Consider the following 72,089-nt stretch of genomic DNA (forward strand, 5'->3'; position numbering starts at 1 on the left):
AATAGCTATACTATTAACAACAACAGCAACAAAGAATAAAACGATTATCGCCAAATTATTCAGGCAATTCGTGGCTCATTTAGTTAGGAGAATTTGAAACTATGTTGGTTTATTCTTTTCGACAGTCTCACCACATTTGCAACTATAAAGCAGCATTACCTTTAGCCCCTCTCCTGTTGTGGCTGCTAAGCCACTTTCTGACTTTAGATTTCTCAATTTCTCCTTGACCACATTTACCGTCCTCTCATCGTGTGCTTAGACTTGGAAAATCGTTTTGGTGAGCTAAGAAATGCAATAAATTGCATGTGGTCCTACTATGCGGCTTGAATTCAAGAAAAATTGTGCAGAAAAATTTTCTGCGAATGCACAAATTGTGGCTTCGAATGTACCACATTCATTTCTACATTTTCTTGTTTTTTTTGTTAGTGGGCTAGTTGATAAATCTTGGACCATTAAGGCAATTGTGTGCAGCTGCAAGCTGAATTAATGAGCTCGAGAAAAGTTTCGTCCAACGGAATGCGGAAATTGAATAGCTTAAAAGTTATGAAGCGATGAAATATCGCATATAATTATTTAAAGTTTACGTATGGTGAAAATGCGGAACCAGTGAACGCGTAATGAGAAGTTTGCCTTTAGGCTACATGCTTTTTTTTTAAGTTCAATTGAAATGAAAAAATTAATTCTAAATCGGGTATTCATATTTATTATTATTAAGCTATTTCTTGAGATAGTAAGTAAGCGTTAACTGAAAAAAACAATAGCGAAGACGTAATTCGAGCTACAATAGTTCAGTTTTTGAAATTGCAAATGGACACCGTTGCTCGAGGGAATAGACAAGGAACAACGTATTTTTTGATATTTTCGATAGATCAGGAACTTTGTATAATCTCTGTTTTTTTTTGTATCACAAGGAGTGGTATTACAGATACACGGTGGTATGGCCGCCCCATAAAAGCACATATCTCAAAAGCTGAGCTTAGTTACAAAAGAAAAGAAAATATTTGGTATCATCAAAATAAACGTCAACGTAAGAACGAAATCCCAGGCAATTGTAAAGCTGATGAGATGAGCAAGGAAAGGCACCCTAGAAGCGCTATTAGTAGAATTGAAGCTGGTCGGTGCTCTCCTATTATCTTGTGTTCTACTACTAGTTAGCTGGGCTTTGCGGGAGCTTGGCCAACGTTATGCCACCATCGGTACATGCGCTATCGCAAAATCCTATTGGCCCAAGATCTATCAAAATATATGTAATGATCTCTTTGCCCTTTGTCTAGTGATTTCTTTGCCCTTTGACAATAGGCTAGCCTCTCCCTAGTTGTGGGGCTTTTAAATGGCCGATCGAACGCAGGACTTCTTCTTTTCTATGGCTTCACAAAGGACTACATATAGTGTCCACCTGCGATCTTGCTTGATCAGTCATTTAACCTAATTTAACGTTCCTAAGATCGAAAGTACAAACTAACTGAAACGCTTTGGGCACAATTTGATAAGCCCGCAAACCAAGACTCTTCCTTAGAGCCTTCCATAAAGTGGATGAGCACGCCTCCAATTGTTGCGCGCAAAGGCGGATGGACTCATTCGGACCATATCACAGCAGAATAGAATCTTCGATGTGCTATTCTCCGGCATCCCTGAGGATGGGCCTTGTATACTAGAGTAAACGTGATTTGAACCGATCCTAGGTTGCTCTAATTACCAATTTAGCTGGGCAATTATGTCGACCAAACAATGGACGCAGGGCGCGATATGTCTCGCCGACCGATTTTGGTACTAAATTTGCACAATTTGCAAACATTGTTCCACAGTAAGTTTGTTCATTGTAAACTGCAAACCAAACAGAGTATGAGTCAAGTAAGAGATGTCAAAAAACAACTCCGTAAAGAGTATTGCGTCGTTGAAAACCACAAGCCTAAAGCAAGTAAGGAAGGGTTAAGTTCGAGTCTAAGCGGACCTTAAATACACTTGCAACTTCCAAGGATTACAGTCGGCTAAATACCTTGAGGTGTTGGCAATACTGGAAAATGTGAATGAATTACAATCAAAGTTAAAATAATCCTCAATCGATTTCATCTATTTTACCCAATAATACATACTATTAATATGCCACATACTACTTAAATGCTCTCCATGAAATCCACTCGGTATCTCACATATAATCACCAATCTATATGACTATAAACTACCTGAGCGGTCGATAATCATCCGTACTGTTTCAAGGTATAAGCACTAAATTGAGATGAGATGAATTAAGCAGGGGGTTCAACAGGGTGGTGTCCTCACCCCGTCCAGAGGGAATGATGACTGCACGATAATGACGTACGTCGGACAATATAATCGTTGGCATGTGCTCAAAAATAAAAGGCTGACACTCTCTCCCACTAAATCCACAGTGACCATATTCACAAACTGACGGAAGGAGTGCAGACTTGACCTTAATATTACAGTCGATGGCGTTAAATCATTTACCCTAAGATTTTAGGTGTGGTCCTCACACGACCGCGATTATTGCCATAGTACAGAGCCGCAACAACATTGACAAGTCGTTAGCCAGCAGCACATGGCGAACAGACAAATAAACGTTGTTAGCAATATACAAGACAATCGGTTCTGATTCTTCACAACGCCGAACCAATATGGTCGTCCGGATGCAGACGAGGAAGCTACTGACATCTCAAAATACTGCAGTGCGGACTATTACGGGATGCCTCTTGATGTTTACAACCGAATATCTGCAAAGTGACTGTCATTTAAAGTGGAACCATAAACACCTTCAACGACTCCTTCTCAGTGAATGGCGTTCTTGGAGTCCAACCACCAACCATTGTAGACGAAGATCTCGAATTATCGCGATAATCGAGAGTGACCTTGCGCAGCTTCGTGCTGGATACTGTAGCAGGTCAAATTCCAAATTATCTAGAATTGACCCCGACATATCAAACATATGTTTAGCTCGCAACGATTGCCAGCATGACTCTAACCATCTTTTTGTATGCCCGGTTAACTTTACACATTTGATACTTCTCTCCCTATGGGCCGACCTCGTCGAAACAGCACGTATGCTGGGGCTACCGTTGGATGACCTCGGTGACAACTTATCTGAACCTTACCGCTCGTAAATAACATTTAAAACAACAACAACAGAAATTGACTATCATTAAGTTGCCTAGCTTATCATATTTTGTACAATTCAAACTATCGTCTGGCGGATAAGCGGAATTACCCTGAGCATAACTTTTGTAGATCCGAAATCGTCTTTCTGACTAAAAGATTATTATTATGATTTGCATCAAGCATCAGTTCTTCTCTTTTGGAGACTTATTTATTAAAATAGCCGTTATTTAGTAAACTCACTAAAAAATTGCAAAAAGTGGAATGGGAATATGATGAGGACTTAATAAGAGATCACAGCGAATTGTCATGAGTGCAAATTCTCCCAAAGAGATGAATAATGATAATCCTCACACATGGCAACCCATAACCATTATGCAATGAATATAAATACATACCTCCGCCAAACTACGTGTGGTAGTTAAGGCTACAATCAACGAGAATTTGAGCAAATTCATGCGAAAAATGTGGCGCAGCGTGTTGCATGATTAAACTGAAATGACTCGTATATGACGCGATTATGATGTGGAAATTATACGAAAATTAAGCTTAAACTGCGAAAAAATGTTCCAGTGTCAAATGCAAATTTAAGAATTGAATAAAAGTATATGCAAATGCAAATGTGTTCGAGGTGGTGCCAAACAAAGTCAGTTCAACATTGAATAGTATGAAGTACGAGTATGTACTGTATATTCTACAGTTATGTGGGTGCGGAGGTTTGTAGGCGAGCATGTAAATGCAAATCTCACTACGACCGTGACTGTGAATGCATAATTTTCACATCAGAATACCGAAGAAACGTAAACTACTTAAATGTTTCAATTCTATTCCTTTTACTCAACTTCTGTTTTTACCACTGTGTTCATAATGTTGGTCATAAGGTAATTTATGCAAATTATAAGAAAATGCATTTATTTACTTTTCTAACCTCACTCCTGCGTAAATATTGCCTTTCCGCGCTAATTTCCATAAAAATCCTTTCAATTTCTTACTGTCAACTGGCAATGCTTTCTTTTTCTACTAGCTGCGCCGCTATTTAATTACATTCCTTGAGAAGGAGCAAATATGTTTTTGTGTACTTTCGAGTGGGTGCGGAATGTTGTCGCAGGAAAATGCTGTTAACGCTCGGTCGTTGCTCAGATGATGACCTGTTGCCTTGTTGCCTTGCAGAGGCCACGAGCGTAGCAGCTAAGACTTGCAAAAATACAGGCGGCTGATAATTGAAGGAGTGTGAGCTGATCGATGCAAAGTAGGCGTCATTTTGCTTGTTGGAAGTGTAAGAACTTGCGATGTAATTGCTTATGACTACGTTTTATACCAAAAGCTACAAAGTCACTTGAATGTGATGGCTTCAATTATCTGCGTCGGAATTTTATTCCACACCTTAAATGCATTCTTTGTGTAGTTTTTCTATAAGTAAACCAGACATTTACGAAAACTGCTTTTATTTAGACGTGAGCGTCTGTTTGTCCGTCTGTATGTATGCGAATTAGTCCATCAGCTTTGTCATTTAACGAGCTATGTTCAAGAAATTTGAAACCGTTTATTGCCTAAAACAATTATGCAATCTTCAATCTTCAAAGAAATTGCTTAGATCGTACCCAACAGTGCAAGTTGCCACATAAACTGACCGATCAAAATCAAGATTGAGATCTTTCTATAATCTTTTACACTATAAAACGTACACCTGTGAAGGGTATTATAGCTTCGATGTAGCTGAAGTTAATATTTTTTCTTGTTTAGATGGGAGTTGCCACTTATCAAAGAAACTATCTATCTACTAATGCCTGAGTACCTATTAAAAAAAAAAATAAAAATAAAAGTAAGATGTTGGTATTCAAAATACTTTTGCCCTTAAACTGCTTTACCGTAGATACTTAATTTTTCCATTTTGAGTCAAATATTTCATAGAACCCTCGAATATATATTTTCATATTCCAGGAAAATGCTAAAGCCATTTCTTAATTGAAGTTGAAATGCCGCTATTCCCTGACTTCATATGCACTTGATGATTTTATATTTACATGTGTATGTATATTTAAACACGCGTGTGTGTATTTGATTAAAAAATCCACGTGTGCTCAGGCAATCGTATAATCTGACGTTAGATACATGGGAAGCGCGTGACGTGGTTTTATTATCTTCATGTCTATTTTGCAACGCCGATGTGCCACATTATTGGCAATAACAACAAAACAGTGAAAAGAAAACAGCTACTTTACGTGCACATACTTGGAGCGACTCAAAGGATCCCATCGCCTGCCAGTATCATTGCGTGCCAGTGCGTATACGTAACATAAGCACATTAGCAGATTAGCACTTTCGAATATGCGGATGTCCGCAGCTTGAACTGATATGCAAATGCTTTTACTCTAACATTTTATTGTACAATAATATTGCTTTGACGAGCACAAACGGTAATCATCTAAGAGTTGTGTTGTCATAAGCTATCGATGGATATTTCGTTGGAAGATTTGCAGTTAACTATTTCCCTTTGGAGTGAAGTTACTGCTCGTGGATAGTGCATTCCAACTCATTTATATTAGATGTATTTTTCTTTATATTTATTAGATAATACTGCATTTCAAAATTGTACAAATATATACTTATTTATCAAATTGAGTCATTCCAACAAAGTTTTTACAGTCATTCCACTCTTCTATATTGTCGCTAATTGTAGCACGGAAATAGAAACAATTTCGGTTGATAGCCTAAATCACTCATCATGTCAAACATATTTTTATTATTTATTTTTAGATATAAAGGTATTCACTCATAAACATAAATAATATAATTGCACGAAGTGGCACTGACTGTTTATTTATTAATGCTAAAGCTATTTTAACCTCTAAATTAGTGCGATAAACGTGTACATATGTATATCCATAAATATTTTGTCGCGTTATTATTTTATTTTCATACCCAAAACCGAATTATACCCAAATTAAAATTGCCACGATGTGTGTAACAGCCAAAAAACACGTCAAATATTATATACAATAACACCAGAAATTATAAAAAAGGCAAAACATTTGATTATTCCTCAATATTTATTTTGTCGCCTTCAAATTAATTCCCATCACATCTATTACACTTATGCCAACGATTTTTCCAGTCTTCAAAACATTTTTTAGGATGGTTTTCAACTCCTTCGGCGAATTTTGTTTGAAAACAGATTCTATTCCGATGATTGTTGACTTGTTTGCAAGCCAAACTCATAAACCCATGTCTCGTCGGCTGTTATAATACTCTCCGTGAATTTGGGATCGGAATTCGCATGAGCAAGCCTATCCAAAAAGAACTGTTTACGGTACTTTTTGTTTTTTTTAAATTAAGCTTTATTCAGACGAGTCAAGCAAGAACGCGTTTCATAGCCAAAATATCAGTCAAAATTATTCGAACAGGCTCGCGAGAGATGTCGAGCTCTCCTTGCTTCTTCTTTCTCACACTTGCCTGACGATTTTGAAGCACCGAAGGTGGCGGAGGTCGTTGAGCGTCAAGAACGAGGCATGTGTTCAACGAATCACACTTTGTCGTACCGATCCAACCCATTCCTTATGTAGAAAACATTTTTATTTGACAAGTTATTTTCACGAAATTTTGGTATAAATTATTAAACAAGACACCGCTACAATATCCGAACAATTTGCTTAGATCAGACAACCATGGCATATAGCGCCATACAAACTGGCCGATCAAACTCAAGTCCTTGTATGGAAAACTGGAAAACCTTCTATGGATGAGCGGTAAATAATTATTTTGGCTTCCATCACTGACCATTATATTATTTTTATATATCTTTCACCACCTTTAAAGACAATCCAAGTATCAATAAATAAGTAATTAAAGATTTATTTTATAGTGCGTGAGGGACATCTAGGCTGTGTCACCTATTATTCTGATAAACCTGATTGTGAACGGCGTTTGTTTACTCAAAAGTAATGTAACCTTGCACATTCCTTTAATAAAGTCCTCAGCCGTGCTCCTATTATCTTTAATTATCTATTCCATCATTGATTTATGGTATAAACAGTGAGGGAGATGTTTACTATTACCACGTAACGTTAAAGGCGACTGACGCAATCAATGATATTGGCCAATTCAAGCAGCAAAATATTAGCGACAGCTGACGTCGACGTTGATACATCGTTGTAATACAAACAACATCATTAATAAATATGAAGTCTCCATTTTAATAGACAAAGCCCAAGGTCATTAGAGCGCTTTGTTAACATTTATTGGACCCGCATACCATCCAGATTCCAAGAGAGGGATTCGCTGTTATTTTCTTTCAAAATTAATTTTCTTCCACACAGTTTTTACAAGTACAACGTGTTCATGCACAAATACATAGATACAGAAGCTTACATCGGCATTTCCAACTCATCCATCAATATCAATATTCGCAATGCGGGTGAAAATGACAGCCAGCCGGCAAGCTGAAGAGCTTATTACAAAAAAAAAAGAATATCAGTGCAAACGCACAAAGGAGGATATATACATACATATGTATATATACCTGTATATCGATTATTCCTCTATTTATTCTATGCTTCAGTATGTGTATAAAAATTGTGATATTTATGGTGGTCAATATTTATGAACCCTTAGACATGTACTTACATACATGTGTACATACGTGCATATTGAAGGTTCTTATATAAAAGAAAGGTATATTGAACTCAGCTCCTTTTATGTGTCAATAATATTTATAGTAATGCATTAAAAACAAAAATAAACGTTAACTTCCGTTGCATCGCAGCTACATATAATAAAATGCGCCTCGCAACTGCGAAAAATTCCTTGCATGAACTTTTTTTAATCGTTCAGTTTGTAAGGCAGCTATATGTTATAACACCTGGTTTTGAACAATTTTTTCGGAGATTGCAACGTTGCTTGAGGCAATAATCCATTTAAAATTTCTTGAACATATCTTGTTCAAATTACCATATAAGCACTTGACTCCGATCGTTTGTGTTCTATTCGTGGATCACTTTGAGTAAATCTGCTCCCTACGGGGTGTGTAGTACCAGGAGTCCAACATCGAATCGAAATTATTAAAATTTACTACCGAAATTCGGATTCAGTGGCCTCAACTTTAACGCTACGTCCAATTTATGGTCATCGCCCTGTCAGATCAACAATTGAGCGTCTAGTGGAAAAACTTGAATCCACAGGAACAGTCCAACAGTCCACAGTCCAAAATTTTCCCGTTCCAGTAAGATAAAGAAGTGCCCGTAGTGTCGAGAATATTGTTGCCGCTACCGCATCAATTGAGGAAGACCCACGAGTCTCTCACTCGTCGTACTCAAGCGGTGGGCATCTCTGTGACATCGTTGTGACGAATTTTGCGAAAAGATCTTGGCCTACATCCTTACAAGATAAAACTAACGCAAGAACGGAAGCTGCTTGACCACCAGAATCGTCGTTCGTTCTTGAATTGGGTTGAGCAACAATTTGAAAATGATCCGGATTTTCATCGAAATATCAACTTCAACGATGAGGCTCATTTCTGGCCGAATGGTTTCGTCAATAAAAATATATGCGTTATTGGTCAGGCAGCAATCCACATGTACTCCATGAGTTACCATTGGATCCCGAAAAAATTACGGTCTGGGGCGGTTTATAGCCCGGCGACGTCATTGGACCGTATTTCTTCTAAGATGATCAAGACCGGCACGTTAATGTGAATAGGAATCGCTACCGCCCAATAATAACGAAATATTTTTGGCCCGAATTCGATTATGTGGACTTGGATAATATGTATGTGGTTCCAATGGACCGGTGCCACAAGCCACACAGCGAATGTCACAATCAATTTATTGAAAACCCAGTTTGCTGAACGGGTTATCTTACGAAATGGCCCAGTCAATTGACCGCCGTGGTCGTACGATTTGATGCCGTTAGACTATTTCCTATGGGGTTACGTCAAGTCTATGGTCTATACCAACAAGCCAACGGCGATTGATGAGCTTCGAACGAATATCGGACGAAAAATTTCAGCAGTAACGGTCGATTTATGCTTGAAAACCGTCAAAAATTGGGATCAGCGTCAGGACTTCTGGAAGCGTGCCCGTGGAGGCCAAGCAAAAGAAATCGAGTTCATACATAACTGCATTGAATGTAGTTGTATGGCACTTATGTAATGTATAAATGTAGCCCTCTTACTGAAAACCCCGTTATAAGATTTTTCATCAAAACTCTGAAAGATAGCTCCTATTCAATAATTACCGCACTTCTGAAATCATCTTACAATCACATAAAAAAGCATTTCCTATATGTTTTACCATATATCTTTTATACTCATCTACGAACTCATCTTGAGAGCGTTCAACGAGTTAGCGGCATATTATGGCATAGCAGGTTCATCAATTCAGCTCTTACTCCTTATGACTTTCACAAAGGCAGGATATATATCAACACCAAAGCGAGAGGATATTACTTGGGCTATGAAGCGTTATGCAAATGTTGATACAACGCTCTGGTCGATACAGTTATAGCAGCTGCAGCAACATGAAGATTTGTTACTGCTCTGCCGATAAGCATGTGTGGCGAACACGACGAAGTGTGTGCATGCGACCTCAGGACGAGCAAAGTAATGATTACTGGTGCTGAGCGACCTCTTAGCGCATTATTTTGCAAATTAGAGAACATTGTAGTGGGAAAGTTATGAAACAAATTTGTTTTAGGGCAAGGTTGTTGACCGAAATTAGGATTTCGAGGGTTAATCAGGTAGCATCATATGCTCTAAAACTGCATGCATAAAGTAAAAATAAACCGATTTTTAATCAGTTAGAACCGTGGTAGCTTGTGCGTCCCTTCTACGTCTTTTCAATTAGAGTTTTCGCTGAAAGACACTTTGATGCAGCGGATAAAATTAAACGAGTTTTCGTTTTGTCAGTTAGCAATAATTTAAAATTCAAAGTGAAGTTGCATTCTTATTCATTTTGTCTTTCCACGGTAGGGAAGACCTGAACGAGTCTCCCGCTTATCTAGTACATACACAGATATCACTTTTAATGAAGTTGTACTTCGGAGCGCATTTCAGTACAATTTCACCTATGATACCGATACCGATTTCGTACATGCCTTCATACATGCCTTATACATATATATGTATGAGTACATACTTGTATATTCGTAGGCAAAGCAATCACATGCTGCTTGTTTTGTATTTCACTTGTAACCGGAAATCGTTGGAGGGCATTTTGTGAGCATGTTTACTGACTGACTGCGGAAGTTACGAGTGCATGGTGCGTAAAATCGACTGGTTTCACCATACATATAAGCACTTATGTATAGACCCACTTCAGCACATCTAGCGTCTATTTGTGACTGACATCTTTTATTCTTCACCATGACACACACACACTACCGCCCGTTGATCTGAGCTTCGGTAATCAGCTGACCGACCTGACCCGTTGTGCAGTGAAGCCAACTGGGCCACGGGAAGTCAAATTCAAAATTAATGATGTTTGGCAGATTTCCGTAAACGTGTAGTCATTTTCATTTGATTTCATTGCTCGCGGCAGCATTTTGCAGCAAAGTGTTGGGCATTCATGTCTGCCAGTGGCTCTTCTACATACGAGTATCCTGCGTGCCAATAATATACAAGTCTGGCTGGCATATTTTTTTGTCTTCTGTGCTCTTGCCTCTTTTGGCTTATCTTTTGGTTGCTGCCACCACCAAAACACTTCTGTGGTGGCAGGTTGAACGCTTTTACAGGAGAGGAATGCGGATGTGGGCAGTAATGGCAGGTATAAATGAGCTCGACATTCATAGTTCCCACTTAAGTAAACATACATATTTTGTGGAGAACTGTGATCACTCACACAACTGTGTATTTTTTTGTATCTTAGTGCTGGCGCTGTTGCTGTCATTCCTTTTGATGAAGTGCTGTCTACCATATTTGTGCCATCATAAGGCCCACCTCCAAGGCAAATATGAAATTGCGCCCAGTCATTCCAATTTTCCTCGGTTAATATGATTCGAATGCGTGTACAGAATGTTTAATTCTAATGACGAGCGAGGTGAACTAGAAAGACACACAAACAGCTTTATGACATGACATAGCTTTGGATTAAATCCATCGCCTTAAGTGGTTTCTATTTCAATTTAATGGACTATGACCTTGTTTAACATATAAAACCAGAGATCATGCCAGTTTCTTTACTCTGCCTTGGTATTCGTTTTCAAAACCTAATTATGGGAATCCCCTTTAGACTACTTTTGTTTAGCGCCGACTTTTGTTAAAAACTCGGACTTGGTTCCTAAACATGTAAACATATTGAAATATTTCAATTTTTTGAGAGCGTGGCTGCTTTTGAACCCGTTATAAATCTCTTGAGAGTACTATATTCGATTGCTGCTTTTGCATCGGAACTACTATGACATCCAAGATATTTCAATCAAAGCCCTTCGAAAGCTCGGCAGCCAAAATAAAAGAAGTACTGGAATGTTTCTATCACACTATGATCCAGGTAACTTCGGCAATTTGCCTCTAACAAAGCTAAAAAGACTATTGAACGATGACCGGTCAGAATTTGTAAAACTAGTAAATAACTAAACTTGCAGAGAGCAATGGGTTTAACGAACTTTTTGCGATCTACTCCAAGACTAAGCTCGTATCAAGCCTATTTGTTTTGCATCGTGCGCATCTGGAAGAAGCTCAAAGAAATTTAATCAAAGCACTGCTTATTTCATGTATGGTCAGGGCTCGGAAGTGTGAATCGACCACTCTCAATTTTATACTCTCAAGGGTATAGTATCGGGTGATTTTTTAAGAGCTTGATAACTTTTTTTTAAAAAAAAACGCATAAAATTTGCAAAATCTCATCGGTTCTTTATTTGAAACGTTAGATTGGTTCATGACATTTACTTTTTGAAGATAATTTCATTTAAATGTTGACCGCGGCTGCGTCTTAGGTGGTCCATTCGGAAAGTCCAATTTTGGGCAACTTTTTCGAGCATTTCGGCCGGAATAGCCCGAATTTCTTCGGAAATGTTGTCTTCCAAAGCTGGAATAGTTGCTGGCTTATTTCTGTAGACTTTAGACTTGACATCGAACGATAGCGATCGCCATTCACCGTAACGTTGCGTCCAACAGCATCTTTGAAAAAATACGGTCCAATGATTCCACCAGCGTACAAACCACACCAAACAGTGCATTTTTCGGGATGCATGGGCAGTTGGCCACCAAGATCATGCGATTTAACGCCTTTAGACTATTTTTTGTGGGGCTACGTCAAGTCTAAAGTCTACAGAAATAAGCCAGCAACTATTCCAGCTTTGGAAGACAATTCGGGCTATTCCGGCCGAAATGCTCGAAAAAGTTGCCCAAAATTGGACTTTCCGAATGGACCACCTAAGACGCAGCCGCGGTCAACATTTAAATGAAATTATCTTCAAAAAGTAAATGTCATGAACCAATCTAACGTTTCAAATAAAGAACCGATGAGATTTTGCAAATTTTATGCGTTTTTTTTTAAAAAAAAGTTATCAAGCTCTTAAAAAATCACCCGATATAATGTTTGACACAATGTACCATATATTTATGTAAACAACTGATAAGCGTTCCGAATTGAGTCGATTTAGCGTCTATCTGCCCTTTTCACCCTACGAAGCTGCTCAATTGTCGGAACCGTTGATATCGGACCACTATATCATGTTCTGTCGCACAAATTAAAAGATCAAAATTAAGTCCTTTTGCCTAATACTTTTTTATTTGTCAAGATAATCTCTTGAGAATACTATACCGTGTATGTCCTACCAACTGACCGTTGAAATCAAAATTAAGATCTTCATAAAAGATCTGTTTTCTATAAAAAGCAAATTTAACTCGACTGAAATATTTTTTTATTTTATTTTGACGTGGTTGGATAGAACTAGCATAACCTTTGGATGAGAGCCTTTTTTTTAGTGCTTATGAGTGAAGAATATGACCGATATATCTTATTTTTGGTATCAAACCCTTACCAAGAACCACGGTTGTGAATTTTTCAATTGAACCATTTTGAATTAAAAGTAGATTTAAAATTTTTAATCCCAAAACGTCCCATCTGTATGTTTTGCGAAGTCGATCTGAAATTTTGTACACGTCTTTTCTTTACCAAGAGCCTACTCAACGGAACGGCCGATATTGGAGCAGCTGCCATACAAACTAAAAAATCGGAATGAAATGGTTTTGGATTGATAAGGTTCAGGTCGGATCCCTATACAAGGTGCGTTCCAAAGTAAACAGGACTTTTTGAATCTAGCGCTCCCTGGTAACGCCATCTTTATGTCGGCTGGTTAGAATCTGCTATCTTTATCGATTGTCCAGTGAGAATTTCATGACATTTCATTGATTAGGAGTGAAGTTATTGCATTTTAAGTGTCGGTATGTTTGTGTTATCGGTGCGAAAATGTGCTTCGAACAAGAGCCAACATTAAATTTTGTTTTAAAGATGGTAAAACTTTTACCGAAACATTTCAATTGATGAAACAAGTTTATGGCGATGATTGGCTATCTCGTAACAGAGTGCACGAGTGTTTCCAAGATTTTCAAAGTGGTCGTGAGGACATAAATGACGATCAACATTTGGGCCAATCAAAATCCGTAATCACCGGAAATTCCATCGAAACTGTGCGTGAATTTATCAAAAGTCAGCCGAAATCATCATTGAAATTCATGGAAATGGAATTGAACATCTCCAAAAGATCGATTTAGAAAGGTGTGTGCACGGTTTGTTCCGCAAAAATTGACTGACGATCAAAAAATGTTCAGAATCCAACATTCGAAGGACGATTATTTGAGACCAAAAATCACATTTTAACCATTAACCACTCCCCGTATTTACCTGATATGACACCGTGCGACTTCTTCCTTCTCGGAAAAATGCAGACGTAGAGGCCATTCAAAAGGCTTGCACCGGCATACTGGCGGCCATACCGGCCAACAAGCTAAAAACGCGTTCGACATGCTTTTGGACCATGCAAAAAGCTGTATTGAAGCAGAAGGAGACTGTTTTGAATAAAATAAATTGAGTTTGCCGAAAAAACCATTTGTTCTGTTTTTTTTTTTGTTTTTTGTTATTTAAGTCCTGTTTACTTTGGAACGCTGCCTTACAAACTAAATGATCTGAATCAAGTAGTTTTAGCGAACTTTTTGTATTGGTTGAGGGTTTCGTTGCAACCGAAGCTATCGTTTTTTCGCATTTATTTTTTATCTGGAATTTGAGATTTTCTTAAGATGTTCCGCCTTATGACCAAAAATTTTTAAAATCGAACCAAAACTGTTCAGCCTCCATATACCGAATATGTGGACGCCAGTTCCCATTGCAAGTTTATTTCGAAAATATTCAAATTTTAATCGAATACATCTGAGAGATATATTACAGAATTTTTTTTTTCCTTTCTTTTCTTTTCAAAATCATTTTTTTGACAGATCACAATTGAGTCGTGTTAAGCTGTCATGTTATTTTTGTTCCTTATTCTCATGGAAAGACTTACGCCTAAATAACACTGACGAATCTTTCAACTTTCTTATGAAAATTCACGTTATGTAAAGAATGTGATTCGCACACAATCTGTGGTCAACATAATAGGGCTATTCTACTATTCGCAACATGATCACCCATCTTGAGACCCAGCATTCATTATTGGATAATATTCGATCGAACACAACCGGCACGCAGCGATAAAAATATAGCAGCCGTAGCTGAGAGTATACGCGCAGACCATGGAGAGTATATTCAACAGCTTTGGCAGCAACTCGGACTGACGTATAGAACGACTTAGTACATTTTACGTCGAGTTCTAAAATTGAGCGCATGCAAAATACAGTTCGTGCAAGAATTAAGGCCGCTCGACCTCCGCAAGCGACATCGCTTAGCGCTAAGGGCTTATGAAGAATTCTAAGAAGATCCGACATTTCCAAGCCAAATTTTGTTTAGCGAGGCCCATAGAGGCATGAGGCGACATTTCTTTCAATAAGACGGCGCCAATTCCCTCACACCGCATCAGTCAATGGATTTATTGAGAGAAACTTCGGCGAGCAGATAATTTCACGTTTTCGGGCGGTCGATTTGCCAACAAGATCTTGTGACATCACACAGTTAGACTTTTCCTGTGGGTATATGTAAAATATGACGAAATATCTCCAGTCATCAAACAAACAGTCGTCGCACTCGCGACTTGGCTCTCACGTCATTGTTGATAGTCATAACTTTGAAGTTGTAGATAATTTCGTCTATTTAGGAACCAGTATTAACACCACCAACAATGTCAGCCTGGAATTCCAACGCAGGATAACTCTTGCCAACAGGTGCCACTTCGGTCTGAGTAGGCAATTGAAAAGTGAAGTCCTCTCTCGACGAACAAAAGCCAAACTCTATAAGTCGCTCATAATTCCCGTCCTGCCATATGGTGCAGAGGCTTTGACGATGACAGCAACCGATGAGTCGACGTTACGAGTTTTCGAGAGAAAAGTTCTGCGAAAGATTTATGGTCCATTGCGCGTTGGCTACGGCGAATATCGCATTCGATGAAACGATGAGATGTACGAGATATACGACGACATTGACACAGTTCAGCGAATTAAAAGACAGCGGCTACGCTGGCTAGGTAATGTTGTCCGGATGGACGAAAACACTCCAGCTCTGAAAGTATTCGACGTAGTACCCGCCGGAGGGAAGCAGAAGAAGAAGAAGACCTCCACTCCGTTGGAAGGACCAAGTGGAGAAGGACCTGGCTTCGCTTGGAATATCCAATTGGCGCCACGTAGCGAAAAGAAGAAATGACTGGCGCGCTGTTGTTAACTCGGCTATAATCGCGTAAGCGTTGTCTACGCCCATTAAGAAGAAGAAGATATGTAAAATCTAAAGTCTATGCGCACAATCCCGCTTCGAGTCAGGCCTTGAAACATAACATCAAGCGTGTCATTCGCCAGTTACCAGTCGAAATGATCGAACGAGTAAGCGAAAAATGAACTCAATGGATGGAACATCTGAGACTTGGCACAGTCAACATTTGAAAGAGATAATCTTCAAAAAATAATGATCATTCAAATGATGATACACATTCTTCATTAAATTTGATGTTTCTGTGTTTTTTCTTTAAAAAAAAGTAGGGATTCTCGAAAAGGGTCACGCTTTAATTCTTTCACGAGTTTTTCGGGCAAGGAATGTGGAATCCTTTCGTAACATCTTTAAAACAAAGTTTTGTAGTAAAGTATTTTCCTGACTTTGATTCTGGCAAGTCGCTAGAGTATGACATGTTCGGTTACTACACCTGAACTTAGCTCTCCCTTACTTATGTTAAATAATTTTTTTTATTAAATAAAAAACAAAAATACCAAGTCAAAAATTCTTTTTAAGATTTTCGTTATTTATTTATTGGACTGAATTACATTCAAATTCGTCGTAACGAACATAATTAATCGATACACAGTAGTTTTTTTATGAAACTAAGTTCTGTTGAATGTTTGTAAAGGTGTGTAAATGACTCCATGGGAGACAATTCAAATATGCAAAATGCTTGCTGCCTTTTTCGATTTACAATTATTTATAATTATTTATTGTTTCTTCGTGAATTTTCGGCACAAATTTGTGACTAAGAATGGACCAAAGTTTAAGTTTATTAGATTTGGTTTTTTACTTTTTATAATATTCACTTGTCACATTTCATAACCAAAATACAACTTTTTTGACAATTAACACTAAGTTTTTAAAAATTATAAAATTACAAAATATAACGAACTTAACACATTCGCGTGTGTGTCTAATATTATATTAATAATAAATATGTATGTGTTTATGTTTCTTCTTTCGAGTGTAACGTATAACTAGTCTATATGAATATACGCCTTTCTTGCTGTTCAAACAGAGCGAGTACATTCAGCTAACGGTTATCTATCAATTTGACTAATATTTACGTGTCTATTATAGTAGAACTACCGCTATGAAATTCGACTAACGTATTATATACCTTCGTTTTACTTCATTCTTTCTGCGAAATGAGATTATTGAGTAGGCATCTCCGAGATCAGCGATTAAAATCACTACTTACACATGTACACAGTTTCAACGCAACTACGCTTTCGTATGCATGTATGAATGCCAATAAACACGCAGTCATTTGTCGCTTGTCACGTGTCAGACACACGTCATATGACAGACACAGATGCAACTAATTAATATCTACTACTACTTAGACAGAAGTATAGGCAGAGCCAGATGCGCTGATACGCAGAGGGAGCAAGAGAGAGCGAGAGAGTTTGAGAGGAAATGAGAGAGGCAAGGAGTTCATGGAAGTTTGTGAGTAGCACAAGTAGTGTTTTCGTGTAGTGGAAGTGTGATAGAGAAAGCGGTAAACGCATGCACATTGTGCGCCTTAAAGTATGCAGCATGAGCGTTCCATTTTCTTCTCCATCTTTGGCATCTCTTGTAGCGCCAGCTCGACATGCTTTCGCGCCAACCACGACTGCTTTTGCAGGCGATTCACAATAATTCGGTACGTGCCGATTATATCGCTACGTGGACCATTTTGTATGGAGGCACGCAACATTGCAGAATTGACGCCCAGCTCGTCGAGCAGCTGACGCGCCTCATATTCCAGCGGTTTCACCAAAGTCAAGTCATCGGTATCTGTTGGCAGCATGATAAAATCTCCCGTCTCAGCATCGTAGTTTTTGAAAAGCGGACAATCGATGACCACATCTGCATTCCATTGACGATTCTCACAACCGTTACCATTGACCAATTGCCGTTCCTTCTCCAATTCCATGGGGCTAACTTTCTTCTTTAGCGTGCCGCAGAAGAAAGAACGTTTTGGCGTGTTTGGCTTTGATGGCTCCTTCGAGAGTTCGTTGGGCAGATCACGATTGATTTCGATTGGATGTAAAAAATTATCGACGAATACGCCGTCATTTTTGCGTGCATTCATATTAATTGGCGGCTTATTGGTCACCTCCATGTAGCGTTCGCGTAGTGAATACGATTTGCGCAGGCGTCGTGACTTTGAGCGCACCCAGAAACCGGAGCGCTTGACGGGCTTCGTACGTAAATTGATCTCATATTGCATGAGTTCGGCGCTGAGTTTTGGATAGCAAACGAATTGACTGGTGAGCATATCGTCAATGGTCGGACGACGTGCGGGTATGTGGATGAGGATGCGTTCTGAAAATAGAGTAATACGAATATAGTTATTAAAGAATAAAAATATTAAATTAATAATTAATTCAACAGATTTATATATTATATTACTGCTGAATATGTACCAAATAAGGTAGCTCTCGGATTGGTGGTAGTTCATTCGAAGTTTGCGAGGTGAACTTGCCTATTAGTTGTACACACTTTCTGTGGCTCAATGCAGATATGGCATGACATAAAAGGATTAGACTCTATTTTGTGGTGTATAACGGCACATAAAAATTAGTAGTCGAAAAGTTGGAAAATGTGTCCCAGTCTCTTGACAAAAGTACTTTAAGCAAATAACTAAAGACCAAATTGCAAATAAAATATATTGATGTAACATATATATATATATGACAAACCAAACCCGAGCGTTGCTTACTGATCGGTGGCGCCTTGCATAGTAACATGTAGGCTGATAAATTCTCTGGTTTTACGTCGGTGAACAACAGCTGGATAACTACATATATGACATTTAACGGATTAACCAATGGACTGAAATTTATCAGACGTACTTGGTCGACGGCAGCACTAAAAGACACGCTGGAACTCGGACGCCATCGCCAGGTAATCAATCAAATAGCTAAACATACAATGCTTCAAATGACAGCAGAAGAGTATGGCAGAGGAAAGCGGCTCTTCACCCAGCATTACTTAAAAGTCAACACAAAGAAGATTGAAGTTAGCCCCAGAAGTAATGCTGAATGAAGTAACTCAGCGTTAGTACAGGCATCGCAGGACCCCGTCCCAAACATTCCATACCTATGAGACGTTTTCCGAACATTTTCCAAACAGAAGTATTTGCTATAAAACTATAGCACTGAAAGTATTGCACATACTCAATGATAGTCGATCGGCACTTAAGGCGATTTCAGCTTAAGCGATTTCGTCGCTATTGGTGTAGCAGTGCATAGAACGCCGAACAGCCTATCAGTTGGCAACCAAGTACACCTCGCCTGGGTGCCAGGTCATAAGGAGGTAGCTGAGAATAAGCTGGCTGAAGGGAATGCCCCTCTGCACTTGCTTTCAGGATGGTCTCGCCTGGGTGCCAGGTCATAAGGAGGTAGCTGAGAATAAACTAGCTGAAGAGGATGCCCCTCTGAACTTGCTTTCAGGATGGTAGGACCGGAATCCTGCGTAGCAGTTGGTCCCCTTAGCTTAAAGGAGTTGCTACGTAGTGGGGAGGAAGCCAGGAAAAAAGGGAACAACACAACAAAGCCACCTTACTAGGCTTAAAAGCGTAATCAATTTCTTGAGAGACAAATTCAAGCTACTTATGGTATTATACATTGCTTATTATAGGCACAAGAAGGAGTCATTTAACAGGGGTAGAGGCTCTTGTGCAAACTGGCGGTTTTACGGAAATTAGCAGTCTATGGATGCAGGATCAAGGCCTTTGAATCTATGCATATAGAGATCACATCATCTCAATAGCATCCAGCAGTCTACTAGAATATTTAGTATGTGTTTCTACAGAGAGGAGAGCACTATAGAAACTAGGTCGCGCTGCAAGCTTCAAAAAGCCGTATATAATGTATAGTATATATTTATACCCTGAGCAGGGTATATTAAGTTTGTCACGATGTTTGTAACACCCAGAAAGAAGCGTCGGAGACCCTATAAAGTATATATATAAATGATCATTATGTTGAGCTGAGTCGATTTAACCATGTCCGTCTGTCTGTCTGTCCGTCTGTCTGTCCTTCTGTATATATACGAACTATTCCCTCAGTTTTTAAGATATCCTTTTGAAACTTTGCAAACGTCATTTTCTCTTCAAGAACCTGCTCATTTGTCGGAACGGCCGATATCGGAATACTGTAACATATGGCTGCCATATAAACTTAACGATCGGAATCAAGCTCTTGTATGGAAAACTTTCACATTTGACAATGTATCTTCACCAAATTTGGTATAGATTATTTTCTACGGCAACAATGTAATCTCCGAAAAAATTGTTCAGATCGGATTACTATAGCATATAGCTTCCATACAAACTGAGCACATAGTTACTAAAATAAATGCACCTGTGAAGGGTATATTAGCTTCGGTGCAGCCGAAGTTAACGTTTTTCTTGTTTTCACATAAATTTCATAAAATCGCATATATGTAGACACAATTCAAAGTTTTTTTTAAATATTTTTTATTTTTATCCTTAACAGATACTTACGGATAAGTCTTATGCATGGTAGACTCAACTGTCCGGGCAGCAGGTAGTCACCTTTCAATATCGCCGCCTTCAGGCCCGGTATTGTGGGCGCCCGAAATGGCATATTACCGACTACCATAAAATAAAGCAAAATACCAAGCGCCCAAACATCCACCGGCGCGCCGACATAGTGATCATCGGAAAACAGTTCAGGAGCAGCATACGGGGGCGAACCACAAAATGTGTCCAGCTTCTGATTGGCACCTACAAATGTGAGGTTAGAAAATAAAAGAATTAGAAAAATCAAATCCAGAGCTCAGTTGTTTAGAAATAGATATTTCTATCCACTTTATAATATCTTGCTTACAGCTACTTTTTAATTTTACTGGTGATGCTTGGCTGAAGTATAAGTTGTAATTCCGTTCTTTCTTTTACCATTTTAGCTCAACAAAGTGCTCTTGTAGGTTGGAACTGATGTCGTGACAAGCTAATGACAAGGGCCAGCAAATGGATAGCCTTAAGGATTACTTTATTAAGAAAAGTGCGCAAAAGGGTGAAAAAACAAAAATGGTAGATAACGAGTAGAAATGTGCAACTGAGAGTGGTTCACATACGTCAGCTTGCCCAAGGCTTTTGTTCAACTAAGGTGGTTCAACAAGCAAAGGTAATTTTTTTCAAGATATATTCAATTACCATCCGACAGTATATTTATGATGCGAAGGAGGCATTGAACTTAGAAAGGTTTTAAACTACGGGCATTTGGTCTATATTAAATGAGAAAAGAGGTTAATTTAAAAGTGAAGTTTGGCCAGAAAACGTTTAGCGTCTGACAGTCAGATGGATCCACATAAACTCATAGTTTGAGTACTACTGTTACGTAAACAAACAATATAACATTAAAAAAATTAAATGGTATACAAAGAGCAGCATGTGCGGGTGTTTCTGGGGCTATCAGGTCATGCCCGACTGATGCGCTCAACGTGATCCTGCATCAACTACCAATGGACATTTTTATTCAAAAAACAGCAGCTATTGCGGCGACAAGAATAAAAGAATTGGGAGGTTAGAACTAGCAGAACTATGCACATAGTGTAATTCTAAACAAGCTCGCCATTAATAAATCAGACTACATTCTCCCAAAGCTGGACTTCAATAGACACTTCCAGGTAAGGATACCATCTAGACGAGAATGGAGAAGAGGCTCAATAGAAGATGAGGATACCATCTCAGTCTATACCGACGGGTCCAAAATGGACAGCGGAGAAGGCACGGGGGTATTCTCCACTGATCTTGGCATATCTCTCTCTATACGTCTACCGAACTCGGCTAGCATCTTCCAAGCAGAAGGACTAGGCATAGAAAAAGCTTGCGAAGCTCTATTGGAAAACCACGGGAATATAAATAAAGCAACTATATTTACGGATAGCCAGGCGGCGCTCCTGGCCTTGTCTTCACCCATGACAAACTCCAGCACAGTACACAACTGCAAGAGAGCACTAAGCGCAATAAAAGACAAGCTCCAACTAAACTTAATCTGGGTTCCCGGCCACAGGAACATTTTCGGTAACGAAAAAGCAGACGAGTTGGCAAAGGCAGGAGCTTTCCTCAACGAACCCGAGGCGGAGATAATACCAAGTCCGCTAGGATCAATCAAAAGTGAGATCAATAGACAATTTCAACAAATTGCAAATAACAGGTGGAAAAACATCACAAAATGCGTCATAACTAAACAATTATGGCCAACATATGACAGGAAAAGACCCAACGACTTACTAAATAAGTCAAGGAAAAGTATTTACAGAGTAACAGCTACCACAACAGGGCACTGGCCATTTGGGGAACACGCATCCAAAATGGGTATGCCCAACAATGACATCTGCCGTGGCTGCGGAGTAGCAGGGAACAAGGAAACAATCTTCCACTTTCTCTGTGAATGCCCAGCTCTAGCACAGATCCGACACAAAACACTTGGAATCCATCTAGCACCAAACCTTGAATGGATTTCCACTAAAAGCATAGCGGACATAAGTAGTTTCATCGAAACCTCAAAATGGTTTGAAAGAGAAGGTGAAACGTAATAGCAGATACAGGAGGTTCTACGAACAGTGCATCAAAATGGCACATCAAGTGTTAATTGAGCCCGATAGGGCTGCACTCCTACCTACCTACCTACTACTGTTACGTCCATTAATTCGACAATGTTATTTTAGAAGTGTAGTTTTAAATGAGGCTATACTTTTTTCATAGTTGTTCGTTTTGCCAGCTGTTACTTGATTTGTACTACGTTCGGCTTGCTAATTTGTAATGCACAGACTTACTCCAGAATAACATTTGCAATTCGTCCAAATCTATTGCTAAAATAATGCCTCGCGCAGAGACAGAGTTGATAATTCCAGCAACCACGGTTTGGTTTCGCACCACGTTTAATGTATTGGATAATGCGCTGTAGAGTGCGTACCAAAGGCGCTATTGCTATAGTGCGGGATATCGAAGAAGACTCGAGTGGGTTCATCTACCAAAATTGAAGATGTGCCCATCCACTTTATGGAAGATTTTGCGGAAGAATCTTGCTTTGCTGACTTACAAACTCGTGCAATAATTGAAGCCAAACGACAAACAAGTGCATTTCACATTCGATGGATGGGTCAAACCAAAGTGGCCACCGAACCCGAAACCCACTATGGGTTCGTTAATAAAAAAAATTGTCGCATTTGAAGTGATAATAATCCAGAAGCCATTGTTGAGACGCCGCTACATCCTTAAAAAGTCACTGTTAGAGGAGGAAATCATTGGTCCATATATATAGAAAATGAAGCCTGCTATAACGTTACATTTAATGTGGAACACTATACATGATTAATAGCTTTTTCGTGCCGGAATTGAAGGATGCTGATTTGGATCATCTTTGGGTCCAACAAGACGGCGCTATATGCCATACAATCAACGAAACAATCAATTTATTCGAGGAAACTTGGGGAGCGCTGTATTTCGCCTCCTACGAAGTCGTGCGATTTAACCTTGCTTGACTGCTTGATGCGGCGTTACTTGACGCGATTGACGCCTTGATAGAGAATATTCTGCGCGTTATTGCTGTCTACATTGTCTTCTTGAAAGCCACATGGTTCAAAAAACATCCTATGAAATATCAGAGATGTTCGGAATTGTAGACGTGTGAACAGACGGATAAAACAACAAATTTACCACAGTACAACTGCTCTAGTGCTTCAGGGGTACTTAATTCGTGAAAAATCTGCAGTAGTCTTGCGGGTTAATATACACAGCTTCAAGCTATAACAATGCGTTTTCAATATACATACTTCATAGTTATTGTAATTACAGAGCTTCCAACCAACTACCGCTATTTATCTCAAAAATTTTTAATAATGTTCCGAATATTTCATTTGCTCCTAACTTAAACCAAATAAACCGCGTTCCAGGTACATGAATTATTCGCAACAACAAAGCTTTATGAAATATTTTAATAACTGAAATATTTTGCGCATTGGCCATCCATCGGCACGGTCTACTCACAAATAAGCCCTCGTCATTGAAAGCAACTTTGTTGGGAACAAATTGTAATTCTTTACACTTACATACAGACAAACGCATATACACCACCAGCACACCATTGTCACTCACCATTGATAAGTTGTGTGCTAAAACCGAAATCAGCCAGCTTCAAGCGATCCTCTGATAGCAGTAGCACATTTTCAGCCTTAATATCGCGATGCACAAAGCCCAAGCTGTGCTGTAATTTATCACCAAACGCCAGGCGTAGACGGAAGCAGCGCGAAAACATGCAAAAACAAAAATAAATACAAAGTGTTTGTAAGTAAACAGCAGAGGGGGACGAGTTGAAGGTAAACTGAGCAATAAGTACAGTGACAGAAAACACAAATCGCAATTTAATGGACAACTGGTCGCCAACACCGTCACATGGCAGGCCGAGTGCTCCACTCAGTGTGTCCTTTGGTATTGCCGCCGGCTGGTCGTCGCTGGCTGACTGCTTTCTGGCAGACTACTGTGATTGGCTGCGCCAACATAAAGTAAAATATAATTGCCAGCTGCTTACCATGTGTTTTACGGCTAACAACAGCTGCTTGAACAAGGGCGCAGCGTGTATCTCCCGCAGCGGGCCACCCTGGGTGATGTGATTGTAGAGCTCGCCGCCGCGTATCCACTCGGTGACAAGATATACACGTCCCAAAGTCTCTACCACTTCGAAAAGCCTGCGTCAGAGATAAAAGCGGAAAAGAGAGAAATAAAAAGTGAAACTTATACAACAAGCACTCGTTTGCACTATACATATGTACATATATAAAGGCTGATGCTGTGCAGAGCAGCGCAATAGGATGAAAAAGCGGGAGGAAACAGCAAAATGGCAGAGTCAACGTCGGATTTTTATGCCACTTTACCGTTACGTTGTTATTTTTCAGTTTACTCGGTTTTTCAAAACCAATGCACTGGATGCTGTAACTTGCAAAGGCTAGGAAACCGTTGCACACTCATATATGATTACATGTATCTGCACTAGAGAGGTGTACACACACTCTCATGTAAGTATAGATTGTTTTTCAAACAAATTCTGTCAAATAAGTGACGGTTTTTGTTTTTCGAAACAGTTGACTGAGGTCCGGGCTGACTATCACTGACTAAAAAATTGTATAAATTGAAGGAGTAGAGACTTTATCTCCAAGAACATGTTTTTAATTCGGAGATTTCTTTGCCAAAGATTATTGGAACAATGCAATAGCTCTCGATGACAATGTGCCATGCTCTATGCCCACTTAAAGCAACTTCTTTATATAATGTTTTAAGATTATCGTATTCATTGCCGAAATCTTTTCTGAATTATTTGAAAAGCAACTTCTTCTTCTTCTTTACTGGCGTACACACGTTATAGCCGAGTTAACAGCAGCGCGCCAGTCGTTTCTTCTTTTCGCTATTTGACATCAATTCGAGATACCAATTGCAGCCAGGTCCTTCTCCAGCTGATCTCTCCAACGGAGTAGAGGTCTTCCTCTTCCTCTGCCTCCACCGGCAGGTACTGAATCGAAAACCTTCAAAGCTGAAATGTTCTTTTCCATCCGGACAACATGACCTAGCCAGCGCAACCGCTGTCTTTTCATTCGCTGAACTATATCGATATCGCCAAATATCTATTTTAAATAATTTGTTCTATCGACTGCGGTACTCGCCGTTGCCAATACACTAAAGACCCTAAATCTTTCGCAGAACCTTTCTCTCGAGCACTCCTAAGGCCCACTCATCAGATGATGTCATTGTTCTTGCCTCCGCACCATATAGCAGGACGGGAATGATGAGTGACTTCTACAGTTTGGCCTTTGTTTGTCGGGAGAGGGCTTTACTTTTCAAATGGCTTTTTAGTCCGAAGTAGCATCTGTTGGCAAGAGTTATTCCGCAATGGATTGGTTGATTCGCAAGGTTGATTTTGTTGATGGTGCTGATGCTGGTTCCAAGATAAATTAAATTATCCACGAATTCGAAGTTTTGATTGTAAACAGTGAGGTGTGAGCCAAGTCGCGAATGCGATGACTGCTTTTTTTTGGTGACAGAAGATATTTGGTCTTATTCTCGTTCACAATCAGACTCATACGCTTCGCTTCCTTATCCAGTCTGGAGAAAGCAGAACTAACGCCGCGGTTGTTGAGGCCAATGACATAAATATCATCGGCGTACTCCAGCAGCTGTATACTTTAATAGAATAATGTTCTTTTCTATTTAGATCTGCAGTTCAAACTATTTTCTTCAGCAATAGGTTGAAGAAGTCGCACGATAGGAAGTCCGTTTGTCTGAAATCTCGCTTGGTATCGAACGGCTCGGAGATGTCCTCTCCGATCCTGACGGAGCTTTTGGTATTGCTCAACGTTAGCTTACACAGTCATATTGGTTTTACGGGAATACCAAGTCCAGACATAGCGGCATAGAGACAGTTCCTTTTCTTGATTTCGAAGGTGGCTTTTAAATCGACGAAGAGATGGTGTGTGCCGATCTTGCTTTAACGGGCTGGGTAAAGCACTGATCGGCTGAAATTTTCTGTATTTTATATAGAATTCACTAAGATTAAATGCCGACCACTTTAATATATTTTGCGACATCACAATTTTTGTCGCTCTCTGTGCCATATTTCATTTTCCACTCCATTACCATAAATATATTTCATCACGTGACCGCAAAAGACAAGTTACTTATTTGACAGAGTGTGCGAGCAAAAATACACACCAATTTGCATGAGTTTCATATAGTCTGTTTACCCCTTTTTCACAGTATCCTGTCATTTTCCGCCCGCTTCGCCTTCTTACCTTAAAATATTGGGATGATGTACGCATTCGAGCGTCGCTATTTCACTGGAGAGCATACGCAACGCTTTCGCATCCAAGCCACCACGGTCAACTACTTTGATAGCCACTTTGTCTGCAAAGCAAAAAAAAATAAAATAAAATGAAAATGGCAATCAAAGTGAATAAGAATAAAAGAGTGGAAAGCCACACAAAGTCAGAAGTGAGTCAGCTTTCTCTCGGCTGAGCCTTGAACAACAAACGATTGTACGGGCTTTGGCATTTACATGAATGGTACTCGACTTAATGGATATGTGATTTGAGTGAGGAGGACAAGTCTATGAGCATTTTTTTTTGTGGAACACAGTGAAACTTCGAAACATGCAACCATAGAAATGTTTGGTGAACTTTGTGAAGTGTGCATTTTCTACTTTTAGGTGGTTTTGTTGTGAGACAAGTTAAGTAACTTACTTTAGTGATCTTTGGAATAGGAAATGGATGTAACTATTATTGTAAAAATTCTTAATGTTGATTTTAGCTGCGTTTTACGTTCTTAGCATACTCGCTTATAAAAAAAAAGCCATAATATCATTTTCAGAACCTCGAGAGCTTACCGCGTGTTAGTTGGTGTACAGCTAATTTGACTTTGGAAAAGTTGCCACGTCCAATATCGCCGCAAAATCTGTAAAGGCCGATGCGCCGGCCGATGGTTACCTGAGAGTTAAAATAAAGTAAAATTGAATTAATGTTATGATGAAAATTTGATAAAGAATTTGTTTACAAATATTTCCCGTTTTAATTGTTTGGTGCACACTACTCTATGATGCTAATAGTCGTATAAATTTTCACAAAAAATAAATTTTATCTCTTTGTGAAAATGTTAGACATTTAGAGTCTCAGATTTAAAGGATAGGTTAGGTAGTTTAAGAGGTCGTTTTTAAGAAAGATCTTGGCTACCACAAGGGACCAGCGTTGTAAGCTATCTAATTACTATTTAATTACAACACTGGTCCCTTGTGATACTTAATAGTCTAAAGGATAGTTCTTTAGGAACTAAACATCTAAAATTACATTCCTTTTTCTACAATATAATCTTTGAAAATATTTTTTATTCATAGAAAGCTACGTTTTAAGGAAAGAGCAAGATCTTTAATTTATTTTTTCGTTTTCTTTTTTTTTCAAATATCTATGCAAAATGTTGTGCCTAAATTTACTGTCGATTGGCGCAAAATTGACGAAGATGTCGCTGTTTCATGAACAGGATCAGAGCTTCAAAATAAAATCGTTTTTCTTTCAACTAACAATATATTTGTGAATACTTATTATTTTACAATAACAAATTAACTATTTCTTTTACAAAAATTCACGTTATTCCTTCAAAGTTTTCTCAAAAAGTGAAAAATTTTTATATTGAAAAACTCCCAGCTTTACTTGGACGATTATCCAAAGATATAATGTTGGTTCAGGTGTAAAGAACATAGTGTATTAAGTTTATTATGAAGTTTGTAACACCAAGAAATAAGCGTCTGACCATGTATAAGAGGCAATTTTTTATAGGCAAAAGAAATCTCTAGAAAAACCTTATACATAAATATAATGAAGCTTTAAGAAGCTTCATTTTTAATATCAAGCAACTGGTTGGAACCTATCTATGCGAACTTCATAAGACTGAGTTAGATCCCCGCGACCTGGAGACGAGTCAAAACTATGTTTATCCCGAAGGCTGTCAGATGCTCCCACGTTACCGCCAAGGATTTCAGGCCCACCAGCCTCTACTCCTTCTAACAAACAACTCTCTAGAGACTGATGGACTGGTACATAAGGAGGCGCTTTCCGAGGGACCATATATCAGGGGCGTAATATGCTTATTGTAAGAGCAAGTCAGTGAATATTGCCCTGCATAATATCGTGTCATGACTTGAGAAAGCCATTGCGGTTAAGGAATTCCTTGATATTTCTTCTTCTTCTTAATTGGCGTAGACACCACTTACGCGATTATAGCCGAGTTAACAACAGCGCGCCAGTCGTTTCTTCTTTTCGCTACGTGGCGCCAATTGGATATTGCAAGCGAAGCCAGGTCCTTCTCCACTTGGTCCTACCAACGGAGTGGAGGTCTTCCTCTTCCTCTACTTCCCCCGGCGGGTACTGCGTCGAATACTTTCAGAGCTGGAGTGTTTTCGTCCATCCGGACAACATGACCTAGCCAGCATAGCCGCTGTCTTTTAATTCGCTGAACTATGTCAATGTCGTCGTATATACCTTGATATATTCCTTGATGTATAGAGCTTTAAATAACATCCTACCGGAAGCAGTCGTAACTTCTCTGGGTGGTCTTGGGGAGACATCCATTTGCGGCTCATCTTGTATAGGAAGCTGTCATGGAAGCCGAATATGGAAGAGAGATCAAAAAGGGCAAAGGTACTGCGTAGAGGAGCTATTCGCAAAAGGTGGGGTCTCTTACCGAAAGCGGCCCTCCGATTCTACGACACCATAATGAAGCGCAATATGTTTTATGGATTCTTTGTGTAGTGGAGGGCTCTAAAAAACACCACACTTGCAAAGAAACCCAAGAGCATTCAACGAGCTGCGCTCATCAGCATGTGTGGTACCCTAAAGTTCACTCCAACCATGGAACTTAACGCTATGTTGCACATATTGCAAGTATACATCGTCAGAAGGTGTTTGGTTGCTATAAGACTCACTTACTTTGACTTCATACCAGATCAATTGAATCATGGAGTCGCCAAACCGAACTATGGCGCCTCTTTCTCTGTCCATATACCGGCGAAACAGTTATGGGTGGGAAGAAATCGTTAAAGGAGAGGGCAGTGAGCTTCTTTACGGATGGATCAAAGCTTGTGGGGAAGGTTGGTGTAAGGCTTTACTTTCAGGAGCTCTTTATCAACTCCAGATTCAGACTTCCTGTCTATTGCGATACGATTGTATTTGCAAGCCGAAATTACAGCCATTAAGGTAGCAGTAGAGTTACTGCTGCGGAGTGCAGACGTGCCCAACCACAGATATAACAAAGCGGCAATACTAGCGTTGAACTCATTAACAATGCGTTCAGGCCTGGCAGTGTCTAACATCGCTATCAATACGATCGAGTGTCTTTCTGATATGACTGGTATGGGGGACAGACCACAGCGGAATTGCAGGAAATTATAAAGCTAGCAAGAAAAGGCACCCTAGAACTGTTATCGGTAATGCAGGAGTGGATCGGTGCTCTTGTGTTCTACTACTAGATAGCTGGGCCCACATCGGTACATGTGCTGTCGCAAAAGCCTTTGGCTCAAGATCGATCGCAAGATATAGTGTGATCACTTTGCCCTTAGTAAGCCTAACCTCCCCCTAGTTGTGGAGCTTTTAACAGGCCATTGCCCTATTGGCGTCCCCGCAGTAAGGCTGAATGGAAGAATACGGGGTGGAAACAACTCAACACTTCCTTCTTGACTATCCTGCCTTGATCAGACTCAATCACTTGGGAGCGCACACCATCAGACATCCCACCGAACTGACGGAAATGGAAATTAAACATCTGTGCAAAGTTGTTTTGGCTCACTAAGCATTTTGCTAATTTATAAGTTCAAACACAGGAGCTCTTCTTTTCTATGGCGTCACAAAGGACTGTATGTAGCAGTCTACGAACGATCTTTGATCAGCCATCTAACCTAACCTAACGATGACATATATCATAGTGCTGTCATAAGTCTTTGGATTTTTTGCAATAGCAGGTATCTTAATCTTTCTGGTTGTTAGAATAAAAGATAAGTGGTTTATGTTGACCCCATATTACTTAGCAAATTAGTGTGTCTTCCTATCCAGAAGGTTTTTAAGTCTATAGCAGCTAGTCAATAAAGCGAATGAGCGTCATTAGAAAGATCAGCTGGAAAACTACCGGCGAAATGTATAGTTTTGTAGATTACTGTTATTTCTAAACAAATTTAATATTATAAGTAAGTAATAATAACTAATCTAAGCTATTATTATAATCACTTCAGGAATCAAAGGGAGAGTTGTGACTTGTGACTTATCAGGATTGCCATTATCGTATTATCCATTTAAATTATACACTTATGAGACCAAATGTTGATAAGAATTGCCTTAAACTCTGACTAGCAGCTAATTTAATTTACTTGTCAATATATCTGCTATGCCCGCATCTAAAACATTTTGTAATCGCTAATTTCAAGCAACAAAGCAGTATGCCACTTAATGCACCTTAAATACCCATGAGCTTACATGAACGTTTATTATTCAAATGAATGCACCCATACACATGTAGCAGTATACCATATTGCAGTATATATATGTAGATATCGTGACTTAAACGCCATGGGTTGCTTATTAACGGTATCTAATTATTATTGATTATCACCTACGCTTGCTAAGTGAAATTCATATCAGTATTATAAACATACACATTGTGTTGCATCATAAGTACATTGTGTATATACATATGTATGTGTGTACATATTAATCTTATACATGTATGAAACGTGAACATAAAGCGATTGAATTTCACATCACTCATACGCCCCGGTCGCCAGTGCTCTCTGTGTCAAATCGTTGTAAAGTCGCTTGTGCTTATCATCCTCAGCCTTCTGCTGTTGACAACTTGAAAATGTCAAATACTTGACACGTCAATCGAGCTTTCATATGCTGCAGATGGAAGGGTATTTGTGAAATATATGGTAAATCAGGAGATTTCATGAGAAAGATTTGAAGGGTGCATTTTTTCGTTATTTCCGGGTTTTCTGTCCCATTTTATCCTATCTTTAATATATATTATACTACATTTACTATTGTCTATGTAGATAAGGTTGCTCTCATAGTTAAGGAAGAATTCCTGGTACCGTTTACGAGTTAACACAAGGGAAACCCAATGTGGGAGCTAGCTGAGCCCAGGTGTCAATTCAAATAAAACTGAACTGGTTGTATAATCCAGGTGATGTAAAATCCGGGATGCACGCCTTTCTTCTCTGGGGGGACTCTCGGCTTCACGCTGTCGAAAAGGTGATAGAAAACTATCATGGAAGATCAATGTTGAAGAGAGAAACAGAAAGGAATTAGTTGCCTTATATTGATGTAAAGGAGTTATTGGGAAGCTGTGGGGACTCTCACCAAAAGTTGTGTTTTAGTTTGAATAACCGTAGTTATGCCAATAACTTTCTGTGGTGTATTTGTCTGGTAGAGGGCGCTCGGTAAGGCCACACTCACTAAATAGGTAGAATGTGTTCAACGAGCGACTTTCATTGATATCAGTAGTGGACTAGGTATAAAACCGATTATGACACCAAATGCCATTCTACATGTAGGACCCGTGGACATAGCCGCCAAATGCATTGCTGAGAATGTTGCTATCAGACTTCAAGAAGACGGGCACGTTAAGGGTCCCAAAGAGGGGCATTCAGCAATCCTCTCCCATCCCAGATAACTCAGACCATTGCGTCAAGTAAACTTCTCATAGCGGCATCTACTCCATGTACATGCCTCGGAGGGATATGTGGGTGTGTCGGGGTCTCTGGATAGGCGCAGTGAGCTTTTCGTTTTTTTTTATTTTCTATCAAGGTAGCAACAAATGCACTTCTCCGAAGTGCGGTTACTTTTAGGGAGATATTCATTCACTCCGATGGCAGATCTGCTATACTGGCCTTGAACCCGCTGCAATAAAGGCACCCTTAGCCAAATTCGAATCTATCAACATCGGAACGAGCAGTTCTCCTCCATTTTTGTACCTTTGGACGCTAAATCTATGAGTTTCAGCAAGCGTTGGTCAACAACCAGCACTTGTGGTGTTGCGAATATTTTCTGGCCCATAGTGGACTAGCTCTTATCAATATTCGCATCATCGCAATGTTAGGTGAATACTTTCCCTTTGTCACTCAGACTATTTAACTACTTAACTTAAGGAGAGTGTATACATATATATATATAGGATTTACAGAACACAGCTCCTGCTCAAAGAGCCCTAAACCGTATGGCCTTACCAACTTCACTTTTATCAATTATTCGCACACGTATTAAATTTAAGTGAACAAGGAGAACGGACAGTTTCATTCTCTCACTTTATGCAAATTTACCCACAGCACGGAGTACATTGTTGTTGTTGGTGTTTACTTGTTGTGCAGCTGCTTCTTTACATGAATATGTAAAGTATATGTAGCTTTCGGAGGTTATCAGCCGATTGCCAGATCAAAGCCAGGTGGTGCCACCTTACCCAACATGGGAGCTAACCAACATCATATTGCCTTGCTTCCGACTTCACCAATCCGTTACTGCGGTTTTACCTTTCTTTGTGCTATTTACCGTTGCTATTGCTTTAATTGCTTCAATCGCGATTTGCATGCATCGAATTTGTGCGGCTTTTACGGCAACCAGTCCTGCCCGAAGGCAAAGATGGAAAAGAGCAAAGTGCCCCTACGAATTACATTTATCCATCTAGTAGAGGCACAAACTGGCGACCATGCCGACATATGTACTTGAATTTTGGTGTTGCTTGTAGTTGTTATTGTTGTTTAAGTACACATGATGAAACATACGAGCATTACAGTTATAACAATATTTGCACAAGTCGGTACACAATTAATCCATCAGAGGAAATTACACATTTTTTCATTATTAAATTTAAACGCTTCAGTGATTGCGTGCCGAGTGGTCGCCTGGTAACAGCCAACAACCCCACCCTGTTGCGTTTGTGCTTTGACCAAAGTTCTTACACTTCAGCGCTCAGCTTTCATTATCAAGGCAACTTGACAGCGTGCTTTATTGCTGTTTCTATGCATTTTCGTTGCCATTGTTGTTGTAATTTCGTAGCTTTGGCTTAACGCCTGCGGGTCATGACTGTTCGACTCGGCGCAATAGCCATGTTAAATGCATGCATGAATGTGTCTTATGTGCGGTAACGGGGCGCACACAAGTTGTTGGAATGGCCGATAGGAAATGCGATTGCAGTTCCTCTTGTAATTTTGCGTCTAAAGTCTAAATGCGATTGCAATTCCTCTTGTAATTTTGAGTCTAAAGTATGTTTTCCTTCGTTGTGATATTCGCGGGTATATTAAGTTTGCCACAAAGTTTGTCACAACCAGAAGAAAATGTCGGACACCTTATAAAATGTATATGTAAATAACTGATGAGCGTACCGAGCTTAGTAGATTTAGCGATGTCTGTCTGTATAAACGCGAACTGGAAATTCAGTTTTTGTCGTTCCTTTCCTCACAAAAAGCTGTTAACTTGTCAGAAACACCGTATCGGACCACTATAGCATATAGCTGCCATGCAAACTGATCGGTCAAAACCAAATTTTTACTGTTTGGCACGAATTGGACATTCCTGGTGTAGCCAGATCCTTTTCCACCTGGTCAACCGTTGCCAATTCGCAAAGGACCATAAACGGCCGCAGTATCCTTCTCTCGAGAACTCGTAACGTCGACTCATCAGAAGTTGTCATCATCATCAGCAAGACGGAAATAATGAGTGACCTATAGAGTTTGGTGTTTTGTCGTCGAGAAAGTACTTCACTTCTCAATTGCCTACTCAGTCCGAAGTAGCACCTGTTGGCAAGAGTTCTTCTACGTTAGATTTCGTGGCTGACATTGCTATGGGTGTTAACACTGATTCCAAGATAGCCGAAGTTATCTACGGCTTGGAAGTTATGACTGTCAACAATGACTTGAAACTCAAGTCGCGAGTGCGACAACTGTTTGTTTGATGACAGTAGATATTTCGTCTCGCCTTCGTTCAATATCAGACCCATTTGCTTAGCTCCTTACCCAGTCTGGAGAAAGCAGAACTAACGGCACCGGTGTTGGGAACTAACCCCCGGTAATAATATCAATATCAGCTGTACACTCATATAGAAGATTCAGCTTTGCAGCTGGAATAATTTTCTCCAGAAGAAGATTGCAGAGTTCGAACGATAGGAAAACGCGTTGTCTGAAATCTCGTTTGGTATGGAATGACCGACCTTGACGGAGCTTTTGGTATCACTCAACGTCAGTTTACAAAGCAGGTCAGGAAAGTTGTTCGAGCACCATGTAGTTCGGAGTGGCCAGAAACGATTATTTTACATATGGCTGAAGTAGATCACGACTTCCGGTCTTAGACCAAGTATTTTTTGAGTAGCCAAAGAACATCTGTTTGGAAGCGAGCTAAAGTGAGAAGGCGAACCTTCCGTCATCAGGGTTGTGCGCTGGGTTTGGGATCCGCCACGTAAAAAGCACCCCCCATGAACAGGAAGTAACAGCCTCGGATGAGAGACCCCCTTTTGATGACGACTACGGAAAACGCTAGGTCGTAATGCATATATATTTTATTTAGTGGAATATTAAAACGACACTCTTACTTATCTTTACTCAAAATTATATTACTTTTAAGAAAAGGATGGTAATTTGAAATTTCTCCCAGAAAACTCGTTGGAATCTCGCTACCTAGATACCGACTAAGTAGATCTGATAACAGAAATAAGGCGCTAAAACTTTCTTGTAAAAGAAATGCTCAAAATGATACCAGCTTTGCAGTCGCACTTGAACTCTCTCTACGGACATCCAACTAAACCTTTTATAATTGAAGTAGAATTTAAAAGTGCTTGTCATCTGTTGTACATTTTTTTCGAATAATTTTTTAAGGTGTTCAGAAATCTATGTTCTAGGTGCTTCTGTGTTGCTGAGTACCCGGCTAACTAGTATTTTAAAACAGGTTGTAGTTTTGTTTCACCAGTAATTGGTTAGGCGTAAAAAACAACCTACAGAAGAAGTTAGACATGAAAACAGCGACACATTTTCTATGATCCTATATAACCTACATATATTACATGTATTATCATTAATTTTACATCAAAGCCTTTACCGTTGCGCATGCACATAATATAATTTGCAAAACTATTTTTATTTTTCGGTCCACTATTTCTGCCTTCATTATGAGCAAATTGCTTTATTTTTGCATTTTTGCTGCTTTATCGTATGCCGACAATTACGGCAATTGGATTTCGGTACAATAAAAATAAATACAAAAACATTTGCTAGCCCATTTTGTAATTTTCCTCCCTAACCAAGCACTGAGTGCGGAAAAGCCTTACAAGTTCGACGTGTTCGACCGTTTCTACGTTCAAGTCCAAGTTCAAAGCTGTCGATGTGCCGCTATTTGTGGGGTTTGTCGCACTTTACTATATACTCATGCTTAAACACGGTCTATTAGGTTCATAGACCTCTTTATCTGCTACATGCCGTTGCGGCAGTGAGTATTATAGGCAAATATCTACACCTAGCAATTGTACGAGGAACACGAAAGAACGAATGAAAATGTAAAGGTATAAATGAGAATTGCGCAATCGACCACGAAATATAGCCACATGTGCCCCACGAATGTTTAAGGGTGCGGAATTAAGGAAATGGCTTTGAGGTATTCAACATATAGTTGGCGCTGAAAGCGCGTAGTTCTAGTTTTATTCGTCGCATCGGGTCATGCTATATCTTTTTAGAAAGCTCATTTCACGCGCTAACACGTGTTTGATTGATTGTCGTTTCTTTTAAGTCGTTCGTGAGTTATAGCGTCGCAAACATGGAGCAAAATAAAGAAAATACGGCATATTTTACAGTACTACTACGATAAAGCCAAATATGCATCTCAAGCCGCCAATAAAATTTGTGCAGTTTATGGACCCGATACAGTTTCCATTTCCACCGCACAACGATGGTTTCAAAGTTTTCGTTCTGGTGTAGAGGTGGTCGAAGATGCGCCACGCCCCGGAAGGCCTGTCGTCGAAAATTGCGATAAAATCGCTGAATTGGTCGAAAGAGACCGGCATAGGTCAAGAGCTGGGCATGAGTCATCAAAAATTCATTTCAATTTCAATAAAAAAAAAATTCAATAAAAATACCGCAAGACTTTTTTGACAACCCATTATATTAATCGGTTTATCGGCCTACGAAATAAAGATATTCCTTTAGATATGTCATAATATGAGTTAAATTGTAGTACTACAAGTATTTTCAATGGATTACTCGTATTTATGCTAAGTAAAGAATGGGACAGCTCACTACTGGACTGAGTCTAAGACCAAATCAGCCAGTGTTGGTCAACTGCCCACTAGGGAAAAATATATGATAGAATCATCTCAACACTCGCTTTTCGAATGTTCCGTATTTGCCAGTTCAAGGCGAAAACTTCTTGGATCACATACTAAAAGGCGTTTTCGCTGATAGCTGAAATTCTAGTACAGAAGTTATTTCGTTTGTCTTCACAAAGGACTGTCACCAGTCTAAGTGTAATCTCCCGCCATGCTGAGTGATCAGCCATCTTTCCTAACTTAATCTAATGTACTCTAATATATCGTTATTATATTAGAGTACATTAGGTTATGTTACTATAATACGATGACTTCTTAAAACTAAAGTTTCAAGTTTCCATCATACACCTGTATCTTGATTCAAAATTAAGAAAGGAACTTTTCAATGAGATGCCAAGTTTAATTAGCTTTCACTTATAGAAAAATTGTCTCTCCTTGAGTAAGATAATTTAGGTTATGTTAGGTAATGAATAAACCTATTTGGACTGCTAGCGACGCTTGACCGTTGCCCAGAACTCCTAGGTTTGGATCAAAAGACCTTGCCATAAATTTATTCAGGTGGCTAAAATCAATTCCAGCTAATTCGCAGAAAAGAATATGTTCCAATTAAAATGCTTCAACCTTGGTCTAGCGAGCCCTAGACAGTCAAGAAGTTAGTGTATAGATGTTTCCATCTTATCTTCTTTCCTCAACCTTGATAAGTTGCGTCCTCCAAAATCTTTAGTCTCATCGCAAGAGTGGCAATGGGACAGTGTGCAGTTAGAACACCAATCATTTACCGCCATGTGAACCCTGTTAAAGTGGACCTTTTAAGATCCACTCTGGACCAGAAGTCTTTTGCAACCCCACAAGTGCTGGTTGCTGACTAACACTTACTGAGCTCACGCTTCCATTCCCTTCCTGATGAAGGTGCTAGGCACTCAGACAGGTTTAATAAGCAAGTAACTTATTTCTACCGCCAGTGAGGTCAAGTACTCTTTGACTAGTTTTGAGTTCACTGTCAGTGAGCTGCATAGCAGCTCAGCTAACGGAGTGGATGCATACCTCCTAAAAAGAAGCCGCACTTTGTAAAAATATACGTGCTGATATCCTGCCACTTCTGCTTGAAAGAGACTATAGTTCTCTGGCTCTCTGAAACAATTTAAGTAAAATGGCTTTAATAATAAATTGAGCCAAGGGATCGCCAAAAATTTATATCAAATCAGCTTGCTGAAGTTAGATTAATAAAAGAAAGTGACGGTAACGGTGCGAGAAAATCAACAATGGGTGAAAATTGAGAAGAGAGAGCGCCTTGAGTACTTCAGTTTCATGGTAAGTTATTGCCTTGGTATCTACTTCTCTTATTAGAAAAAATACTTAAATATTATTCTATTGTCCTAGCTCTTGGTATTTCCTCTCGCTATCAATTCAGGATTTGAGTCTATTGCTCTCTTGTTCTCTTATTGTAGCGACCATAAGAAAGCAATGAATTATATTTCATTAAAGTATTTGAAGAGAGATGACTTACTACTTTTTCTAATACTATATTCTTCTAAAAACTTCCCGTTATTAATGACTTGAACAGAATGTTGTTTCACCACACCTGCTAACTTAGAGGATATAAAACTTAACGCAATTGAGTGCTCCTAATTTTTGTGTACTTTATATTTCCCTATCCCATTTCTTTTAACAACTTTAGCTATTTATTTTAATCTCCCTCCTCATTCGGGCGCGTAATTACCTCGTGTCCGCATCTTGGATCGCACTGCAGCGCTTTCGTTAGCCGCTGGTAGGGCGGTGTGGCGGGTGGACAGGGCGGCGGCACTAGCACTGACTCGTGATAATCACCTGTGGTATCCACGACTGCTGTTTTGTTGATGGCACCTTTTACACCGAAATACACAATGTCGTAACAAGAAACAAAACAAAGTGCAAATACGCCGTCAGTCGGCTGGCGTTGAGCGAAAAAAACGGCGTTCCTAAACGGATAAACGCAACTGCTAGGCTGCCGTGGAATAATATCAAGCAAGACACTAAGCGTTCGAAGGAGCTCGGTGTGGGCAGAGCAGGTCGTCGTATGTCTGCGGCGGATGTTCTTGGTTGCTGACAAGCGCTTGTTGACCTCTTAATGTTGTTGTTTAACTTAGCTGTTATGGCTTTCTTTATTGCTGGCGCTATTTGTTCTATTTTGCGCCCTAATTTGTTTCTATTTTTCTTTGTTTGTTGACGCGCAAAATTTTGGCTATTTTTTTATTAGACAATGTCGCTATTTGCCGTTTTATTGACAGTTGTGCCGTGGAACTGCTATGTAAAACGGTTAACTCCAATTTGGCTCAACGCCTTTCATGCCGCAGCCAATTTGCCGTTAAGACATCAGCGCATACCTTACTTAGTCCCTTGTCTACTCGCTGGCTTGAGCGCCTTGCAATACGGAGGTGCTGTAGAGGTATCCTCGACAGGTTTTCACTTGTGACACTTTAGTTCGAGCACTCGTTTTAAGCTGAAATTAAAAGAAATGTAGTGAAAATTTTGGTTAAAGCAGATTTTGGTAGATGCATCAATAAAGTTAAACGTAGCTAATACATTGAGCTTATTTCTTATTTAGAACTTTTGGAGACTACTTATGATTTTTAGGGTGAACTGGTTTAGGTTGAGTGGACTGTCCATAATTACTACGCTAAATATGAGCGCGATCTTTCAACCAGTACAGAACAAACAATTTGTATTAAAACATTGCAAATGTTGGAAAAGGCCTACGGTGATACATGCATCATACTGGACGACCTTCGAACTCTTCAACTGATGAAAATATGAAAAAAAGTAAGGGATATTGGGCTGGAAGGCGTCAGGCAAATGCCCGACATCTTTCGCGAGTCCATTTAAGTGATTTTGGTAGATATTTTGTATATGAAACGACTCGTGCCCATAAAGTTGATTTTTCTTTTCAAAAAGGGAACCGTAAAGAGGTCGCTGTGAAAATCTTTGATCGTGCGAATTCCGGCCCGACATTCATGGGGAGCATTATAATTGCTTCTGAGCCATGAGTTTGACATACAAGCAAGTCAACAATCACAGAATGGAGTGAAAAAAACGAGCAGAAACTAAAAAACTCACGACAAAGCCGCTGAAAAATCAAGGCGATGCTCATTGTTTTTTTGATATTTGTGATTTGGTGCATCACGAATTTATTTTGGAGAGACAGACGGTCAATAAGGAGTTCTATTTAGCCATATTGAGGCGTTTGCGTGAGAACTTCCGTCAAAAACGGCCGGAATTGTGGAAGAACAATTCATGGATTTTACGCGATGTTATTGCGCCATCGCATTGCGCCACGATTGTGACTGAATTTGAGGCTAAAAAAGCAATGAATACTAAAAACTCATAAGATTTGGCTCAGTATACAAACTGAAATTGTCACTCAGTGGAACCCGTTTGCAGTCGTTCGTAGTGATAAAACAAAATTCGCTGAAGGAGCTAAAGGCCATCTCAAAAAGTGATTATGAAAAGTGTTTCGAGGACTGCAAAAATCGTTGGCATAAATGTATTACAACTGGTGGGGATTACTTTGAAGACGACAAAATAAATATTGATGAATAATATCCAGCATCATCATATTAAATATTCTGGATTTTATTTACAATTTCCGGGTAATTTTGTGTCACAATGTATAAATATGAGCATATTCTCCTAAATTTAGAAAATTCTTACTTGTACGTATGTATGTATTATCACTTCTGAGAAAAGCATGAATATGAATAAAATCTGTAAGTTTGTGTCAATATGGCAAGGCCAGCGTATATTGTAAATTTACATAAAGACCACAATTTATCTCCGTTAGTTGATCTATTTTTAGTTACGCTCTACACTTGATGTCATCTTCAACAACACACCCGCGCTCGTGTTCAGCTTGCCTTACTAGGAGCACCAGTCAATATTTTGCGTTTAAAACGCAAACAAAAACACTTCAATAGCTGGTAGTTAGATGGTCGCTGGAAAATACATTTCATGTTTTACAAAATTATAAATAATAAAATCAGATTTATGTGGCTCACATAAATTATTCTAACGAGCGCAATTCATAACCGTAGCAGATGCTTTGCTTACACCGTAAAGCTTGAGCGTGTAAACTGCATCCGTTGACTCCCTACTCTCTGCGTTTGCTTGGTGCGCATGTTGTCTTTGAGACATACATAATCGTATACTGTATGCATGTTCATATGTATACCTGTATCACGCTCATGCTCGCCTAACAGCGTTCATAAGTGATGGAGAAATATTACACCACAGCCTCATTAGACACTCGCAACATGCTGCAACAGATGGTATAATATTCCCAAACCGCTACAGTTAAATCGCTCAAATTCGCTCAGGACAAATATTGTCGGTATTCCCCGCGAGAGTGTGAAAATGGAGGAAGTTGGATAAAAAACACTAAAGGTGGCATAACTCATTAATAAACTAAACTCGGTAGATAACAGTGTCCTATGCTATGGTGAGAAAATGGGCGAAGCCGGATCACAATCATGCCTTCTCATTTAACACAATTTAATTTGACCGTATGCAAATCTAGTATATGAAACATTATATTGAGAGAAAACTTTGCACAAATAGTGCCTTTCTGCTATTTCGTGTCTAAAATTGGTCATTGGTCAGCGTATTATAGCTGTTCAAGTACTCAGATACCAAATATGTGGACCATAGTGCGTATGGCTGACTTTTTACCTTCTTATTGAAGATATTGGTGAATACTTTTTGAAACTCAAAGAGAGTCTTTTCCTAATAATATAATGCACACTCGTGTCAAAAATACATAAAACTGGTGAATAGCTGATTTAAGTAAACTAATTTGATTGTATCGGGTGATTTTTTTGAGGTTAGGATTTTCATGCATTAGTATTTGACAGATCACGTGGGATTTCAGACATGGTGTCAAAGAGAAAGATGCTCAGTATGCTTTGACATTTCATCATGAATAGACTTACTAACGAGCAACGCTTGCAAATCATTGAATTTTATTACCAAAATCAGTGTTCGGTTCGAAATGTGTTTCGCGCTTTACGTCCGATTTATGGTCTACATAATCGACCAAGTGAGCAAACAATTAATGCGATTGTGACCAAGTTTCGCACTCAGTTTACTTTATTGGACATTAAACCAACCACACGAATGCGTACAGTGCGTACAGAAGAGAATATTGCGTCTGTTTCTGAGAGTGAGGCTGAAGACCGTGAAATGTCGATTCGTCGCCGTTCGCAGCAATTGGGTTTGTGTTATTCGACCACATGGAAGATTTTACGCAAAGATCTTGGTGTAAAACCGTATAAAATACAGCTCGTGCAAGAACTGAAGCCGAACGATCTGCCACAACGTCGAATTTTCAGTGAATGGGCCCTAGAAAAGTTGGCAGAAAATCCGCTTTTTTATCGACAAATTTTGTTCAGCGATGAGGCTCATTTCTGGTTGAATGGCTACGTAAATAAGCAAAATTGCCGCATTTGGGGTGAAGAGCAACCAGAAGCTGTTCAAGAACTGCCCATGCATCCCGAAAATGCACTGTTTGGTGTGGTTTGTACGCTGGTGGAATCATTGGACCGTATTTTTTCAAAGATGCTGTTGGACGCAACGTTACGGTGAATGGCGATCGCTATCGTTCGATGCTAACAAACTTTTTGTTGCCAAAAATGGAAGAACTGAACTTGGTTGACATGTGGTTTCAACAAGATGGCGCTACATGCCACACAGCTCGCGATTCTATGGCCATTTTGAGGGAAAACTTCGGAGAACAATTCATCTCAAGAAATGGACCCGTAAGTTGGCCACCAAGATCATGCGATTTAACGCCTTTAGACTATTTTTTGTGGGGCTACGTCAAGTCTAAAGTCTACAGAAATAAGCCAGCAACTATTCCAGCTTTGGAAGACAACATTTCCGAAGAAATTCGGGCTATTCCGGCCGAAATGCTCGAAAAAGTTGCCCAAAATTGACTTTCCGAATGGACCACCCAAGACGCAGCCGCGGTCAACATTTAAATGAAATTATCTTCAAAAAGTAAATGTCATGAACCAATCTAACGTTTCAAATAAAGAACCGATGAGATTTTGCAAATTTTATGCGTTTTTTTTTAAAAAAAAGTTATCAAGCTCTTAAAAAATCACCCGATAGTATCAATATAACGGGGATATAAAGCAAAATATCATGTCATGAAGCTAAGTGAGTCTACAACCTCTATAATAATTTAAGAAGACAGCAAATTGATTCTTGTGGAGGCATAAAATGTTCGGCTACACCTGAACTTGCCTTTCCTTACTTATTTTCTATTAAAATTTTCGGGCTTCAATTTCCGCCCACCTCCCATTACCTTAATTTTTTATGCTGGTCCATATATGTTTGCATATATTTTTCATATTAAGGTGAGTTATTCAGCTTCAAGAAGACATACATTTTTACCGTCACTTCTACATCTGATTAATGTCAAGCTTCTCATTGGGAGCATTGCATCGTTTGTAGGTGGGACCACAGCGAGATTTTGTATTAAATAACCTAAATTTCAAAGCTTTCGTGAGCTTTAAGTCGTTTGATAATTTCGGTCTGCTTTTTGCTAATATGTAAATGCCAAAAATAACATGAAGATTACTATTCATGTCTCCCTAACTTTTTATTTAATTAGAATCTCGAGTACAAACTTTGCTGATAACAAGCTAAAACTTACATTTTATGTTTATTTTTGTTGTTGAAAGTCTTAAATAGATTGTTCCGTAACAATAACTTAAATATAATACTTATGCCAGAACACGTACGGAATTTGATTTTTACCTATTCGATATGGATTTCTCATTAGATATCTTCTATTCTGACTATCTTGGAGCGCTATTATATAGCTTATTATATTTTCGAAAGTATTACGTGTAAAAGCAAAAACACAGTTAGTGAGAGTGAGAACTGCTTATTACATATATACATACAATGCATAATTTTATGCATGTTTTACTCCTCTGAAGTTTAGACTTTCAAAAATATGACCTTGGAAGGTTTTTTCAAAATTCGACTTATTTTCGGAGATACAGCCGCTTTTGTGACGTGGCGTCCGTGTTCACTAGAATTGTCTCCTAAACTTTAAACGCGTTTTTCGCGAAACTACTTTTTTTGAGGTGATTGACATGATATCTCAAGTTCTACTGAACCGATTCCTTTAAAGTTTGGTATATATCTTCTTCATATAATGCACTGTCGTGTCTGCTTTGGATTTCCAAAAATTTTGATTTGAAGTATTTTTAAAAAATTCGAAAAGGTCGAAAAAATCGGGTCAGAAATTTTTTTTTTTCAAGTCGACGCCATTTTGTTATTATTATTTTTTTTTTTTTGAAAATGGTCAAACCGATAACGACATCTTTACTAATGAAGAATCTTCAAGGGTTGAAATCACGTCAACCAGGACGCACTTTTTTTTTGAAGCCCCCACTCCACCGGCCCGTATCTCGACGAATTTTGGGTTTTTTGTTGCATTTTTTTTTATATTATTAAAATGTCAATAAAAACATATAAAAAAATGGATAGTAAAAATGTTTTTCATTTTTTTATCTTAGTTTAAAAAATGCCTAAAATTCATGCATTTAGACCAAGAATACCCACTTAAGGTAAAATTTTATGACTAATACTGCTATAAGCAAAAAATAGTAAGACTTTCTTCATAATTCTAAAATTCTTAGTTTAGTTTTCAAAATCTATATCACCCCCCTCAAAGTAATTCCCTTTGGCCCCAATACACTTGAGCCAATGTTTTTCCAACCCTCGAAACAGTTGTTAAAGTTAATTTCCGGAATAGCCTTCAATGCGTGTAGCGCTTCACATTAAATGTCTTTAATTAACTTAAAACGGTTTCCCCTGAGCGGTCGTTTGAGTTTGGTGAATAGCCAGAATTCACACGGAGCTAAATCAGCCAAATACTATCATTGCGGCAAAATATTGGTTGAGAATCTGGCGAAAAACTCATGAAGATTCAATGCAGTACGCGACGGTGCAATATTGTGGTGCAAAATCCAAGTTTGTCGGCTTCTTTTTACGAATAGTTTCGCGCAAACGCCGCAAAACACTCAAATAGTATTCCCTGTTGACAGTTTGGCCGTTCGGAAGGAGTTCGGAGTACACTACACATCGACAATTGAAACAAACGGTCAACATATCCTCGATTTTTGAACTACTTTGACGTGATTTTTTCGACTTCGGCTCACGTTTGCCACGATATTCGGCCGATGGATCGTCTGTTTCCGGGTCGCAAGCATAGATCCAAGATTTATCGCCAATAATACTACTGTTTATGACATCTTGGTAGTCGGAAAGCATTGTTTCAGAGACAATAATGCGTCGCAGCTTTTCGAAAAAATTGTGAGATTTTGGAACCAATCATGCTTTCACTTTTCTTAAGCCCAAATGATGTTTCAAAATGGGTTTCACTGATCTTTCCGATATACTAACGATGCCAGATCTTTGACTGTTAATCGTCGATTCTGAAGCACCAATTTCTTTATTTTATTGACGTATTGATCGTCAGTTGATGGCCGTCTTGGACGAGGTTCGTCGACAACGCGTTCTCGACCCTTTGTGAATAATTTGTACCAATTAAAAACACATGCTCGCGACAAACAATTATCACCGAAGGTCTTTTCCAACATTCTGAATGTTTCAGCACCTGAAATTTGATTCCGCAAAAAAAATTTACTGAAACTTTTTTGTTGAATAATTTCACTCATCGTAAAAATCGCCGAATGCACTTTATATAAGATTTAACACAGATGTCATTGACAGTAATAACAACCAGGAAAAAAGATGTCACTGACAGTCATCCCAACCTACAAAAAAAATTTCTACAAATGGGTTTTCGCGCGAAAGTTTAATAAAAAAAATCTCACTATTTATTGCCCACAGTAGTAAATTGTACAGTAAAATGGCAAATAAAATGTTATAGCAAGATTTCACCCTAAGGGCTGTTAGTTTGTTCGATTCGTTACTCTCCAATGATTGGAGACGAATAGCCAATCAAAATTTAAAGTCAACAATTTCGTATTACCGTATTTCTAAACCAATTTGCTAGCGAATTTACGAGTTCTGAAGATGTTTCTAAAATTTAAAAATGTTTGCAGTAGCCTTTTCATGATTTAAAAGTACCTTTAGGTTGTTGCCTTTAGCATACTTGAATGCCGTGCTTTCTTTTTCTATTGAAGCGTTCTTGATATTTCAGTAGGTCATTGCTTATAAGCGCACTCAAGCGTAAAAGCTCGCATAAAATCCTTAAAATGTGTGTGTAATTATATTAAAGGGTTAAACTTCAACAATAAACGCTCCCTCACAGGAAGCTTGCCAAATTAGCTTTGCGTGTTTGTGTGTGCTCATATATAGATATTTAAGTATACATGTATATTTAAGTGGCTTTAAGTGGACGGAAGAGTTTTCCAAGGCCTGGCGGAACATTTTAGATATTATTTTTTACGAGTGACTGAGCATTGAAAAGATTTGCATATTATTCTACCGAAATTGGTTGGCTTGTAAGTAATATCATACAACATACATACATACACTTGTATACTATAGTTTTTTTTATTGAGAGACTAAATTAAATTAAATTCGGCTCCAACAAGGCACATAAAGGTAAGTTTAATCTGTACATTTATTCATGTAGGAAATTAATCATACCATTTTGGCATGTTCAAGGATTACGAGTAATAACGAAGATTATGTGAATGCACAGGTATGGGGTTGTAGAGACTATGAAAACTCGGTTTAGTGGTAGGAACTTAATGAAACATAAGGTGAGAGCTGTTAAATAAAAAATAGATTGTTAGACTCGTTAAATTGAGTTTGGTTACCCAAATGCATATTTGTCTGGCATACTAAGAAGCCAGTTTATTAAATATGCTTTTGTCTAATATTGCGAGTGCTGGTGAGTTCAGCAAAGAATTCACGTAGAGAAAGTTTCTGATGGTGTTAGTAGCTTAGTTGTAACTTGAGCGCTTTCAAGGGTTATATACAGTTAGAACTTTCAAAAATCGATTTTTTTTTTATTTTATTTTCTTAATATACATATATTTAAGAATAAGAATGCGCACAGAAAATTCACATTACGGTGAATATTTTCGAAGTTACACGCAAATTTTAAAAGGCCTTTCAGAGTGCTTGGAAGTACAAGGCCAAACTTTAAACGCGTTTTTCTCAAAAACAAAATCAATTTTTTTTTGTGAGAAACTGCCATTTTTTTAAGGTAGTAATCTGGAAACTTGGGTTCAAAAAATCTAAAAGTTTTTTTTCTTAATTTGAAAGTACAATGCCTTGACAACATACTGTGAAAATTTCAGACAGAATATCGAAATATTTCGGGGTTATTTATAACGAGTTTTCTAGAGCGTCTCGGAGTCCTCTCTCTCAGAGTTGTTGGGCTGACTTTAAACGCGTTTTTCTCAAAACATTGTTTTTCTGGTCGGCCCGGGTCCTAACTTCCAAATTTTAACAGGCTTGTTTACACACTTATAATTCTCGTCGGTACTAACGAGAGTTTTTTTCACCCCCAACTTTTTATTTTACAAGCCTTTCTTTGCTAAAATAAAAGGACTTTTTTTTCAAAGTCCGCCATTTTGTTATTTACCCTTGAAATTTAACTTCAGTGGTTCCGACCAGAATGTCTATAGAATAAGAATAATCAAGAATGTTTGATTTCAGACAACATCAAGAGTCAAAATCCCCCGGGCCACCCACGTGCATTTTTTTTGAGGTTCCAACTTCGAGTGCAAATAATAATAGTAATAAAGTATTGATTTTTTTCAAATAAATTTTTTTTATATTTTCAATATGTAAATAAAAGCACTCTAAATATTCAAGATAATTCATTTTTATTTTCCTATAAAAAACCACCCACCAAAGAAGTCATGAAAATAGGCATAAGTTACCAGACGACTACCTTAAATTATTTTGCTCTTTCGATTAGTTACTAGATTTAACATTATTTTAACGGAAACTGTTTAGCTTTTTTTTTTTAATTTTAGAGGATCCAGCTCAGCGTATAGTGGTCATCGAAAAACGTCTTTTTTGAGAGGAGCTCCCGGAGATCAGCTGTAGTTCCTTTCCAAATAAATATTTTTGCTAATACTAAGTCTTAAAATATAGTTAAACAAGCAAAAACGTTAACTTCGGTTGCACCGAAGCTAAATACCCTTCACAGGTGCATTTCTGTTAGTAACTATGTGTTCAGTTTGTATGGAAGCTATATGCTATAGTAATCCGTTCCAAACAAGTTTTTTAGAGATTACATTGTTGCCTTAGAAAATAACATATACCAAATTTCGTGAATATATCTTGTCAAAAGTGAAAGTTTTCCATACAAGCATTTGATTCCGATCGTTCAGTTTGTATGACAGCTATATGTTATAGTGGCCCGATATCGGCCGTTCCGACAAATGAGCAGCTTCTTGAAGAGAAAATGACGTTTGCAAAACTGAGAGACTAGTTCGTATATATACAGACAGACGGACAGACAGACAGACAGACATGGCTAAATCGACTCAGCTCGACAAACTGATCATTTATATACATATATACTTTATTGGGTCTCCGAGGATTCCTTCTGGGTGTTACAAACTTCGTGACAAACTTAATATACCCTGTTCAGGGTATAAAAATATCGTAATAAGTGTACAAATTTTTGGATCAATAAATTTGAAAATTTTCTCAAAAAAAAATTCTGGAAATTTCGCTTTTTTCGGCCTTCTGTATATAACCCTTTCGCCGGCCCTAGATATGGTCTCTTGGTGTACCTGCGATATCTTTTTTGGTTCAAGTAGACAACAGATGTCGCTGGATGCCAAACTGATTTTGGCGAGAATCGCAATAATTTGGAAGAAAATTTTGTAACCAATTTAATATTTTACGATGATTGATTGATTGATTGGATATCAATTGGTTTTATTAAAATTACTCAAAACTCGATTATAAAATGTATAAATATTCTTTTACATAATTTTCGCTGTCTTACTCAACCTTTTGCCCCAGTGTCGGTTTATTTGTAATTTTTTAATTAATTAATTGTTGCTTAATTAAAATGTAGTATAATTAATTATTTTACTGTTGCAATAGCATTAAAAAAAATTAAATCGAAAAAACAAATAAATAAACGACTTTAATCTCACAAAAAGCAGTTACAATGTCAATTGCAGCTTCAGTAACACAACTGTTTTATATTTCTACTATATTTTTACCTCCACTTTCATCACTTGTAAACAAGTTACATTACATAAAAACACTCCATTTATTGTTTGACAAATACCAACTATACCATACGAGTGCATTGACGCATGCTCTCAGCGCAAAAAGAAACTCTGAATTGACCCACTTTAATTGTATCGATTTGACATCATTTGTACCGAAAACGATTACAGTTAATTTCGCACAGTTTCGATGGCATTGTTTTTTTTTTTGGTTGTTATCTCAGTCGACATGTTTCAAAGTATATTGCTGAAAATTTTCAATATAATAGGTTGCCAAAAACGTCTTGCGGTATTTTCGCTAGTTGGCGCTGAAAGCGCGTAGTTCTAGTTTTATTCGTCGCATCGGGTCATGCTATATATTTTTTCAAAGCTCATTTCACGCGCTAATACGTGTTTGATTGATTGTCGTTTCTTTTAAGTCGTTCGTGAGTTATAGCGTCGCAAACATGGAGCAAAATAAAGAGAAAATACGGCATATTTTACAGTACTACTACGATAAAGGCAAAAATGCATCTCAAGCCGCCAATAAAATTTGTGCAGTTTATGGACCCGATACAGTTTTCGTTTCCACCGTACAACGATGGTTTCAACGTTTTCGTTCTGGTGTAGAGGTGGTCGAAGATGCGCCACGCTCCGGAAGGCCTGTCGTCGAAGATTGCGATAAAATCGCTGAATTGGTCGAAAGAGACCGGCATAGTAGCAGCCGTAGCATCGGTCAAGAGCTGGGCATGAGTCAACAAAAATTCATTTCAATTTAACAAAAAAAAAAAAAAAAATTCAATAAAAATACCGCAAGACTTTTTTGACAACCCATTATTAAAGCAAGAATTTATTTAAAAATATACGTTCGTGGGATGTTGGTCAAAAATGGCAACAGCTTGGCTTCGTTTAATATTCTTTCAGCGTAAATTACAGTTTAGGACCTCAAAGCTACATATAGAATATAAGCTATTTGTGCAAATAATACTCAAATATTACAGCGCACTTATTGAACTTGCTACTTTCTCTAGCCAAAAGACAAGTCTTATCAATTTGGCCTAACAGTTTGCGAAATAAAATACACTTGCCTTCAATAAACTCATAAAATATACATATACTATATATACAGTACATGTGTATAATATATATTATATATGTGTGAAATACATACACACATACGGAATATTGTGCCACAGCATTTACATGAAATATCTTTTGTAACCCTCTCTCTTATCCCCGCGCAGCCAGAAACATATTCAAACAATTTTAAATTAAGCAAAATACTGTTTTTGAGTGCTGTTCATGACCTTTCGACATATTAAGCAAGTGTCCTAAACATCAACATTTCTTTGTTCAACTGTTTGTCAGACCGCCGAAAAAGGGATGATTTCAATTTATTTCCAAATTTGGTAGTCGCGTACCGCAAAAAAAAAAAAAATAAAGTGCCGCTATGGAAATAGTATTCAAAGTAAAATTAAAGACCAACATAAATAACTGAACAATTTATTATAAAGTGCGAATAATGCTAGGGAGTTGCCAGACTTCTTCATTTAAAATTAAAGTATCATTTGGTACATACTCGTATAAATGAGAATTCAAAATAAATTTCCAGACAAGTTGGTATCAAAAACAATGATACAGAAAAGCGCTTATTCGATAAACTAGTATTGAAATTAAACTTATTTCCAACATCCATTCGATTAGTGCTTCCTTTCGTTTTCCTTTTGGGCTTCCACCAGCGATTCAAATATTTATCAAGCAAATACTTATGGAGCTCAGTCCGTGCATTCATGCACATTTTTATCCTTTCTAATATCAGCACCCTTTCAGGAGCTTAAACGACTCTTCTTTCTGTTTGTCATTTGCCATTTCGCATATTTTATGCGGCTTCGTCGCTTGCGCTGCCACAATAATAAGAAAAAATTCACTCTCATCCGATTTTTAGCGCTTTGTACTCACTTGCTCTTATATTATAACGACTGTTGCATGTTAAGCTTTAATGTTAGTCAGCCGCAAGTGTACTGTGCAAGAGGGCAAATTCACTCTAGCAAAAAAGTATAGCTCTACGCTTTCATTCCATTCGTGCTTTTTATCGCGAAGTGTGAAAACTTCCACTTTTTTGGCTTTAGCATGTCTTTTTATTGAAATGCAACTTTTTTGCTTATATTTTAGTATTCATATGTATATATTCTGAATAAGGATTCAGTAACTAAATTCATCAACTATTTTCAATCTATATCAAGGTTCTACTAATATCATATGTATGGCAATAAAATCATGCTAAAACCCTTATTTAATTGTGTCAGGTATATGTACTTTCCTTTGTTCTAGACGTTTTTTGGAGTTCCTAAATCAATGAATTAAACTCTGTTTTTCTCGAAATATATACCAGCAACTAATTGCGATAAACTTTAACTATACTTTTGTCCTTTGTGAAGCTTTAGATACATGAAAGAGTGTCCATTTGTAATTCGCTTTAACTGAAACTTGTAACTTAGAATGATTTTCACTTTTCCTATTTATTCCCAGAGATTACTGAGGGGACTGTCCGCCCGCTTAAAACAGCTCTCGAACTGCTCATCTTCGGCCATGATAAGGAAGTGCATTCTTAAACATCACATAAATTCAGCGAGTTCTGAGCATTCGCTAATATTCACTACCACTTGCGCTGTCGTAAGGTTATTTCAGTCCTGTAGTCTTCATCGTGGAAAGTTCATTTTGTTATATTTTTCTTTAGTTTAGGGATTTAGACTGTCAAATTTTTAGACATCCGGTAACCGAAGCTGCCTGAAAGATGATCAAGTCGAAACTTTCTGAACTATCCCGTTTTTGTGGAACCAAAGTTGGGATTGAAGAAAAATGATCAGAAATTAAAATCAGCCACCATAGAAGATTTGTGATGAACTCAGAAGTTTCGTCAATGTAAAAATTAAGCTTGTTACAGAATTTGTGGCATTGGAACGGACGTGTGGAATCATCTCTGATCAAAAAATAGGCCTAGCTAATCTAACCTTACTCTAAGTAATATTCTCATGTATTTCTCAGTATTTAGAGGAGTTGTAGTGAATTACCCAATGCTCAATGCGGATTGTCCAGAATATACTAGAAGAAAGCTCGTGCAATATTTTTTCGTTTTTTTCTATTTACACCCTGAACAGGATATAATAAATTCCACACCCTGAAGGAAACGTCAGAGACCCTATAAAATGCATTCATAAATGCATGATGAGCTCAGTCCATTACTCATGTCCGTCTGTCGGTCTGTCTATATGTATAGTCCCTTAGTGTTTGAGATATCGAACTGAGTTTTTATATATGTCCTTTCGTCCCTAAAAAACTGTCGGAACAGCCATACCAAATGAACGTTCGGAAACAAGGGCTTCTATAGAAAACTTTTTTATTTCACGGGAGATCTTCTCAAAATTTGGCCTGTATCGTTGTTTAAAGCAATGGTGTAATCTTTTATGAAATTGTTCCAGCCCGCAGAATTTGTAATAATTCTTATTACTGCACAAAAGCTAAGTCTATGTGCGCAATAAATTCATTAGAGCAATAAAAATGAAAATGCAAAAATATGACATTTTCAAGAGCAAATATTTGAAGCATTGAAAATTATCGCGCATATCAGCTGTCAACGCTGGTTGAAGAGTTTTACTGCAAATACCAGCTTGAGCTTAAAAGCCTTATCAGCAGTTTTGACCTCGTTCTTGACATACTCACTTCCATACTTGCCCAGCTGTGTAATATATGCACACATTTGAGTGTGAGTGGAATGTAAATGTATTCACGCAAGTGTACATATGTAAGTATAATCGTACAATATGAATATACATACATATATGAATGTATACATATATATGTAGTATACAGAAATTTGGTTTATGGTCACATTAGTGGCGAGTTCTTCGCCGAAAAAAAGTAGAAAATCGTATGAGAGGGAACTGCGAAAAATGCTGCAGGGTGCCCTGGGTGTCTGCCACATACCGCCAACGGAAAACCGCAAACTTAAAACGCGCTTATATACAGTTAAAATGCTCACGTGTCCGCTTGAATCCATTTGCACGTTGCACGTTGTCGCATTCTTCGCATAGTTTTCACTTTCTTTAAGCCACTTAAGCTGTCCAAAACCACAGCCAACTAATAAAATGTGTAAAGCATTGTATTTCCTTGCATTTATGTAAGTGGCCAGCGAAATGTGCACTAAAGCAGTTATCACAATTTTCGCCATCCACAAGCTGCAAGTGTTTCCTACTCAAAAATTGCCAATGTGAGGACTATTTTGGTCATTGTGCATAAAAACAAACACAGCATTATAGACTTTTCATAAAATTTTTCTGAAATTTGTTCATTTTATTTATAAGTTACTAACAAATGTTAGGTTAGGCTACTCTGGTAGGCCAATGAGCCACGCATAGAGCAGTTTTGGTCTTTTGCGATACCAGATGGAGTTTAGATCAGGTCTTAACACGAATTTCAACAGATCCTTTGGCCACACTATCGATACCTCTTCCAGTGTTTCACATCGTGGGAACCCCAGCTGCTTACAGCGTAGTCTTGCCAATGCCGAACAAGTGCAAAAGAGATGCTATACAAAAAAATGCGAAATTCTTGGAAAAATCGGGTTTAGAGCCCCGTACTACCTCGCCGGTGTGAGTTACAACTTTGTTGCACTGAGCACTTTTGTAGAGTGAACAATTCTGAAAAATATGCGTTTAAGTCAAAGCGATGCCATAAAATACCTCTGATCTGTAGGAATTCACAGATAAAAACTCACGATTGTAGTATATTTTCTATGGAAAATTTTTACAGACCTTGGTCCAGTTCTTAATGGTCTAGACATTTTCTGCAGTCTTCTCGATCTGTCAGCCCCATTCACAGTGCGTCACAGTTAGTATTCCGATCATTTTCCTACAGTGCCAGTAGGAATTTTGTGTACTTACGATCTACCGTTTTGCAGATGTTTTGCATCATTGTTAGCCATACACCATTCTTGGCAATCTCGCTCACTATTTCATTGCCCTCGATACCTTTGCGACCTGGCACCACGCAGCAATTGAAGCTGTAACATTCACTTTATGGAAGATTTTGTGGAAGGATCTTAGTTCGCAGACTTACAAAATTCAACATGTCCAAGAATTAAAGCCGAACGACCATCGAGTGCGTCGCATGTTCGGTGAATGGGCAAAAACGAGATGCCCACCGATTTCGGAGCTCACTTTTGGTTGAATAGGTACATTAATAAACAAAATTGTCGCGTTTGGTATGATGATAATCCAGAAGCCATTGTTGAGACGAAGTTAAATCTTCAAAAAGTCAATCTTTGTTTTGCTCATTGGCCCATACTTCTTCTTAATGTTACAGTCCGTGGAGGACACTATAGAGCCATGAGTAGTAGCCATTTCCTGCCCGAATTGAGGGATGCCTATTTGGACACCTCTTGTTGCAACAAGACGGCGCTACATATCATGGGCTCGTGGCGTGACCTCTAAGATCGTCTGATTAAACTCTTTTTTGTGGGGTTATGGAAGTCGCTTGTTAAAGCAGAAAAACCCGAGACGATTGACGTTTAAAAAGAATCTTAGGTGCGTTATTACTGAGATACGATCCCAGTTCCTGCAACGAGTGGTGGAAAATACTGCCTCTCAGCTGAAATTTATTCGAACCAGCGTTGTATTCATAATAGTATAAATCACAACTTAACAGTAAAAGGTAGTCTAAGTTTGCGGTAACCTGAGAAATTTTAGGAAACCGATTTGTTTTGATTACCAATAACAACCCAGTAAGTCATGGCTACCGAACCGAAACCCCAATACATTGAAATTAACACATACACACATTGCAAATCATAAGGACTTTAGGATGACACGTACACAATAGTTTTAGTTAGAATGGTCACTTGGGCCTTAAGAAACTCATAGAAACTTTAACAGAGATTTCTTGTAGATCAATTGGGTAATTAACCGGTTACTTAATCGACAGGTGGCTTGCGTGAACACTTATACTGATAATTTACTATATTTGACTGGTGTGTTTGTTTTTCTTAAAACTTCTCTATACAACTAACCCAAAAATTTAACAAAACGTTCTTTTGCACTTAGATTACAAAAATATTCAAGTCGAAATATAAACTGTGGCCTGAGTTTGTGCAGACAGATGACCAAAAGAACTTCGAAAACAAAAATGTAAATCCAATTACACGAAGTCTGCGCACCGTAAACGTCATGTAAGTTGAGGCAAAACGTTTCCTAAAAGGTTCGCCCAATAAAAAGTAACCTTATATACCTAACTATATTTTAGCGAATTGGCAAAAGCACGTACGAAAGAAAACGAAATAAATGGCCAGACGTAAATCATGTGTTAAAACACAATTCTAATAAAGCAACGGCGCGCAAGTACTTAAGATAAATGATTTATTATTGAAAAGGACGAAAATACTTTATCATTAATTTAAAATTTAAATACAATTTAAAGCCAACACGTGCCAATTCTCATTTATTCAGTTCCGCTTCGGCGCTTCAAAAACAGGCGAATGTCTAATGTTCGGTGACATTGTCACTTTGAACTCAGGAATTCTGGAAATGTGCGCGCACACAAACACACGCAAACATTTTGTCGTAAAATATGTAAGCGACGTGAACAGAGCATCCATCGCTCCACAATAACTGAAGCCACAAATTTTCGTTTTGGTAGCCAACAATAAGTATGTGCTGGTGCAAGTTGAGGACAAATTGTTGAGTTAGGCTGTCAGAAAAGGGAAACATGAAAGCGAAAATTTAGCCAAATATATGGCAAATATCACAAGTAACTATTTATTTACTACACAGCTGATGTAGAAGCAGCAAACTAGCCGGAAAATTGACTAGTGCCGAAACATCTGATTTGTAGCAAAAATAAATGGATTTTTTGATTTCTGGTTGAATTTAAGTTTTGTGAATCTTGGATTTCTGGAAGTGAACGAGGGCAAGACGAAATATCTCCTGTCATCAAACAAGCAGTCGTCGCACTCGCGAGTTGGCTCTCACGTCACTGTTGACAGTCATAACTTTGAAGTCGTAGATAACTTCGTCTATCTTGGAACTAGCGTAAACTCCACCAACAATGTCAGCCTGGAAATCCAACGCAGGATAACTCTTGCCAACAGGTGCTACTTCGGACTGAGTAGGCAATTAAGAAGCAAAGTCCTCTCTCGACGAACAAAAACCAAACTCTAGAAGTCACTCATAATTTCCGTCCTGCTATATGGTGCAGAGTCTTGGACGTTGACAACAACTGATGAGTCGACGTTGCGAGTTTTCGAGAGAAAAGTTCTGCGAAAGATTTATGGTCCTTAGCGCGTTGGCCACGGCGAAAATCGCCTTCGATTGAACGATGAGCTGTATGAGATATATGACGACATTGAAATAGTTCAGCGAATTAAAAGGCAGCGGCTACGCTGGCTAGGTCATGTTGGCCGAATGGACGAAAACACTAGAGCTCTGAAAGTATTCGACGCAGTACCCGCCGGGGGAAGCAGAGGAAGAGGAAGAGGAAGACCTCCACTCCATTGGAAGGACCAAGTGGAGAAGGACCTGGCATCGCTTGGAATAACCAATTGGCGCCACGTAGCGAAAAGAAGAAACGACTGGCGCGCTGTTGTTAACTCGGCTATAATCGCGTAAGCGGTGTCTACGCCAGTAAAGAAGAAGAAGAAGAATCTTTGGATTTCAATTATAATTTTACTTAATTTATATACCTTGTATGCTTTAACTAAAATATCCCTATTATGTGCGGCAACTAGGTAGCCCTGCACCAATATTTGGCATTTTGGCACATGGCAGACCAGACCACTACCAACTGTGTAATTGAGCATCCGGAAGGCATTTGATTAAAAAATTAAAGGTCAAACATAGGCAATTGCTTAAGACGATTTGTTTCTAGTATTTTGAGAGTCTTAGAGAAGGTATCTGAAATATCTTTCAAGAAAGAAGGAATATAAGGGAGCATCGGCGAATCTGTAAAATATGTATATGCAATGGGGGATCCAAGCAGAGGTACTTTTTTCAATAACTTTTTTTGACAGATCACGCGTGCTACATGCCAAGTCGTCTTGTTATATTTCTTTAGTATTGTTTGGCATTTCATCATGAAAAGCCAACGCTTACAAATCAAAAATTCACGTTTTGTAAAGAACTGAAGCTGCTCGAACTTCCTAAGCGACATCGCTTTGCTCAAGGTTTCTTAAAAACTTCCAAGAAAATCCGACGTTTACGAACCAAATTTTGTTCAGCGATGAGGTCCATTTATGGCTCAATGGGTATGTAAACTAACAAATTTGCCGCATTTGAAACGAAGTGCAACCTGAAGAGATACAAAAGCTGTTATTTCATTCAGAAAAGGTGGTTTGTGAACCAGTGGAACTATCGGTCCATATTTCTACCGGTGAGAATGTAACAGTCAAAGGCGATCGTTATAACCAGCTATTTGATGCCTGAAATTGAAGCTCATGATCTCGACGACATTTGGTTTCAACAATATTTGCCACTTCCCATACATCACATCTATCAATGGATTTATTGAGAGAACGCTTCGGTGTGCTTGTCACTTGGCCACCAAGATCGTGTGATATTACACCGTTAGACTTTTCCCTGTGGGGTATGTAAAGTCCAAAATCTATGCGGACAATCCCGCGTCGATTCAGGCTTTGGAGCAAAACATTACGTGTATCATTCGGGAGTTACCAGTCGAAATGCTCGAACGAGTCATCGAAAATTCGACTCAATGGATGGACCAACTGAGACGTAGACGCGGCTAACATTTGAAAGAGATAATCTACAAAAAATATATGTCAAAGAATGCTCTTTCAAATGGTAACAAACGTTCCCCTTTAAAATTGAAGTTTCTGTGTTTTTTATTGAAAAAAAGTAGAGAATCTCGAAATGGATTACCCTTTATAAGAAATTTCTCTGTAGCTTATAGCAGCCGAAGTTAACATTTTAGTTGTTTTTTACGAACTTCTCAAATATCGAACTACGAATCCTAGCCGGGCTACTGCCAGTTCACTTGACTGTCATGTATACATATAAGTACATATGCATATATAGTACATATGTACATGTATGATAGAAGCAAGATTAAAATAATGTTACCGGATGCGACATACCAGTGTCGAATTTGGGAACTAAAAGGTATGCATAGACAAAACAACTACAACAAAAACGAAACAATGAGCGCATTGAAACGTGGCGAAGACAATTTTTCAACTTTCAAGCAGCAATAAACGTGTCAAACGAATTTTGCGGGCCACACATGGTGGAGTCGTCTATATGTATTACATTTGGGGTCATCACACGTGCTGCTGGTCCATTCGCAACTTTGCACGTAATCTTTTAGCAATAATTTATTTAATTCCAAAGTTCAATGCAGCACGTAAACACACAAAAGCACGCACACATACACACACACATCCGTGTGTGTCAGTGCAAATTTCATTTTGTGGCGCTATGAACTTTTCATTTGGAGGCATTAAGGTGGCTGTTCGCCCGCTTGCGTAATGTAATATTAATTTTGCCGGCGAACACACGCCGACCACAGCAGCCGCAAACAGGCGAACTGGAGCGGGCGTGCGGGTAAGCGCGAGCAAATGCAAATATACATACATACATATGCAGCATTAAAGTATGTGTCCACAAGTATATATGTATGTGTGTTACAGTGCCACATCGTGACTAAAGGCTGAAAGGCCGGACTTGCAGCAAAGCATATTTGTGGCAAATAAATTTTATCAATTTTCATTCACCACTGAAGCTCTAAAGAGTTTTATTTATTGTGTATTTTACAAATGCCTGAATGATATACCATACATTGACTTGTTTATTAATACGGCGTTTTTCATAGTTTTATAGGGTGATCCAACGGAGGTTCGCTAATTTTTTTAAAGAAAAAACACAGAGACATCAAATTTATTGGGGAATGTTTAGTATCATTTGAAAAAACGTTCATTGGCATTCAGTTTTTGAAGATGATCTCTTTCAAATGTTGCTACATCTCAGATGGCCCATCCGTTAAGTTCATTTCGACTGGTAACTGGCGAATAACACGCGTGATGTTTTGAGTTTTGAATCAAATGGAATTGTACGCATAGACTTTAGGCTTTTCATATCCTCTCAGCATAAAGTCTATGTGATATCACATGACCTCGTTGACCAACCGACCGGGCCACAACTTGAAATTATCTGCTCACTGATGTATTCAGCTCTTGAATCTCTTCAAGTTGCTGTTCGTCCCAAATGCGGCAATTTTGCATTTTACATACTCATTGAAACAGAAATGGGGCTCATCGCTGAACAAAATTTGGCCCTAAAACTTCGAGTCTTCTTGGAAATTTTTAAGAGCCCAAGAGCGAAGTGATATCGCTCGGGAAGGTCGAGTGGCTTCAGTTCTTGCACAAGCTCTATTTTGTATGCTTTCAATTCAAGATCTCGATGGAAAATGCGCCAAGTCGATCCAGACGTCAGTCCGGGCTGCTGCGAAAGGCGCCGAATCGACTCTCTATGATCTTCGTGTACACCCTCAGCTACGGTTGCTATACTTTTATTTATATTTATTATATATTTCCCTTACTTCGTGCTGGACGTGATCTATTCGGTCGCATATTATCCAATAATTAATGATGGGTTTCATTATGGTTGATGGTGTTGCGAATAGTACGCTCAGTAGCCCGATTATGTTCACCAAAAGTTGAGCGAAGCGCACGAAATATATATGAAATTCGGAGAGAATCAAAAACTAATGATACTCTTCTTAGCACACGAGTACCTAATAGAAAGACTTCCAATAATTTTCCGGGACTTTGATCCTTACGATTGCGAGCGTATAAAATGTGCGGTTACACCCGAACTTTACCTTTTCTTACTTGTTCGTTTTAAATTGCTTCAATTTATTGATTGCATTAAGCATATGCAGACGTCCCACACACAAACAGAGTGTAACAGTAAACCACCCATTTTACTGGAATTTCTTTATTCCCTACATTATTATCTGCTATTGTGCTCTGCTTGGCCCTCTGGAAAATAAACCGGAATTGGCACTTTGTCCGTTAACTACTGTTGTGCCACTGGGTCATGGTGTAAACTCGCATAAAAATGCTTACTGGTGCCTCCACATACGAGTATAACAATCATATTTGCACTGGAAACTTTTTTCTCTCACTTCCGAGCGTAAAATTGCCAACTGCAGCGACACACAGACACATATAAACACTCTCAGGCAGCTGCGTGGAAAGCGCAAAAAATCACACTTTCACATGAAAATGGTGCAACATCCCGGCGGACAAGTCCGTTGCACACTTGCATGCAACAAACCTACAAACGAGTGAACGAGTGCATTGCAACTTAGAGATATGTATGTATGTATGTTTGAGATGTATGCATCACTGAAGTTACAACAGCAAGGGATGTCTGTCGAAAATGCTGGTACTTTCTGTGTTCGTAGCGTCGTCACTTGGGCACGAAGGCATATAAACATACATATACATATTTAATGCAGTTCTCGACTCAACTAGCATTGGAGAATGGCAAATCGAACAAACAACTATTAGATTGGTGATATATATTGGTCGTATGTAAAGAGGTTACGCCACTTCAAAGTGATATCCGCATGCTCTCTAGTATTGAATTCAATTGTAGGACTTTGTCCTTGTTCTCTTATGTATGTTTCTTATGTATTTTTTTAGACAAGAAAGCGAAGCTCTAAGCTAGCGCGCAAAGAAATGCCAAATATGAGACGGTTTATGTTGTGACAGTGACAATTTAATTTAATATTAGCGAATGTTTTTTGTCAAATATTTGTAGTTCAAGATTCTTAGCTGTTTATGTCACGATACTCACACATTTTTAATGCTTCAGAAAACAAGTTTAATATATAACTAGTATTGAAATAATCAAATAAATTAAGTAATGTGAAGCTCGAAACTGCTCTTTCTGTACGAAAAATTGCAATTCGTAGAAATTCAGAGTTATGTCAGACTGTAATATTAAATTTCTTTTGCAAAATCATAATATATTAAGAATACAAAAATTTCATTATTTTGTTGAGTGTTGGGTCAATAATCATGTGTGACCAGTTTCGCGAGTCTTTAAGATTATTATGTTGAAAGCATTAGGAAACTATATTCGCGAATAAAATTTTGATACCCTGAATAAAATATTTGCCACGATGTTCGTAGCACTTAGAAAGAAGCGTCCTAAACTAAAATATAGAATATATCTAACCATTAGAGTCTACATAATGAGCAGAAAACAGAAGTATTGCTCATAAGCTCCTGGAAAGTTTAAGAAAAGATATCGCTCACCATAGGAGAATGTGAGATTACTTCACAGCTGCATAGAAGTTTCTTGGTATAGTAGTGGACTCAAGACTCAAATTCAAGGAACACTTGGAAAATATAACATTTAAAGGAAATAAAATCTAACTATAATTATGGAAATTTATAACTTATCCGAGTCTACCGCAGCAAAAAGAGAGGAGAGAATCGAAAGCATCCTAATGTGGCAGCAACGATGGCAAACTTCATGCAAAGGACCGTGGACTCACAGACTACTGCCGCACATACATTCGTGAATATATTGACAACAAGGGTTCCAACCTGGCCCAAATAATCAGTGGCCACGGGTGCTTTAGAAGCTACATACTCGTATTCAAATATCGTCATGACTTTGTCCGACATGTACAGAGTGCATAGAAGACTCTGAATACGTACCTTATCATTGCCCTCGGTTTTAAGTACAAGAAAAACAAGTAAGGAAGGTCTAAGTTCGGGTGTCACCGAACATTTTATACTCTCGCATGATAAAGTGATAATCGAGATTCATTATCCGTCTTTTACATATTTTTCAAATACCGTATTTGTGTAAAGTTTTATTCCGCTTCATCATTGGTTCCTAATGTATTAGGCTGAACGCCTCGTAGCCAGTGCTGCGTTTATGTATTTATATAATAAAACTCTTTTTTGTTATATGAATTATTATAAATAAATAAATAATATATACATATATTATACAGAGAAGGAATCAGGTGGAATTCAAAATAGCGTTATATTAGAAGAAGGCGTGGTTGGTAACCCATTTCACCCATATTTCGTACATGTCATCAGGGTGTTAAGAAAATATTATATACCGAATTTCATTGAAATCGGTTGAGTAGTTCCTGAGATATGGTTTATGGTCCATAAGTGGGCGACGCCACGCCCATTTTCAATTTTTAAAACAGCCTGGGTGCAGCTTTCTTCTGTCATTTCTTCCGTAAATTTTAGTGTTTCTGACGTTTTTTGTTAGTCGGTTAACGCACTTTTAGTGATTTTCAACATAACCTTTGTATGGGAGGTGGGCGAGGTTATTATCCGATTTCATCCATTTTTGAACTGTATATGGAAATGCCTGAAGGAAACGACTATATAGAATTTGGTTGACATAACTATAGTAGTTTCCGAGATATGTACAAAAAACTTAGTAGGAGGCGGGGCCACGCCCACTTTTCCAAAAAAATTACGTCCAAGTATGCCCTTCCCTAATGCGATCCTTCGTGCCAAATTTCACTTTAATATCTTTATTTATTGCTTAGTTATGACACTTTATAGGTTTTCGGTTTTCGCCATTTTGTGGGCGTGGCAGTGGGTGGATTTTACCCATCTTCGAACTTAACCTTCTTATAGAGCCAAGAAACACGTGTACCAAGTTTCATCATGATATCTCAATTTTTACTCAAGTTACAGCTTGCACGGACGGACGGACGGACAGACAGACAACCGGATTTCAACTCTACTCGTCACCCTGCTCACTTTGGTATATATAACCCTATAACTGACTCTTTTAGTTTTAGGACTTAGAAACAACCGTTATGTGAACAAAACTATAATACTCTCCTTAGCAACTTTGTTGCGAGAGTATAAAGATGAATACCGCACTTGGAGGTAGCCTTACGGTGGAAAGTTTGACTGCAGTTATGTGCGAGTCCTCTGTAAAATGGAAAGCTGCCGGTGAAGCGGCAGCGCTAATTATGACAAGATTGAGACATTTACAACAGATTCGGCGTCAGTCACCTGTACAATAGAGGATACTTAAACTATATCTTCTCTCCCATGAAGTAATACTTTGTCCAGTGGTCCGGTGGGAGAGACATGAGATGGGAGTAGGTTAGGTTTAGCGAATTGAAGTTCCGCAGTCCGGCTTTCGATGCTTCCTCCTACTATACAAAAATAAAGAAAGTGTTGTAGCCATGTCCATCTGCGCTGTCTGGTCCAACTAGTGCCTTAGTATTGAAATTTTGCACACGACCTTTTCTCCCCAAGAAGCTGATTATTTGTGGGACCCGCCGATATCGGACTACTGTAACATATAGCTGTCATCCAAACTGAACGATCGAAGTAAAGTGCTTGTATAGAAAACTTTTTAATTTGAAGAGATATCAAGTATTATTGCCTAAGGCAATAGTGTAATCTCCGAAGAAATAGTTCATATCGGATCACTACATCCTATAGCTGCCATACAAACTGAACGATCGGAATGAAGTTCTTTATTTTCTTATTTTGTATTTGTGACGGATATCATAGCTTCGGGGTAAACGAAGTTAATGATTTTCTTATTTTTACGAATTTTTCGATTACTAAATATCGGTCAACATATGCAAGGTGCGTTCCAAAGTAAACAGGACTTAAAAAAAAACAGAACAAATGCAAACATAGAAGACACCGAAAAATGTTAAGTGGCCGAACGCTGTCCAAGTAAGCATTAAAGGTGTAGTCACGTCCTTGTGGTCGACAGAAGGATAAACAGTGAGCGAGATCGAGTAAAGGTCACTAGTCCATCATGACTAGCTGAATGTGTATTTATGTGTGAGCTGGTGATGAGAGGTGTCACGTCAGCTAAGATTATGGAACAATGTCAACCAAATGGCCAGGTTTTCAACATATAGAAGCAATTTTCATTAGAAGTGAGCGTAAGTGTTGAAAACGGGAGAAATCGATGTTAATCGTATCATTTGTCTTCGAAAAATGTAGTTTTGAGAAAAACTTGTTTAAAGATAAACTGATGACACTGATTGAATTGAATGGGTACACTTCAGAAGGCTGTAACTCAACAACAAATTTGAGATACCGATTTAAAATGTTAATATTTTTAAAGTTATAACCTGTCGAAAACTTGTTTAAATTTCATACAAGGTCTGCTATGACGTTGTGTTTTTTATATATTGTATTATTTTAAAAACAGAGAAGTTAAATTAGCGTTGATGAGAATAAGTAAGTTGTTCGACAAAACGTTTTGAAAACTATCGCTTTCTGCATTCTTCCTTGATTTAGAAATGTAATAATTTTGCTCGAAAGATTTTAAATCTGATTGTCTGTGAACTTATTCTTGAAGAATATTCTGCGCTATGATACTATACTTTAGTTAGGCACACACCAAGCGTTAACGACTTGTTAACCAGATTTCGAAATAAAAAATGCGATATAAAATTCTCCCCCTCATACGAAAAGTTGAAAAAAATTAAGCTCCTGTCATAAATAGCCACTAGATGGTATGTTCGTGAGTGCTTGCCTGAATGAGCTCACTCGTGTGTACTCGTGACTGCAACAGCTTTTCCAAGCATTCAAGGATGCGGGCGTGCAACAGGACATCTACGACCGTCACAGCTGAAGGCTTAAGCTTTGTGGCTTTGTGTGCGGTCGCTTGTTTACAAACAGAGCAATAATAACAAAAACCCTCCACCGGCTGGAATGTGTGTGCGGACAATGTCTACAAGGTGAGCGAACGTGTTGCACTAATTGTTGCGTGTAGTTTTCATTGTCTGCGATGGTGGCACTCCACCTGACAGCGTGGCAGGCGAAGAGCATGCAACAAACGGACAAGTCAGAGTATGGTAGCACAGTCGAGTGAGTGATTGCATGTTGCCAGCTATACACCGTTGGATTTATCATCATCATCTACATCTACATATATGTAAGTTTATTCGTGCGCATTGCAGGTGTGCATGCGTGTGTTTGCCATTTGCCGCAATGCTATGGCTAAGTATGCAGGCATTCTCAAGTATTGGCGTAGGCGTAGCATTTACGCACAAGTGCCACTTGCCGCAAATTGTTGTTATTCTATTTAAATAAATTATAATTAGACTTTCGTATTCATATCTGAAATGCCATTGCGTCTCATTTAAGGGGTTAGGTGTAGTCAGAGATATGTAAATTTGTCAGTTTTAGTTTATTTTTTGATGGTAAATTATTTTATTTTAACGGGTGATAAAAGTAGAGGTGCTTTTTTCTATCGTTTTTTTTTTTTTTGTCAGATCACGCGAGAGTCGTGTCAAGCTGACATGTTATTTGCATTTATTACGAAAATCCACGTTCTGTAAAGAATGTGTGTCACTTATGGTCAAAATAACCGGCCTACTAAGCGTACTATTCGCAAGACCATTACCCAACTTGAGACCCAGCCAATATTATAGAATGAATTTGGACCGATTAGACCACGTTCAGCACGCAATAAAGAAAATAGTTCAGCTGTAACTGAGAGTGTTCGCGAAAACCGTGGAGAGTCGATTCGGTGTCGTTCGCAGCAACTCGGACTAACGTATGGAACGACATGGCGCAGTTCAAGTAGAGATCTTAAATTGAAAGCGTACAAAATACAGCTTGTACAAGAACTAAAGCCGTTCGACCGATAACCGACTATTTGAGGCCGAAATTGAAGCTCGTGATCTCGGAAACATTTAGTTGCTACAAGACGGTTCTACTTCCCACTTTCCACATATCGCATCAATCGATGATTTATTGAGAAAACACTCCACTTTTCCAGTGGAGATATGTACAGTCTAAAGTCTATGCGGACAAACCCTCTACAATACAGGACTTGGAGCAAAATATCACTCGTGTAATTCGCCAGTTACCAATCGAAATGCTCGAAGAAGTCATCGAAAATTGGACTCCACGAATGGACCATCTGAGACGTAGCCGCGGTCAACATTTCAAAGAGATAAACTTCAGAAAATTTTTCCCAGATTTTCGGGTTAAACTCAACAGTTAATTGTTTAAAAAAAATTGAAAAAAAAAACGAGAAAATTGGACATAAGCTTCTAAGCAATAATACCCTTCACACATACAAAAAAGTGCAGAATTATTTCTCGTTCTACTTTTCGTCCTACTTATTTTTAATATTTATATTAGTTCGTGAGTTCTTCTGAATTTGCATTAAAATTATTTTCCGCGCTCTGATTGTAGGATAGTCGCAGGCTCTATTGACCCCCAAAACCCAGCCTGTGCGCCACTGAGAAATGTATAGATACAGACTCAAATAGTGCTATGGCGCATTTTTTCAAGGCGTGAAGAGAAAGTGATTCAGCCGCAATGCAAGTGAGTGAGCTCACTACGTCATTCCTCAGAAATCATGAAAAATTAAAAAAAATTATTTAAACATTACAGCGGTTTATTGTTTTGTTATTTTTAGCTGGCCACGCAAATTTCGCGATTCGCTAATAGTTTAGGCGGCATAAATATTTAACTAAGTGGCAAAACAAAATTATTAAGCACGAAGCAGCAGCGCATCGCTGCGCAGTAGCATCAATGAGTGAATTATTAAAATGACCTTGTGCCCGTTTGGCGCTCGCACATTTGTCACTGCCACAAATGGCACTCGTGTGACAAGATGACACAGTGGCAGCGTCGCCGGTGCCACGACACGGCTAATCAAGCTACCCACTCAATGAAACTGTTCTTATTCGCTTCTATTCTACTTTCACATGTGTGTCTGTGTGTGCGTGTGTTCATATGTGCATACGTTGCTACAAGTACCGTTATTAGTTAATAAATTTCACGCTGCCACTTGCTCACTCTTGTGACTTAATTGTGCAAAGCACGTTTTAATACCGAGGCTTCACAAGGCATCGAGCGGGGGCTGTGGTCATGAGGAGCGGATCTGCTGAGCATTAGAAGCATACATGCCAGTACGATAGTTAATATGAACAGGGATGGAATAAAGTGCTACATTAGGGTGAGACGCAAAAGATCAATATTTCAGAGGGCACACATAAGTCTGTCCAATTATTACTGTTGTTTTGATTTTATCAAAATACAATGCATTTGACATTTTGTACTGCATTAGCTATTATACATATAAATTGAAAAGGATCCCAAATATTTTTACCTTCTTCTTTGAAGTTAAATGCTGTCGTAGAGTGCATGCGGCAACTCTGATACAAAAATTTTCATTCCTTATCATGAAGTTAAGAGAACAAATATTTTCCTGAACAATGTGGCTCGGTACCAAAAGCTATTGTCAATGTACTGTGGGGAAAAGATACAGCTGTGAGCTGAAAAGTAAGCGTAGCACCGCCCTTTTAGAGATTTATAGCCCTGACAGACGGCAGCGTTAATCCGGATTAACTGCGCACTTAATCAGATACAAATTTGTAGTTGACAGACGGCAGCTATGCGAGTTTGAAACTCTCCTAAACAGCTGATTGTCATTATACTCTCGCAACAAAGTAGCTAAGGAGAGTATTATAGTTTTGTTCACATAACGGTTGTTTTTAAGTCCTGAAACTAAAAGAGTCAGATATAAGGTTATATATAACAAAGTGATCAGGGTGACGAGTAGAGTTGAAATCCGGATGTCTGTCTGTCCGTCCGTCCGTCTGTCCGCCCGTCCGTCTGTCCGTCCGTCCGTGCAAGCTGTAACTTGAGTAAAAATTGAGATATCATGATGAAACTTGGTACACGTATTTCTTGGCTCCATAAAAAGGTTAAGTTCGAAGATGGGCAAAATCCACCCACTGCCACGCCCACAACATTGAGAAAACCGAAAACCTATAAAGTGTCATAACTAAGCCATAAACAAAGATATTAAAGTGAAATTTGGCACAAAGGATCGCATTAGGGAGGGTCATATTTGGACGTAATTTTTTTGGAAAAGTGGGAGTGGCCCTGCACCCTACTAAGTTTTTTGTACATATCTCGGAAACTGATATAGCTATGTCAACCAAACTCTACAGAGTCGTTTTCTTCAGGCATTTCCATATACAGTTCAAAAATGGAAGAAATCGGATGATAACCACGCCCACCTCCCATACAAAGGTTATGTTGAAAATCACTAAAAGTGCGTTAACCGACTAACAAAAAACGTTAGAAACACTAAATCTCACGGAAGAAATGGCAGAAGGAAGCTGCTCCCGGACTTTTTTTAAAAATTGAAAATAGGCGTGGCGTCGCTCACTTATGGACCAAAAACCATATCTCAGGAACTACTAGACCGATTTCAATGAAATTCGGTATATAGTATTTCCTCAACACCCTGATGACATGTACGAAATATGGGTGAAATCGGTTCACAACCACGGCTTCCTCCAATATAACGCTATTTTGAATTCCATCTGATGCCTTCTCTGTATAATACGAGTATATACATTAGGAACCAATGATGATAGCGGAATAAAACTTTTCAAAAATACGGTATTTGAAAAATATGTAAATGACGGATAATGAAATCTCGATTATCACTTTATCATGCGAGAGTATAAAATGTTCGGTGACACCCGAACTTAGCCCTTCCTCACTTGTTTTTATTTAAATTTAAATGAAAATGGATAGAAGATAAACATTGCTGTTGTTCGCCGACCAATTTTTACAAAACCATTTTTTATTGCAAAAAAAAAACATATCAGCACGTTATTTTTAAAACTGCATCATAAAATAACATCATAACATAAAACTTCTGGTTTTATTTACTGTGAAAATCGGTCAAACAAATCATAATCATGACTACTCCACATATAAAGCCATAAAAAGACTCTGTGGTGTCAAAATTGGATTGGCGTGTCACTAATAATTTTTGTGAGAAAGCCCATATCTCAGAAACTACTTTGCCGATTTCAACAAAATTGTGTATATGATATTATGTATTTGGACTTTCTTATGTTATGTTGGAAAAAATAGGCGAAATTGAGCTATATATGTACAAGGCGCGTTCCAAAGTAAACAGAACATGGCATTTCATCGATAGAAAGTGAAGTTATTATGTTTTAAGTGTCAGTATGTTTGTGTTATCGGTGCGAAAATAAGCTTCGAACAAAGAGCCAAAATTAAATTATGTTTTAAAATTGGTAAAACTTTTACCGAAACGTTTTAATTGATGAAACAAGTTTATGACGATGATTGCCTATCCCTTAGCAGAGTGCACGAGTGGTTCCAACATTTTCAAAGTGGTCATGAGGACATAAATAACGATCAACATGTGGGTCAATCAAAATCAGTGATCACCGGAAATCCATCCAACTATTTTTCAAGTTATGATATGTAATTCCATCGAAACTGTGCGTGAATTTATTAAAAGTCAGCCGAAATCATCATTGAAATTCATGAAGAAGGAATTGAACATCTCCAAAACATCGATTTATCGCATTTTAACCGAACATTTGGGCTCACGAAAGGTGCGGGCACGGTTTGTTCCACACAAATTAACTGACGGCCAAAAATTGCTCAGAATCCAACATTCGAGGGACATCATTAAAGAGGTCAAAAAGAACAAAAACTTCCTTTACAATGTTGTGACTGGTGACGAAACGTGGTGTTTCCAATATGATCCCGAAACGAAATGCCAGAGTACTGAATGGAAGGCACCGGACGAGCCGAAAGCCATTCAAGAGGCATACTGGCGCCCGGCCAACAAGCTAAAACACTCGTTCGACATACTTTTGGACCATGCAAAAAGCTGTATTGAAGCAGAAGGAGACTATTTGAATAAAATAAACTGATTTTGCCGAAAAAACCATTTCTTCTGTTTTTTTTTTTAAAGTCCAGTTTACTTTGAAAAGCACCTTGTATAACACATTTCGTATGATACTTTCACTTTACATATAATATACGTATATAAATCCAGTTCCATACCTTCCCTAACCCACATATAACTTACGCAAGTACAACTATTCTCAAACATACGCTTGCTTTATACCTTATATATTGGTCAATATGTGAGATATCTTAATGAAACTTGAAGAGACTATTCTTCTACTTATGATATGTAATGCCAAAAATAGATAAAATCGGGTAATTACTTCTCCTAGCCCAAATACACCCGATATAATGATTACCGACTTTCTGATTTTAAGCCGTTTACGTTGGTCAATGATGTGAGCGAAAAATTGGAAAGACCTTGCTAAATGTCGCATCAAAATAATCATTAGTGTTTAGTATGCGCTTGTCTTTCTGAAGTACATATAGAGCATTTGGCGATTTTTACGTTGAGGAAGTTATTCAACAAAGAAGTTCTATTAAATTTTCTGTGCGGAATCAAATTTCTAGTGCCGCAACGTTCATAATGTTGGAAAAGGCCTTCGCTGATAATTGTTTGTCGCGAGCAATTGCCTTTCTTTGGTAAAAATTGTTCAAAGAGGGTCTAGAACGCGTTGACGACAAACTACATCCAAGATGGTCATCAATATCAGCTGATGAGCAACACGTCAATAAAATAAAGGAATTGGCTTTAAGGAAAGCTTGAGAATCGACCATTAACGGTCAGAGATCTTACTGGCATCGTTGGAATAACGGAAGGATGAGTGAAACCCCTTTTTAGAGATCATTTGGGCCTAAGAAAAGTGAAAACACAATTGGTTGCAAAATTACTAAATTTCTACGAAAAACAGCGTCGCGTTAACATTTGTGGAATTATTCTTTCCGATTACCAGGATGTCATGAAACGTGTTATTATTGGCGATGAGCCTTAGATCTATGCTCACGACTCGAAAACAGACGATCAATCGACCGCATATAGTGGCGAAGATAAGCGAAGCCGAAAAATCACGTCAAAGTAGGCCAAAAGTCAAAGTTATGTTGATAGTTTTCTGCGATCATCGAGGTGTGGTGCACTCCAAATTCCATCCGAGCAGCCAAACTGTCTACAGGGAATACTATTTAAGTGTTAGATAGATTTCCGATTTTCTGGTTGATGTATTTATAATATGCCTAATATATTAAATTTAGCCTCTTTGGCTGACTTTTTCGATTGAGTTAACTAGTTCAATTTCACTATTAATATCTCGGATATCTGAAGCAAAATATAGTAAGTGAGTCCACAACTATAATCTAATTTAATAAGCTAGCTAAATTGATTGTATTCCTCTCATCCTTTCGAATATGCATGAATAATCAATATTGAATTCCATCTGAATGTATTTTCCCGGCTTTGATCCTTGTGAGATTATAAAATGTTTGGTTACAACCGAACTTAGCTGCTTCTTTTCTTTGTTATACACTCGCAACAAAGTTGCTAAAGAGAGTATTATAGTTTTGTTCACATAACGGTTGTTTGTGAGTCCTAAAACTAAAAGAGTCAGATATAGGGTTATATATACCAAAGAGATCAGGGTGACGAGTAGAGTCGAAATCCGGATGTCTGTCTGTCCGTCCGTCCGTGCAAGCTGTAACTTGAGTAAAAATTGAGATATCATGATGAAACTTGGTGCACGAAGATAGGCAAAATCGGCCCACTGCCACGCCCACAAAATGGCGGAAACCGAAAACCTATAAAGTGTCATAACTAAGCCATAAATAAAGATATTAAAGTGAAATTTGGCACAAAGGATCGCATTAGGGAGGGACATATTTGGAAGTAATTTTTTTAGAAAAGTGGGCGTGGCCCCGCCCCCTACTAAGTTTTTTGTACATATCTCGGAAACTACTATAGCTATGTCAACCAAACTCTATAGAGTCGTTTCTTTCAGGCATTTCCATATACAGTTCAAAAATGGAAGAAATCGGATAATAACCACGCCCACCTCCCATACAAAGGTTATGTTGAAAATCAATAAAGTGCGTTGACCGACTAACAAAAAACGTCGGAAACACTAACTTTTACGGAAGAAATGGCAGAAGAAAGCTGCACCCAGGCTTTTTTTTAAATTTAAGGTGGGCGTGGCGTCGCCCACTTATGGACCAAAAACCATATCACAGGAAATACTCTAACGATTTCAATGAAATTCGGTATATAATATTTCCTTAACACCCTGATGATATGTACGAAATATGGGTGAAATCGGTTCACAACCACGCCTTCTTCTAATATAACGCTATTTTGAATT

General features: G+C 38.4%; 1 protein-coding gene across 1 annotated transcript; it reads right to left on the reverse strand.

Annotated features, from left to right (window-relative positions):
• Positions 1-16,452: 16,452 nt before the first annotated feature.
• LOC120769243 (sucrose non-fermenting protein kinase 1) lies at positions 16,453-38,883 on the reverse strand. The gene is made up of 7 exons (XM_040096143.1): positions 38,513-38,883; positions 27,341-27,440; positions 26,751-26,862; positions 24,500-24,656; positions 24,067-24,175; positions 20,449-20,691; positions 16,453-18,263 (listed from the first exon to the last, which is right to left on the reverse strand). Exons 3-7 carry the CDS (start codon positions 26,804-26,806, stop codon positions 17,479-17,481), a joined length of 1,350 nt encoding a protein of 449 aa, XP_039952077.1. The 5' UTR covers positions 26,807-26,862; positions 27,341-27,440; positions 38,513-38,883; the 3' UTR covers positions 16,453-17,478.
• Between the last annotated feature and the right edge of the window lie 33,206 nt (positions 38,884-72,089).

Source organism: Bactrocera tryoni, chromosome 2 (genome assembly GCF_016617805.1).
Source record: "Bactrocera tryoni isolate S06 chromosome 2, CSIRO_BtryS06_freeze2, whole genome shotgun sequence".
Classification (NCBI taxonomy): domain Eukaryota; kingdom Metazoa; phylum Arthropoda; class Insecta; order Diptera; family Tephritidae; genus Bactrocera; species Bactrocera tryoni.

Excerpts from the sequence above, each read along its gene's own strand:
- LOC120769243 (XM_040096143.1), bottom strand. The coding sequence starts at position 26,806 with ATGCTCTCCAGTGAAATAGCGACGCTCGAATGCGTACATCATCCCAAT. Across the intron at positions 24,657-26,750 it reads CATCATCCCAATATTTTAAG|GCTTTTCGAAGTGGTAGAGA; the intron begins GTAAGAAGGCGA and ends TCTCTGACGCAG. Across the intron at positions 18,264-20,448 it reads ACCATGCATAAGACTTATCC|AACGCATCCTCATCCACATA; the intron begins GTAAGTATCTGT and ends CTCTATTTTCAG.